General features: G+C 43.1%; 1 protein-coding gene, 1 long non-coding RNA gene and 1 pseudogene across 3 annotated transcripts; 1 reads left to right on the plus strand and 2 right to left on the minus strand.

The window, feature by feature from the left end:
* Window positions 1–11,316: 11,316 nt before the first annotated feature.
* Window positions 11,317–11,438, minus strand: LOC131503375 (U4 spliceosomal RNA; annotated as a pseudogene).
* Window positions 11,439–13,421: 1,983 nt separating this feature from the next.
* Window positions 13,422–24,195, minus strand: LOC131501882 (uncharacterized). The gene is made up of 3 exons (XR_009256916.1): window positions 23,215–24,195; window positions 17,553–19,788; window positions 13,422–15,938 (listed from the first exon to the last, which is right to left on the minus strand). It is a non-coding gene; the product is annotated as an uncharacterized LOC131501882 (long non-coding RNA).
* A 71-nt stretch (window positions 24,196–24,266) lies between these two features.
* MSL3 (MSL complex subunit 3) lies at window positions 24,267–39,804 on the plus strand. Of its 2 annotated transcripts, XM_058712327.1 has the most exons (13): window positions 24,267–24,425; window positions 25,788–25,870; window positions 26,253–26,348; window positions 26,679–26,779; window positions 27,562–27,647; window positions 28,236–28,358; window positions 29,053–29,213; window positions 30,245–30,403; window positions 32,298–32,560; window positions 33,219–33,328; window positions 37,437–37,536; window positions 37,985–38,069; window positions 38,993–39,804. In XM_058712327.1, exons 1-13 carry the CDS (start codon window positions 24,324–24,326, stop codon window positions 39,090–39,092), a joined length of 1,569 nt encoding a protein of 522 aa, XP_058568310.1. In that variant the 5' UTR covers window positions 24,267–24,323; the 3' UTR covers window positions 39,093–39,804. The 2 variants fall into 2 exon arrangements, with proteins under 2 accessions (XP_058568310.1, XP_058568311.1); XM_058712328.1 differs by lacking the exon at window positions 26,253–26,348.
* Window positions 39,805–71,816: the final 32,012 nt, after the last annotated feature.

Below are 71,816 nucleotides of genomic sequence, written 5' to 3' on the forward strand. Positions count from 1 at the left end.
TGTGGAATTTAAGAAACACAACAGATGAACATAGGGGAAGGGAAGGAAAAATAAGATAAAAACAGAGAGGGAGGCAAACCATAAGAGACTCTTAAATACAGAGAACAAACTGAGGGTTGCTGGAGGGAGGTGGGTGGGAGGATGGGCTAAATGGGTGATGGGCATTAAGGAGGGAGCTTAGTGGGATGAGCGCTGGGTGTTGTATGTAAGTGATGAATCACTGGGCTCTACTCCTGAAACCGACACTACACTGTATGTTAACTAACGTGAATTTAAATTTAAAAAAAAAGTGGTGGTGAGAAAACTGAGCCACTATATTACATCATGTATAAAAATTAGGTCAAAATGGATTAAGGACTTGAATGTAAGACCTGAAACCATAAAACTCCTAGAAAAAATATAGGTAGTAAGCTCTTTGACATCAGCCTTATTAATATTTTTTTAGATGTGACTCCAAAGGCAAGGAAATTGGAAGGAAAAATAAATAAATGGGACTATATCAAACTACAAAGCTTCTGCACAGCAAAGGAAACCATTAACAAATGAAAAAGGCAACCTACTGAATGAGAGAAGATATTTGCAAATCATACAGATTAGGGGTTAATGTCCAAAATATATAAAGAACTCATATAACTCAATAAAAACAACAATCTGCTTTTAAAAATGGGCAGAGGATCTGAACAGATATTTTTACAAAGACAACATACAGATTATCAACAGGCACATAAAATAATGCTCAACATCACTAATCATCAGGGAAATGCAAATCAAAACCACAATGAGAGGGGTACCTGCCTGGCTCAGCCAGAAGAGCATACGACTCTTGATCTCAGGGTTGTGAGTTCAAGCCCATGTTGGGTGTAGAAATTCCACCCAATAAGCTTTAAAAAAAAAAAAAAACAGAAATGAGAGGAAAAATTTTAAACAAACAAAAAAAACCACAATGAGATGTCACCCTACACCTGTCAGAATGGCTAGAATCAAAACGACAAGAAATAAAAAGTGCTAGAGAGGATGTGGAGAAAAAGGAACCCTCACGCGGTGTTGGTGGGAATGCAAATTAGCGCGACCACCACCGAGAACACTATGGAGTTTCCTCAAACATTGAAAAATGGGACTACCATATGACCCACCAACCACACTACTGGGCATCTGTCTGCAGAAAACAAAAACACTAATTCAAAAAGATATATGCACCTCTACACTCACTGCAGCATTATTTGGAAACCAGACATGGAAAGCACCTAAGTATCCACTGATAGATGAAAGGATAAAGAAGATGTGCTATATATATACAATGTAATATTACTCAACCATAAACAGGATGAGGGGAGCCTGAGTGGCTCAGTCAGTACAGCAACAAGGTCATCAGAGGTCTTGGCGAAAGAAATGTTAATGGGATGCACGCTTCATCCCTCTGAAGAACACAGAGGGGTCAGTGGATTCAAAGAAGAGACACAAGTGTACTTTTTTCCAAAGTTGTATTGCTTGTTGAAATGCTGAGTCAATTCAGAGGGATTCTAAAGATTCAAATCATTTTGGAGACCCCTCCATACGGCCTCTGCATACAAACCGCCGTTATTAAAAAACCTGCAGAGCAGTCATTCAGTTGAGATTTAGAACATACCTGCTAATGTAACTTCCTAGGACACAGCTTGCTTCTCCAGTGTTTTCTGGCCTTTTATCTCCAAATTACAACTCTAGTCCTTTACTATGCCTTTATAAAGTCTTTAAGAGGTTGATGATTGCTGTAATTTGGAGGGTAACATGAAAGGCTACTTTCAGTTTGTATATGAAAATGAGATTCAAAGGATTAAAGTGTTCTCAAGACTAAAGATAGGGCCATTAGGAGGAAACAGTGATGTCATGGTTTTGAGATTTATTTTATTTTGGTTTCTTCCACTAAATTCATGTTAAAGCCCGCTATCTTCATTTGTCTTCCAGAATAATTTGATAGCTCAGAGTAACTTATTAGCCACGTTGGGTTTTGTTTTGTTTTGTTTTTTTGCTGTTGTTCCTTGGAACTTAAAACCTAGTTTAAACAATGTTGACAAAGTGGTGCCAGCTGGCTCAGTCGGTAGAGCATGCGACTCTTGATCTTGGGGTTGTGAGTTTGAGTCCCATGTTGGGTGAAGAGATTACTTGAAAATAAAATCTCTAAAAAAATTTTTTTTAATGTTGATATGGACAATCAATGGTGCGGGCAGAATACAGTCTAATCATACGTAAACTGAAAAAAATACATATGTAATATATATTTCAGTCCATATATTTCATTCTGTAGTTATGAAACAACTTAAAAGTCCAAATACTCTACATTCTGTTGTTTTCATGCTCTTGTTTCAAGGTCTATTGGTCTCAAGTCTGTAAGAGACCAATCTGCAAAATAACCAGCTGTCATGATAAAATCGCCTGGAAAATGTTATTGAAGCTAAGAGAAGTGAATTAATGCTTAGACCTGGTTGAAATGACACAATTTAAACAGTGAGTAAAGAATGCATGACAACATCATCCTTGTCTTGCAGCACAAGTATCTCCTCCAGAAAACCCTCCGCTGACCTTCCAACATGAAGTTGCCTGCTTCTCTGTGCTCCTCTAAGCGCTCTCTACTTCCTTTATCACTACACTGTTTTTTTCTTTACTGAGTTTGTAAATTTGTCCATCAGGCAAGTCCCTCGTTTCCTGAGGCCACGGATAAGCATTTGTGCTGTCACCTCCTCAGTTTCTCCTCTAGTATCCAGGACATACTAAGTACTTTTTGGCTGAGTTACCGATCAACGGGACCACGGCGCACAATCCTCTCTTCACTAGTCTTGCTGCCTCTCGGTCACTGTGTTTCTCCTGCTGGGACACACCTCTCAAAATGCAAAATACACATTACAGATTCACTGCAGTATAAATGTTTCCCCTTGGTGTAAAAGTACCATTGGGTAGAAAGGGTAAAGGTCTCTTTATGACTCTTGATTTCTGAATTGTGCCCACTGTACACTTTTATGTGTTCATCTCAGTATTCGATCGATCAGGGAAAGTTCACATGTCTTGTTTGACACATTGTTTACGAGTTTGCCCGCCCGTACATTCCTACCGAAAAGGAAAGCCTTCAAAACAGTGTTCAGGTCTATGTCTGGGGGTTACACTTGACAGGGGGGAGGGTGGGGAGTGAGGAGGAGAAACAGGGCAAAGGAAAGCAAACAATTCTACTTGCCGGGCACTGTTCTAAGTACTTTATAATACGCTACCATTCAATCTTTGCAGTAACCCTAGTTGTTAGAGAGGAATCTCTTAATTGCCACATATGGAAATTGGGACAGGTGCACACACATGGCGTGCACATGCACACATTACGCAGAATACGGAACCAGCTCAACCCTAGGTGGAATAAAGTCTCCACCACCTGCTGCTTCTGTGTGCCTCTTAGAATAGAAGCCAGCAGAGGCTTCCCAGGTACTGCCCCAGCTGTGTTCCTGCAGGGCTCAGTTTGGTTACATAAGCTTTCACTTTACAATAATTCGTAAGCTATATATTTAGATTGTATGCAGTTTTTGTATGAATGCAATTCCTTGCAATTAAAAAAAAAGTTTGAAAGACAAAAGGAAGGAAAGAGGGAAGAAGGAGGGGAGATGGAGAAAAAGAGAGACAGGGAGGGAGCGGGACAGGAAGACCCTGACAAAGGAAGCATTACATAATTGTTAGCTATTATTGTCTGAAAACAACTCACTATGCTTTTGGATGCATTTTTGAATGTAGGAACAAGATACTGATCAGTAAGATGTATCGAGTGAAGTGTCATGGGCACAAGTAGCTCTTTTCTGGAGGGGGTTCTACTTTTGTTTGAAAACAGCAGTGTTTTGCCTCTTCTTCCTGTGTAACTTTTTATTGTAAAATATTACAAACAGAGAAAGTTAAAGAGAATAACAACTATCTGCATACTTACCACACAGCTTTATCAATTCTTTATCTTGTATCCTGTGTCAGTTATTTTAAGTACAAAATAATTAGCTATACAATTATGCAAGTGGAACAACCCCTCCCCAACATGTGCATCTTCCCCCCCTCCTGTTTGTCTTCTTTCGTATGGGCATCATCATGAATTTATTGTTTACTGCTGCTGTGCATTTATTAAATTTTTTTTAATTTTTATTTACTTTTGAGAGCGAGACAGAGAGAGAGAGCAGGGGAGGGGCAGAGAAAGAGGGAGAGAGAACCTGAGCAGGCTCCACACTGTCGGTGCAGAGACCGGTGCGGGGCTCGAACTCACAAACCGTGAGATCATGATCTGAGCCGAAATCAAGAGTCGGACACTTAACTGACTGAGCCACCCAGGTGCCCCTGCTGTGCAGTTTTACACAAATATCATACACCATATATACTGTTTTGCATGTTTTTAAAATTATGTTTTACTCATTATTATGGTTTTATTACAATGTTTCTGCTATCTTATTTGCTGTATAGTGCTCTATTGTATGAACATGACACATATTTATCCATGCTCCATCTGTTATGTTTTTAGATCATTTTCATATACTTTTTAAATTTCTTTAATGTTTACTTATTTTTGAGACAAAGCGCGAGCAGGGGAGGGGCAGAAAGAGAGGGAGACGCAGAATCTGAAACAGGTTCCAGGCTCTGAGCTGTCACCACAGAGCCCAACATGGAGCTCGAACTCATGAACCGTGAGATCATTACCTGAGCCGAAGTCAGACACTCAACTGACTGAGCCACCCCAATCATTTTCATATATTTCTTTTTTACAACAAGCAATACTAGAAAAAACATTCTCATACTTGTCTCCTGTTACATAAAGTTAAGAATTTTCTAGATATATTCCTCAAAATGGAATTATAGTACATCTTCAGCTTTACCATCTAAGGCCAAATTGTTCTCCAAACCAGATTTGTCCATTTGCACTCCCACTAAAAGCATATAAGAATTCTCCCCAACTGGTATCTTTTCCAGAACTTTGCATTACGTAGCCTTTACATTTTCGCCAATTTGACAATGTGAAATTGGTATTGTGCTTTGAAGATATATTTCCCTAAACACTAAAGAAGTGATACATATTTTAAAATGCTGTTGACTGCCTACTTTTGTTTTAGGTCATTAATCTTCTATTTATTAATTCCTAAGCATTCTCTAAAAATTCACCTCTGGTATCTCTTTCCTCTCTGGTAAGCAAATTCTTCAGGCAGTTTTTAAAATTGACATATATACACATAGAAAAATACACACATGGGGCACTGGGTGGCTCAGTCAGTTGAGGGTCCGACTCTTGACTTCAGCTCAGGTCATGACCTCACAGTTTGTGGGCTCAAGCCCCACATCAGGCTCTGTGCTGACAGCTCAGAGCCTGGAGCCTGCTTCGGATTCTGTGTCTCCCTCTCTCTCTGCCCCTCCCCTGATCATGCACGCGCACATGCGCTCATTCGCCCTCTAAGATAAATAAATTAAAAAAAAAAAACCTTATTAAAAAAAGAAAAATACACAAATAATAAGTGCACAGGTCAGTAAACTTTCACAAAGGTAACCAAGTGGCCACATCACAAAATAGGACATTACCAGCACCCAGAATATCCTCTTTTGTTCCTTCTCACAAGGATAAACACTAGCTCAATTCTTAATACTCTGCGTTATTTTTGTCTGTTTTTGAACTTCATGTAAATAGAATTACCCAGTACTTACTGCCTAGCGTGTGTGGCTTCCATTCAATATTAGCAAGAGATTCATCTGTTTGTTCTCTGTGATATATTGTATTGTATCAATATATCACAATTTATGTATTCAGTCTACAGTTGAACGCTATTTAGACAGCTGACAGTCTAGGAGCTCTTTGCAACTAGGGATTATCGGTCTTTTCCGTTTAAGGCATTCTAGTGAGCATGAAATGATTATCTTGGCAATGTGCATCTCCCTGCTGAAGTTCATCACTTTTCAAATATCCTCTCCCACACCGTGACTTGCTTTTTTTCCACTATTTTTATGCTGCCCTTTGATGAACAGAAGTTCTTAATTTCAATGTAGTACACTTTTTTGTTTTTAATTAGTGCTTGTAGGTGGCAATATTTTGCTACCTCCGAAGTCAGTAAGACATCCTCCTATGCTTTCTTCTAAATGTTTTGTTGTTTTTACCGTTCACATATACATCTACAACACATCTGAGATTGATTTTGGCATATGGCTGAGTGAGAGGGTCAAGATACCTTTTTCATATGGGCATGGAGTTGACTCAGCATCACTTATTTAAAAGACCATCCCTGGGGCACCTGGCTGGCTCAGTTGGTCGAGCATGTGACTCTTGATTTCAGGGTTGTAAGCTCAAGCCCCACATTGGATGTAGAGATCACTTAAAACTAAAATCTTAAGGGGTGCCTGGGTGGTTCAGTCTGTTAAGCATCCTATTCTTGGTTTCAGCTCAGGTCATGATCTCATAGCTTGTGGGTCTGAGCCCCATGTTGGGCTCTGTGCTGACAGCGCGAAGCCTGCTTGGGGTTCTCTCTCTCTGTTCCTCCCCCGCTCACATGCATGCTTTCTCTCTCAAAATAAATAAATAACCTTTAAAATTTTTGAAAATAAACTAAAATCTTAAAAAAGACCACTCTTGCCCAACCACACTGAAGCTATCCCTTTCTCATAATTCAAGTGACATGTGTGGGTCTATTTCTGGACTCTCTTTTCTGTTCAGTTTGTCTATTTTTCTATTCTTTTTTAAAGTTTACTTATTTTGAGAGAGAAAGAGAGAGAGTGTGGGAGGGGCAGAGAGAGAGAGAAAGGGAGAGAGAGAATTGAAAGCAGGCTCCACACTGTCTGCACAGAGCCCAATGCAGGGCTGGAAATCATGAATCATGAGATCGTGACCTGAGCTGAAACCAAGTCGGCCACTTAACTGACTGAGCCGCCCAGGCTCACCTCCATTTTTCTGTTCTTATGTTCACACCACAGTATCTTAAATCCTGCAGCTTTATAATACGCCATGATATCTGACAATATAAATCCTCCAGGTTTGTCCTTGTTCTTCAAAGTTTTCTCTACAATTGCTGACCCTTTTCTTTCACACAAATTTTAGAATGTGTTTGTCAATTTTTAAAAACCTGCCAGAACTGCACTATTCCTCCATTTACTTAGGTCTTTTTCATTTCTCTCAATAACGATGCACTTTTTGCATCTTTTATTAGATTTATTCCAGGTGTCTGACATTTTTTTATGCTATTGAAAATGGTATTTCAAATTTCATTTTCTACTTGATTATTGCTGGCATACAGAAATACAACTATCTTTCTGTGCAACAACCTTACTAAATGTACTTATTAATCCTTGTAGTTTATCTACAGATAGAGCTTTGGAATTTTTTTTTTTTTTACATAGACAATGGTGTCATTTGAGAATAATGATGGTTTTCTGCCCTTGAATCATTTGCCCTTGCCTTACCGTTCTGGCTCAGACCTCAGTACTGAATAGGACTGAGGTACAGTCGGCATCCTGGTCTCATTCCCCATCTCAGAGGAAAAGCTTTCCTAATTCACTGCTAAGTGCAATGTTTCACAATGACTTTTTTCTGCAATGACTTTTTACGCTTGGATCTTTAGTATTCACTAGATGGCTAGTTTGCTGCATTTAAGAAGGTGTTTTTATAAAATGTAACCTTGGGTTTTTTGTTTTAAAAGTCAATACCTGGGGGTACCTGGGTGGCTCAGTCGGCTCAGGTCATGATCTCACAGTTTGTGAGTTCAAGCCCCCCATTAGGCTCTCTGCTGTCAGCACAGAGCCTGCTTCAGATCCTCCATGCCCTTTTTTCTCTCTCTCTTTCTCTCTCAAAATAAATAAACTTCAAGAAAAAATAAACAAAAGTCAACACCTGATAAATTTCTGGCATATGATTTCCATTTTGAGTGTCTACTAAGAAATCTTAACAGGATTTATTTTTTGTTGTTTGGGTATTATCTTTTTACTGTATTTTGAGAAATAAAAATATATAGATTTGGATTTATATCAAAGCTATTCAGGCCATTTATCCATGTTTTTAATTTAAACTGAAATCAAGAGGAGTTTTGAAGGCACTGGAGACAGAGTTCCCCTCAAAGAGGTCCTATTACACAGGGAGAGACTAAGACACAGATACCAATCACACGGCATGGGAAGTTCACTGACATATACACGCACGTGGTCACACACAGAGGGGCAGTTGACATCTGTGAAGACTGCATAAGAGGTGGTGCCTGAACTGAAGCTTAAAAGACAAATATAAGTTAATTAAGCAAAAGGGATGTAGAAATAGAAATATTGCATCAGGAGTAAAAGGCCAAAAGTAAGCAAACAAAACAGCATCATTCATTCATCAACAAAAACTTACTGAAGTTTTCTTCTGTCACAGACGTTGCACGGGGCACAAGGTACTGGTAAGTAAAAATAGATCTAGTCCCTGTTCTCCTATGTAGCTCTAACATAAAGGGTAAGAGGCATTCATAAATGATATATAAGCCTTTTGCCTAAATATCTATTCATTTCTAAACACTTTCTTATAATATAGTCTGTATGTTGTATTACTAAGACAAAAGTTAATAACAGGTGTATTGAATAGCTATAATTTAAGAGTTTCTAATTTTTTTACTGGGAGGTCTCAGAAACTCATTTACAGTTTGGTGGTTCTTAAACAATATTTTCTAAATGAAACTATATTATAAATGATGCTTATCAGGTTTACCCATTGGTCCCCCAAGCCTACTTAATGCCTATTACACATGCTGTAAAGCATTAATAGTCCTATTTCAAATATACTGAATCACCATTATGTCAAGTGAGTGGAAAACTGGAAGGCTCTAGGAATACGCTGTAAAAGACCTGCATCTCACAGAAGGTACAATTTAAAAAAAAAAAAAAAAAGAAGGCACAATTTAGTGAGAGACAAATCACTATACAAATGAATGTATAATGATAATCTCAGATGAACACTAAGATAAAACAAAGGGACCAGTGGACATATAATGAGCACCTGAGCCTACTCCTGAGCTCTGGGAAGACCAACCTGGCAACCAGGCAAAGGGGTAAAGGAATTAATGTTTTCATTTGCGGGGGGCGGGGGGGGGGGATCCTCAGTAGTGGAATCAATGGATCATATGGTAGTTCTAGCTTTAATTGTTTCAGGAAGCTCCATGGTGTCTTCCACAGCGGCTGCACCAGTTTGCATTTCCACCAACAGTGCATCAGGGTGCCTTTGTCTCCACATTCTCGCCAACACTTGTTTCTTATGTTGTTGATATTAGCCATTCTGACAGGTGTGAGGTGATATCTCATTACGTTTTGCTTTGTTTTGTGACAGAAAGAGAGAGCGCGAGAGCACGAGCAGGGGAGAGGGGCAGGGCAGAGGAGAGAGGTAGAGTAAGGCAGAATTTTAAGCAGGCTCCACACTCAGTGCAGAGCCCAATGCGGGGCTTGATCCCATGACCCTGGGATCATGACTTGAGCTGAAATCAAGAGTCAGATGCTCGACCAACTGAGCCACCCAGGTGCCCTGTCCTCTGCACATTTTCAATTGTATTTTTTCCCTGGTGCTGAGCTGTGTAAGTTCCTTGTATATTCTGGATATTAATCCCTTATCAAGTAATGTATGGAATTGTTGAATCATTACATTGTATACCTAAAACTAATATAGCACTGTTTGTTATTTACACTTCGATAAAAAAAAAAAAGGGTGACTAAAGAACATTGTGGCTAGGATGTTAAAGGAACAGGGACAAGAACAGCATACATAATGTAGGAAAGGAGTAGAGTACCATGAGAAAGACCATATCCAGACTACACAGAGTCTTGTGAACCATGTCATTTTTTTCTAAGAGCAAAGGGAAGCCCCTGAGAGATCAAAAACAATGGAGTATCATGGCAGATTTACATATTAAACACCCCATCTCATCTGCACCATGGAGAAAAGACTGTACAGAGTCCAGACTAGAAGCAAGGCATCCGGTTACGAGGTTACCATGCTGATCCAGGAGAAGGGTAGCAGTGGCTCAGACCACTGTGGCAATAGCAGAGATGGAAAAAAATAAAATAAGTTGGACAAGTGTTTAGGTGACAGAACTTGGTGCAGGATTAGTGAGAGGGCAGAGAGAAAGGGGGTGTGAAGGATGACCACAAATTTTTAGAGTTGTTTAGGAAGAACTGATTGAATGGTGAAAGTGAGGAAGAAAAGTGAATAGGTGTTATCCAGACATATGACATGAACGATAGAATGTATAATGATTTAGCCACTGAAATTTACTGAGACACAGCAGCAAGTTTAGGGAGAAAGGTGATGAGTTTCATTTTGGACTCACTGCATTTGAAATATTTTGGGTATTCCATGGGTACAAGACAAGCAGGTAGTTTGAAGACCAGGGTCTGACACTGTGAGTAGAGTGTCTGGAGTAGAGACAAAGGTGTGGGATTCCTGATTTTGCATGTTACAGCTGGCCCCCTCAGTGGGATTGAGATGGGACTCTGGGGGAGTACTATCATTAAGAATTAGGATTGCTGCGGTGCCTGGGTGGCTCGGTCGGTTGAGCATCCAACTCGATTTCCACTCAGGTCATGATTCCAGGGTCGTGAGATCAAGCCCTGCGTAGGACTCCGTGCTAAGCATGGAGCCTGCTTAAGATCATCTCTCTCTCCAACTCTGCCCCTCTTCCCGCCTCGCACCCGCACTCTCCCTCTAAAAATAAAAATAAACGTGTGTGGGACACCTGGGTGGCTCAGTCGGAGGAGTGTGTGACTCTTGATCTCGGGGTTATGGGTTCAAGCCCCACATTTGGTGTAGAGATTAGTTAAAAATAAGATATTTTTTAAAAAAGAATTAGGGCTGCAGGTCTTACAATCTCTAAAATTAGAACCCAACCTCTTTTCAGCCACATGTTTATATAGTCCCTAAGTAAATCTTATCTTGTCTGTGCAAACTCCTCAGGTTTAATTACCACCTTTCCTGGCTGGGTGCTAGTGATTGAGAATCTGATTGAGAATCAGATACACTATTTTCCTCCAATGGAAACCAAGTGCTGAGTAAATAAAAGCAGAAGAATTTAACATTTTCACCTCTTTCTGTTCCTATATGAGAACTGGTCTTTCTCCATCCTCTCTAGCCTCTTCATGCAACAAACCAACATTCATGAGACCGTATGCACAAGCCAGGCTTGTGCGTGCCATGCTCAGAAAACCATGTGCAAACCGGGGATGTGATTTATCATTATACGTAATAATTATTTGCTATTAAACTTTAATTGCACACCCATACAATGAAAAATTAAATCTGGTATAAGGCTTGTTTGTGGACAACCTTGCACCACGCCAGTACCACCTTTGGTAGAATCTTTTATATTTCACATCATCACAGTGGGATATCGGGAAAAGTTTTCAATTAGCAATAATCACAGTTCAGATAAACCTCATTGACTACGATCCCGCCCCTGTACAAAGCTACAATCCTCTACATTTCAAACGTCATAACAAACGTATTTCAAACGTCCAAAATAATTTGGCTCACTTTCCTGCTTTTGCTACATACAAAAATAGTGGCCCTGTCAGCAGGTATTCAGTATGTTGACTATTACATTCATTAGGACTCCTGGTTGCAAGCGGCAAAAACCCATCTGAAACCAACTTCGAGAAAAAAGAACTATTGCCCTTGATAGCCAGGTAGCTCAATGAACCTAAGCAAAAGCCACAGAATCTGAAAAATCAGGGAACCCCACTACCAAGACGCTTTACCCATTGGGATTTCAACTTGTTTCTGCTTCTCTTTATAAGTTAGTTCCACACATTGTTATTGTACATCATCCTCTCCATGGGGTGGGAAAGATGTCACCCCAGTCAGGTTTTGGCTACTTCCTTTCCACTCAGGTTGCTTTCTCCCCATGTTCAGGTAGCAAGAACAAGGAATGATTCTGTTTGGTGGGGAGACACGATATTTCACTGGGCCAGGCCTGGGCCAGAGAGAGAGATTTGCCACCACAATAAAGAATATGGCAACTCTTTTGAGGTCTATCAAAGAAAATCATTACCATACAATCCAGTCATTACCATACAATCCACACAACAGTGATGTTGAAAATCTAATCTTTTGGGTGGCATGAAACAAGCTGTGGCAATACCTCAGAATCATCCTTCTGAATGTTAATTCTCATTGGGGACTATTGTGCGCATAGGCAGAGTAAGATTGGAGGTGGAAGCCTCAATGTCCCCGAGCATCCCTAAAATATCGTATTTGTAGTAAATGTCAACCTCTAAAAAATGAGATATGAAAATCATTTTCAGTTACTTTTGAACCCAAACTTGCCAAGTTTAGTCTAGATTTTACTACATGCAAGACAAGTTTAATAAAGAGTAATCTAAACCAGTAACTTTTAATTTGGTGAACAAGCTAATTTTTTCATGATCCATTAATCACATACTCATATGGTATTCTCTTCACAAGATTCTGTTTTTTAAAAATAACATCAGGGGCGCCTGGGTGGCGCAGTCGGTTAAGCGGCCGACTTCAGCCAGGTCACGATCTCGCGTCTGTGAGTTCGAGCCCCGCGTCGGGCTCTGTGCTGACAGCTCGGAGCCTGGAGCCTGTTTCCAATTCTGTGTCTCCCTCTCTCTCTGCCCCTCCCCCGTTCATGCTCTGTGTCTCTCTGTCCCAAAAATAAATAAAAAACATTGAAAAAAAAAAAATTAAAAAAAAAAAAAAATAACATCAGCATGACATCTTATAAACATTAATTACAGATTTGAGTAAAGAGGAAGTATACCTCTAGCCATGATTCCTGGGAGAACTGAAAACTAATGAACATTTACTGTAGCTCAATTCTCTTTACCGGGCCTTCTTCAAAAACAAAAAATTATAGAGACCAAAAAGCCATTTTCCAAACATGATAAAACCAAACAACACTGTTTGCAAGATTCACTTACTGGAATGGGAACACTTAAGTGATCAAGAACCTAATACATTTCATAATACGGTTAACAGCAAAAATGTACAGCTTATGTGAATTTTGTTTCCTAGTCAAGGTTCACCAGTAATTCAAAATATACAATTAGTTTTATTACTCACATTACAAAGTCATTTTTATGTAAAACTAGCCTAGAATGTGTTTTACACCGAAATGTCATCTGAGTCTTAAGTAAAGTAAATTTGAGATGAATTAGACATGCAGTGCTCCCTTTAAAATTACTGCACCAAACTTCAATTAGGCTTTAATATTCCAGAGGCCTTGGCATGTGGACTCTATTATGTAAGTCAATTTTTTTAAACACTGATTTGGTATTTTGGACCTTGTATAAAACTATTTTCTATAAATTTCTCTGGAATTCCAACTCTAAGGAGACTTTTTATTTATTTATTTTACTTTTTAAAATTTATTTGAGAGAGAGAGAGAGAGAGAGAGAGAGAGAGAGTGTGTGTGTGTGTGTGTGTGTGTGCGCGCGTGCCAGTGGGGGAGAAGGGCATAGAAAGAGGGAGAGAGAATCTTGAGCAGACTCCACGCCCAGCATGAGCCCAATGCAGGGCTTGATCCCATGACCTGAGTCGAAATCAAGACTTGGACACTCAACCAACTGAGCCTCCTAGGCGCCCCTCTAAGGAGACTCTGAATCTGGCCATTGTAGCTGATCTGACTCTCAATATCATGAAGACTGAAACGATTCTCTGACTGTAAGCTCCGTGTCCTTTTCTCATGCAAACGATATCCTGTGCAAGTGTGCATTTGATATATCACAGGTGCAGAGAGCATAGATGACATGGTAGTGTAAAGACGGACATTTGAAACCCCTTTAGATTTGTGCATGCCTTTTTTGAAGCTTGTAAAACTTGCTGGAATGTTAACAAGTAAACTGAGAAAGTAGCAGGACATGGGAACTGCAATCAGAATGACGCAATCATTGACGTGTCTCCTTGGACAAGTCCTTCACTGTCCCCGTGCCTTAGTTTTGTTTTTAAGTGGAGATAATAGTAGTTACATCAGAGGCTTGTTTGTGGCAATAAATAAAATGATGAATGAAAAACCTGGCATGTAGCCACTTCATAAATAGTTACTGTTATTATTTGGTTCTGTTACAAGGAGTAAGCCTCAGCTTTGAGCATTTAATATTAATTTTGGTTGAGAAACAAAAGTTATTTTTTGGATTTATCACTAGGGACAAACCTAATGCCAACAGTGACTTTACTCAAACTTGCCAATGGATGTATATAAATGTAAAATGTCCAGAAGGAATGTTAAATAGCCATGTCCCACAGTTCTGGATTCCTGAGAACCCAATTCCATGGTGGGTGTTGGCCATTAATATTCTTGATCACACAACAGGAAAGTCTGATGAGCATCTGCCTCGGTTTACCCCTCAAAATGCTAGGCTTAGCCTGTGCAATGAGTTCAAATTCCTCAGGTGCCTGGATGGCTCAGGTGGTTAAGCGTTTGGCTCTCGATTTCAGCTTAGGTCATGATCTCACAGTTCATGGTTTTGAACTCATCATCAGGCCCTGCGTTAACAGCGCGGAGCCTGCTTGGGATTCTCTCTCTCCCTCTCTCTCTCTCTCTCTCTCTCTCTCTGCCCCTCCCCACGCAAACACATGAGCTCTCTCTCTCAAAAATAAATAAACATTAAAAAATAAAAAGTTCCTCAGGTGAGCAGAAATCCAAATTGTGTTTTGTAATGCCTTTTGTTGCTACTGTATCATTAGCAGTTTTTCCATGTCAATAAGTATCATTTTACAACATGATTTTAAATGGATTCACAATATAGATGTGCTGCTATAATTTGTTTCAGATTTGTGCTTGGCTTCTAGTTCAGGCAAGGCACCTTGTATATCCTTGCTACTTACAAAGTGACCTTGACTTGAGTCTTAATGCCTAGGCACAGCCTTATGGTTTTGTAGACCTGAGTGGTTAAGACATCATGGGCTCTGACATCAGTCTGAACTCACAGCCCAACCTTGGAAAAATTGGTTAGCAATGCCGGTGCCGGTTTGTACATCTGTTAAATAAGGATGATCATAATGCCACCTCATAAGATGGGGGTGATTCAATATGAATATGTAAAGTACTTAGCACAATGCCTAGCACAACAAAAACACTCAAATCTTAACTACTGACAAAAAAAAAAAGAAGAAGAAGAAGAAAAAAGCAGCCTCTGGCACCCATAAGCTAGCCAGGCCTTCCCAGCTGCTTCTGGCTGTTTTCCTACTCACCATAAACGATGTCACAGAGTATTAGACAAGCCCACTTTAGTGACCGCGGCCAGTAGGTGACCCACTCTATAATCCTGCCTGAACACGGACAAAACACAAACGTTGTCCAAACCACAAATGAGGAAACAGCCCTTCTCCCAGCCAATGAGCGGCTGCTGCTTCCTTGCCCGTTACAGCCTCAGCATTACTCTGGTGTCCTCCTAGGTAAGATGTCCTCAAATATCCAACCAGAAAAATCCCTTCTTATTGGCAGCATCCAATGCAAAGCCAAGCCCCAGTTCCTTACCTCCTCCCCGAATAACCTAACACAAGCCCCAATTCTCTACTAAGCCCTTTCTAACCTCCTCACCGAGGGAGACGCCTCACAGCTCTGCAAGGTATACATTCTCCCTGGCCGCAGCGCAGGATAAACCCACCTTGTTCCACTCAAGCTGAACGAGTGTGTTCCCGGTGGTCTTCAGCTGGAGGACACTGCTGGTATTATTCTGGAACCCTTTCTTCATAATGGAACTACAATGTAGGAAGCTTGTTTTCACCTTGGAACTACATCCGTGTATCATTTGGAAAAGCAGAGGTAGGAGCCAAGAAGCAAAGGTCATCTCCACTTGACTTGAGAGAAGCATCAACACAGATTAGGGATTAAGAAGCACTGCAAACTTTCGGCGCCTGGCTGGTTCAGTCGGTGGAGCATGCGACTTGATCTTGGGGTTGTGGGTTCGAGTCCCACGTTGGGTGTAGAGACTAAACATAAAATCTTTAGAAAAAAGAAGAAGCATTGCAACTTTTGTAAAAGGGTCACAACTTTTTATCAGAATATTGTTTAACCACAAAACAGATTGTTAGAATGTTGGCCTGCATATTACTCAAGACTAAAAAGTTTTAAGTGTCTAGCTGTTAAGGCCGTAGGTTGTTCCTAATTTATAAATGGCTTGTTCTAGAAATTCACTTAAAGTTCGTTGGTAACAGAGCTTCCAATTTAAACCATATCATAAATGATCATTAGGTTTACTGTTCATCCCCAAAGCTTATTTATTCCTGAATACATGTGAAGTACTATTTCAAATGCACCGTCATTTATGCCTTACTGTCCAGGTAAAAATGCATTCTCACTGTGGGACTTCCGTCTCACCAATATAGCCAAAAATAGCAGTGTATATCATGCTAGGTGCCAGTAACTTAAGTTCCTACAAATGTAGAAACGGTATGCCCAGGACAGGGTTTATCAGAGTGCATAGCAAGAACCTTGGAGTTAAAGCGGCAGGGATGGTTAATTCGGTGAGTCGGCCGCTGAAAAATGTATCAAGGAGTCGAGTGAGCGAGCCCACCCCTAGCTCTCTGCCCTTGTAAGAGTATCATAGCGGGCTGCCGCGCTTAGCCACGTTCCAGCACAGACAATAAATCCCAGAGAGGAAGACGAGACTTTATGCCAGAGCGATCCCTTCCTGAGGCAGGGGAACCTTCTCTTAGAGAAATGCTCCCTCCTCCTACAATTTCCCTCACCGTGCAAACTTCTCTCATTGGCCCAGGAGTGTATCACATGACCATGCTGAAACTGACCACCGCAAGAGGTAAAGTTCTCAGAATCACCTGGGAGCTTTGGAAACAAAATTCCAATTCTCAGCAACAGTAGGTTTTAAAAGTTCCCCAGCTGTTCCAAGAGTATACTTAGAAGCCAGGCCTACTGCCCTAGCCTCATCAAGTTTCACCCCTGCCTGGGCTTTGGAGCTCTGCCAGCAGCCATGGCGCAGGGAACAGCTAAGGCCATGGGTGACCCACGAACTACACCTAGCACGCGGACACACCTTTTGCTATAGCTAAGAAATGGGGTGTCTGCAGCTCGGTCCATCCGCTAGAAGAAGAAAGTAAAAAGATTTGTTATAAGAGATCTGACGCCTATCTTAATCCTTAATCCCCTGGAAAAAGTGGAAAATGAAGAAAATACCTTATAAACTTCCGCTCCTGAGTGTTGTTAAACATACAAGCCTGTAGACCGAGGTGGCTGTAAGGCTGTGGCACCTTACGGAAGCAAAGCAAAATCTAAGTCTCTAAATGCCTCAAGGTTATGAACTCAAAACGCTACGAACAACCAATCACAAACAGCCAACGAGGCTTGAAGCGATAGCCCATCCACCGTCTCCTGGCTTTGCTTCTGCCTTTCCTCCAGAAAATCTCTCGCCGGAGCTCCGGTCCGCGGAGCCCACCCAACCACTTCCGGTTCGGTGCTGCCACATTCAAAAGGACTTCGGCTCAAATAAACCCTTAACATTTTTCATATGCCACCGTTTATGTTTGAAGAGTTCTCATCTCAGAGCAGGGAGCCGGAGGAGGCCCCCCACAGCCCCCAGCAGCCCTGAGCAAGGAGAAGTACCTGCTGAGCCCCTCGAACTCGCTGCTCTGTAGGGATGGCGGGCAACGCCCTCGGATCCGGGTTCTGGCTCTGCAGCGGCACCTGCAGCTTCCCACCTCATGAGCTTTCAGGCGTTCATGGCTTATTTGAGCATTTCTTTTTCCACACGGCTCCAGAAAGTGGCTGGCGTTGGACTGGGTCCGACTTCAAAACCAGACCGGGTGCCGGGCGGACGGGTTCCGCCCTAGAAACTGGTCCCGGAAAGGACTGGGTCCGCCTTAGAAACTGGGCCGGGTCCTGTGGGACACCTCAGCTGGATAAAATTTTGTCTTAAGGCGGAACAAGTAATAAAGATAATCTTCAGTTACAGTGAAGAACTTTTAACCATCTTAGATAATATTAACAATTTACAAGATGCCCTAAAGAAAAAGGGGGCTTCACACTCACTGTAAAGGGGAGACAGAGGGGTGCCCGGAGGCTCAGTTAGGCATCTGACGCTTGATTTCCACTCAGGTCATGATCTCAGGGTTCATGAGTCCGAACCCTATGTTGGGGCTCTGCGATGGCATGGTGCAGCCTGCTTGGGATTCTCTCTCCCCCTCTCTCTCTGCCCCTCCCCTGCTAGCCCTCTCACTCAAAAATAAATGAATAAACTTAAAAATAAAGACAAAATTCTTTTCCTCCTCTACACTTTCTGGCGACCAGCATAAGACCCGCAGGGCCACCCCACTCACTCTGGAGCGTACAGACAGCATCATGGGAAAACTGGCACAAGCCAGCAAAGGGTAAGAATTCTTACCAAAGTCAACTCTCCCAGACCTCTGTTGCCTGGTTGAGAGAAAGTAAATTTCATGTTTTCCCTTCCTTTCCAAATTCAGATTGGCAGAAAATATATCAGTTATTCATCCTTTCTCTCCCAACGACAGGTATTGTGGCCAGATAAGGCTGGGCAGAAATGCGGATGGCATTCCATTTGCAGCTAGGGTCCTACCAACTGTTACCATACCCCAGCAATTGCGGCTCTCAGGGGGACTGTCCAGGTCTTTCTCTCTATTGGGTATTTTTCACAGTGGCTCTGGATTTGGGTAACTAGTATCATCTGCACCTCTTTGAGAACCCCTCTTAGCTCCATGGGGTGGTTCAATACTGCCAGAAATATTTACTGTTTGCTCCAGCTGAAACCTGACAAGATACTCAAAAGGATTGTTTTAAGTAGCTCTGTGGTCATAAATGAGCCAAATTGGAAGGTGATATTCAGAGCCTGATAAGAACTTTTTTAGGCCTTCTCCCCTAAGCTAAAACAAAAATATTTGCCCAGAAGAAAGAAAAGCATTCTAAAGGCACTGTGGAAGGATTTACTAAAATGTTGTAAAGAAACCCAGCTGTAAATCTAGAACATACAAATCGCTTGATTTGTTGCAGATCTTCTTCCTGATACAAAGAAGCAAATGGAGGCTCCCGTACTTCCATGGCTGGGTCAGTGGCTACATATTCAGATTGCAACCTTATTCTATGAAGAATTAAAAACAAATGCACTACAGTATCAGTCTTTCTAAGAACAGAAATGCAGCTCTAGAAACAATACAAGGCCCACCTATCCTCTCTACCAATCCCAAATCCTCTCCTATTCATCTCAAAAGGCTTGCACATATTGTAAAAGATCTGGCTTTAAGAAACAAAAGCTCCTCTTGGAGAAACATTTTTTCTCTGTGCCTTTGAGATGCAAATGTTCTACCTAGTTTTCTCTAGGAACTCAGAGCCATCTCTTGAAGTACTGACTTCGGGGAGATAATTCTTATCAGAAAAACAAAAAAGAAGCTATTTGGAAATTAGGTGAATGAATCCAGAAATATTAATAAAAGCTCTAGCCATCGGAGCAAGTAACCTTAACTTATTCCATCTGCCAGAAACACAATTTAGATACAACCATTCTTTTTAAACTAGTGAGTTTTGGGGTACCTGGGTGGCTCGGTTGAGCGTCCAAAATAAATAAACATTAAAAAAAATAAAAGCTAGTTTAAGTTTGTCGGCTTAATTAAAACAGGCATGTCTTCAGAGTTACCAGCATTAAACAGAATACTTCAATTCTACCTAGGTTTACTAAAAGTCAAATAAGCTAATATGTTATCTGTGTTACATAATATGTCAGCAAGAACGGTTAACTGGGGCTCAGTCAGTTAAGCATCTAACTCTTGATCTCAGCTCAGGTCTTGATCTCAGGGTCGTGAGTTCAATGAGAATGAAATGGAAATGAAGCCTAGTTAAAAAAAAAAAACAAAAAAAAAACAATGGTTAGCTGTTTAACATCTCATGAAATTTTCATAAGCACAGTAATCTAAATATAATTGTTAAGAACAAGTGAATTAAATAAATGTAAGTGAAAGTTTTAAAAGATATTTTTCAACAATAAATATGGTTTGTGGTAGGTCTACTTAAGATAGTTGCCAAAATCTTGAGAACTTGAAACCTTAGTTATACTGAGATAAGTTAAATGAGGGCTATTCATTGAATATCTCCATCATCCCAAATATGATAAAATACTAAAACAGCAAATACTGAACATGGGTTTATCCACTTTTGCCTTTCTTTTACAGAGGAACTAAATATATTGGGATCTATTAGTAAATATCTTTTGTGCCACACTGAAAATTTTACTATGAGAAAGAAGGTACTTCTAGAAATTGTGAAATGTATTTATAAATTTCCCGAATCCATAGAATGCTAGCGTAACAGACAGTCACATCGCTGACTTCTTAGTTTTCACAAGGAATAAAGGATCCTAAGGGGTAAGAATTCTAATCAACATAATTAGCAATTACAACTACTTAGGAATAATAAGGGTGCAAGGAAACCACTGGGTCTGTCTGTAACCTGAACTGGGCCCTGAACTCTCCTAGTTTCCTCAAATGCCTGGCTACAACTCTCCAGACTGACATTTCCCATTTTCTCCCACCCTTCTGACTTGGAATCACTAAGCACAAAGACTGCCCTGGAACCTCCCTGGAAGAAACCATCCCAGGTCCTTCTCACTGCCGACACCACAGCCAAACTTCAGGGACTGGAACCCTGTGTCCACAACTCCCTCATTAAAAAGGGCTCCCCCAGACTCTTGGAACCACACACCGGCTGCAGACCTAAAATTAAAGTTGATTAGGGAGGTTCCTCCCCAGAAGCAGATGGCATCTTGAGGTGGACAGTTCCTCCAAGATCATGGCTCAAGAAGATCTTCATCTCCAATACGAAACCTTTATTCCTTTTGCCTTTCTGCTACTTGCCTCTCCTCCCTGAGAATGCACAGGAAGATGATGCTCTTTAACTCTGGCAACGATCACTGAATGTACTGCTAAGGCCATAGCTACACAACAAAGTCTCTGGACTTTCTTGCTAAGATGGTTTCAGATAATAGAACTGCTTTAGCTTACTTCTTGGCTGAAAAAGGAGGAGCTTGTGCCACAGCAAATACCTCCCACAATACCTGGATCAACACCTCTGGTGTTGCAGCAAATATGATAAATTAACACATCAGCCACTTGGCTAAAACAGCTTGATGTCCCTTCTTTGATTTATCTGATACCAATTGGTTTGGCTCATGGGGGCCCTGGCTAAGGCTTCTGTATAGTTGTCATCGTAATGTCCCTTGTACACTATGTTCTCTCAAATGCCTTAAATGCATGTTCACAGCCATCAGCAGTACATACATCGAATGGTCTCACTGGGCTTGGAGAACCAGAAACAAGATAAACGAGGAGATGAACAGGAAAAACATTTATTCCATGGATCTGACATCATAACCCAGGAGTTTCACAGTGAGACAAAGAGCAACTTTGATGGTGGCCGAGAGTGGCACTAATACCAAAGTTCTGGTCACTCCTTCACGTAGAAGATGACCAAAAGGGGGGAATGGTTAATTCAACAAGGAGGCTGTTAGACTGAGGTAAGGCTAATGCCTTGGCAGCCTGAAACGTAAGCCTGTGAATGTCTCAATGTTATGAAATAAAATACTAAGGATAGCCAATCACAGCCAACCAGTCTTTACACTGTAGCCAATCAATAACTTCCTTATTTCTGCCTTTTCTCTATAAAGTCTCCCTCTGAGCTCCTGACACTGAAGTGCTCTGAGTGCTTCTGGTTTGGCACTGATTCCGACTGATTTTTGCCTGAATTCTTCAAGATGCTTAATATGTTTCAGTGTATTATTTAACAAGGGAGACTTCCTCTCTGGAGTCTTTTCTGACACTCTCCCTCCTCATAGGGAGATGTAAGCACCTGTGTCTGCTCTCTTCCGTCCTGCTCTGTCAGAGAGCACGTGTGACGTTTGCATTTATTTGTATGCTGCTGTGCCCCTCCTGAAATGTGTCTTCTTCAAGGCCAGGGTAATATCTGCATTCTACTTTGTGCGTCTAGCATCCAGTACACAGGAGGCCCCATAAATCTTTGTTGAGTGGGGCCTCCTGGCTGGCTCAGCAGGTAGAGCATGTGACTTGATCTCAGGGGTCTGAGTTCAAGCCCTCACACCCGGGCATAGAGATTACTTTAAAAAAAAATACATTTGTTGAATGAATTAGGTAGAGGAGAAATGGCCAAGCAGTGCCTAATATCAATGACAAGTGTTTATCCAAAACCTATTATATGCTAGGCCCTACGCAAATGCAAGTACATGGAGTAGATTTAATCCTGAAACAACCCGATGAGGTAGGAGCCACTATTACCTTTAAATGTAAGAGAACTGCATCTCACAGAGACTAATCACTTGTCTAAGGTCACAAACTAGCAGTGACAGGTGTGGCACTGGATCACAGAGCCCACCAAGCCCTTTACCTTTACACTCAAGAGGGAGAAGGATGCTTCACCCACATTAAAGGAGAAGGCTTCTATAGTGGTTCCTAATCTAGAGAAGGCCTGCAGAGGGGACTGTCATTGGTGGGATTTGTAGCTTTGGGGATCCTGGAGGCTTCTGCATTCTTGGATTGTTTAGGGGGAACAGGGAAGAAGGTGTGGCTCAAGGACATAAGAAGGGGTGGAAACGGAGAGACAAGAAAGGATCTAAAGTCTTGCCCTGCAAGGTTAGAATCTGAAGAGGAAACCTCCATTCTCCCACAAGAAACATTTTTTTAAAAGCTAATATTCAGTTGTGGTTTAGCCATGGCAATTACTTGTGCCCTGGAGCTTCCCCTGTCATTTATGGGGAACATCACCATCAAGGGCTCATTCCTAATAAACCACAACCTGAAGAATCACAGCTCCAGTTCTGGTCCACCACTGTATCGTCATTATAGACATAGGTCACTATCTGTCCATTTTCCCCCAACCTGTCCCTCTCACAGCCCTTATTCTGGCCAATGGATCTATTGCTTACTCAAATCATTAGGCCAGAAAATCTGGACGTCTCTTGAGATTTCTCCTTTCCTCTCCCCCATCACATCCCATGGGTGACTTGAGTTTTGGGGATTCTATTTCATAAATCTGTAATCTGTTTATTTGTTAAACATTTATTGTGTGCCAGGAAGATGCGGTAATGAACTGGATGAGATTCATCCAGTTCCCCGCAGCTCTGCCCTCCCAGCTTCAAAGAGATGGGCATCTTATGGAGGATATTTTGCAAACGAACAGCCCATTGTACGGCGGAGTACAGTAAACACAAGAAACGGAGAAGTAGAGGGCTGGGAAGGGGTATGTAATTCACCTGGGGAAGCCCGAGGATTGTTCTCCTGACAGTATCCAAATTGAAATGTGAAGGATGTCTACCAGGAAACCCAGTGAAGCGGAGGACAAGTGCAAATTTCTGGAGGCCAGAACAGAGCCCAGAGTGTGGAGAACCGGCAGTTCACCACGACATCAGAGTCTCAAAGCTGGTCTCTAGGCCGGTCTCAATCCAGTAACTACACTACCCACTTTCCACCCCCCAAAGAAAGCAAAAAACCCGGCACCGTCCTTCCCGTGCCTGCAGGTTTGCCCTTCAAGAGTCTCGGAGCACTTGCCATAGGTTCATCAAAGATGTCCTGAGCACCCCCTCAGCGCAGGTACCTTCCAGGACCAGCCTCACAGTACTTTCCCCCTTTAGGGAGTATTCAATGTATTGCACCAGACCTCGAGGGAGGAACTCTTGAGTGCTGGGGGTTGAAAGACCACGCTGGAAGCGGGACTTAAAGATGTTAATGACCAGGCAAGGACTCATGGGCCTCACTGCTCACCCGCTGTCACTGGAGGGCTCCAGGTCTGCCACTACCTTGTCCCAACCCAGCTATGCCCCAGTGCTTTCTTCACTCCCCCTTCCTTCGCATATATACACCCGACTCCGGCCAGACGTCCTCCTCGCGTTGCCACACTCGGCGGCGCGCAGCTCTGCTAAGATGGCCCACGCGGCGCGGCCAGTGGCTGCTGGAGGGCAGCGGCCGGCAAACCTGCCCGCCGCCAGTGCCCACCCCAGAGAGGCTGTCTCCTGGGCGCCTGCCACCCCCGGGCCAGCCACCTTTCCCACGAGGGCGGGAGGGGCCGTTCTGCCGAAAGACCACCGCCGAGGGCAGCGATCCCCGCCGCAGCCTTCACCGGGCCCGGCGGGGACTCGCGGAGACGCGCTCCGGCGGGAGCGCGCGCGCCCGGAGGCTCCGAGGTCCGGCCGCGGCGCGGGGCGGGCCGAGGCGGGACTGAGGGCGGGGCGGCCGCAGCCTCCGCCATTCCCCGCTCCCTCCCCCCACCCCCGCCGAGGCGCGCCACCTCCCCGCCCCCACCCCCCCTCCCCCACCGCGCGCGCTCCGCCCGCCCCGGAGCCTCGCCCTCCGCCACGATGAGCAAATGAGCGCGAGCGAGGGCATGAAATTTAAATTCCACTCAGGGGAGAAAGTGCTGTGCTTCGAGCCTGACCCCACCAAGGCGCGAGTGCTGTACGATGCCAAGGTGCCGCCGCGGAGGGACAGGGAGGAGGCGCGGGCCGGGGACCCCGGGACGGGTGGCGGAGGCGGATGCGGGTGCGGACGGCGGCGCGGCGCAGGGGAAGTGGCGGGGCCCGGCGCTCCATGCCGGCTGCTCCTCGGCTTGCGCGGCGCCGTGCGTGCAGCAGGGGGCGCTCGCGGGACGCTGCGCGGGGGAGTCGGGGCCCGGGCGCTTCCGCTTCCGCCGGCGCGGGGCCGCGCACGCGCCTTCGGAAACGAAACCTCGCGCGTGCAGTGTCGCGAGGCCGGGGCCGCGACGTCGGTTTGCGCACGCGACGCCAGCGAGGGCTGCGCGTCGAGGAGGCCGTTTGCCGGCGGCTTCTACCTTCGTGTTAACTCTCACGGTTCTGCGCAGTGCATCGTTGCGTGGGCTCCCGTGCGGCACCCTGACTGACCGAGCCAGGTCCTAAACTGTAGCGCCAGAGCACTGGCCGTCGACCAGCGACGTCGTTGCTCTGGAGCACCAATCGTGTCTGGGCCCGATACCTCCCGTAGGCCGGACCCCCTCCCCCCACCCCCAACCCGAGGGCAGTGTTGACCCGGAACTTTCGTTCCTCAGCGTCTTGCAGCATTTAGGTTTTCGATCCCCGACTCGCGCCCCGTGCCATCTAAATTTCGGGGGCTGGGGGATGGTGGGGAGCGGGGGGGAAAGTGAGCCATAACTGCAGCTCCTGGGGTTTGGATGGCGAGTGGGAGTGGGCCCCGTAGGCCGGGAATGGGGGCTGGCCCCGGGCCCCGGGGCCCCAGGTGCGTCTGGGCGACGCCGGCCTTGGGGGAATTCCCGAAGCCTCCGGGCTTTGTGAGTTCCGTCTTCCGGCTCCTCCCCCCGCAGCCTTGGCTGTTTGCTATCCCACCTCCCTCCCCTCCTCGAGTCTCCCCAGGGGTGACACGCCCCATCGTTTGCCCCAGGTGTTCCCTCTGGGGACTCCGCTGGGAGGGAGGGCGTAATCCTCTGCGGTCCTGGCCCTGGACGCAGCGGAGCTGGGGAGACTACAACTCCCAGAGGTCTCAGGGCTGCAGCTCTCTTGTCTGGCCTGGACTCTTGTGTTAGTGACAAGTCGGTCGGCCAATGGCTTCAGGAGCTGAACTCAGTCTCGGTATCCGAGGCCAATCGTGGGTCGGTTGGAGGGATGTTTCCTATTTTGAGGCATCCACTCAGGAAAAAAAATGGAATTGAAAGGGAAAATGTTTCAACCCAGCTTTCAGTCTAAAAAAGGAGAGAATGCGTTCTTTTCTTTTAAAAAGAGATCTGTGATCTAGTTTTCCTGATCTAGCTTGCACTAGTCTGTGTGTTCTGTCATTTGTGGACAATATTTCCTGGTTTCAGATTGTCGATGTTATTGTTGGGAAAGACGAAAAAGGCAGAAAGATTCCAGAATATCTGATCCATTTTAATGGTTGGAACAGAAGGTGAGTGTACTTGTTAAACGGGATTGAAGATTGGTCATCTTTGCAGCACAAGAACATTGCAAACTTAAGTTTTAGAAACACTTGTAGAGAAGCTTCACTTCCTGTTTCTGCTTTTTTATCAAACCTTTCCTATTCTGAAGAATGATTACTTTCAAGTCAATTGTGTTTGGATTCTGGAAACCCTAGTTATTTCTGTGCCTGAATGAGTTCCTTTTTCAGTTTATTTGCATCTTTTTTTGTGTGAATTTAAAATATTTCAGTAGTGTTCTAAAACTTCAGTACTTTTGGGACACTTCTGCTTCTGTGAGGTGCTGTTAGTATTTGTTCACACCAAACTAAAATACTGAATTTTATATCCTTTTCTCTTTTTTTGTTTGATTAGCTGGGATAGATGGGCAGCTGAAGATCATGTCCTTCGTGACACCGATGAAAATCGGAGATTACAGCGTAAATTGGCAAGGAAAGCTGTAGCTCGCCTGTAAGAATACAAAAGTCATGAAATGAATGTTATTTAGTGTGCTTTCTCTTAATGTTTCGAATTTTTTAAATATAAAAGTAAAAATACGATAGACCTGGTTTGTTAAATAGTCATATGTTTAAAGCGTGTTAATGAGGAATTGCTATTCTAACTGCCGTGTTTTCAGAGAGGTTACTGTGGAATCTTCTGAGGTGGAGATTAACATTTATGTTCTAGGATTTAATGATTTTTAGGTCCCTAAGAATCGTTGCTGTTATGTCTTGTTTGTACCTCCAGACCCATATCAGGTGGCATCGGAATTTATTTCAGCGGTGTTTGGTTTTCTTTCAGAAGAAGCACAGGAAGAAAGAAGAAACGCTGCAGGTTGCCTGGTGTTGACTCTGTCTTAAAAAGCCTCCCTATTGAAGACAAGGATGAAAATGATGAAAACTGTGAGTGGCTTGACTTCGTTTTCTCTGGCTGAAAGAACTTTTACCTCGTCCTTTTATGTCACAGGATTGAGGGGCGGATTCGCTGCAATTACAGACAGGGAACCAGTTCAAGCTCGAGCTCGTTACGTGTAATGTCTACCCGTTTTGTTTTTGACAGTAGCAGCCCATAGTATCTCATCAGTCTTGCCCGTGACCACTGCCTTCTCAGCCAGTGTCTTTCTTTGTACTAACCCCTTATGTTTCCTTCTTGCCACTTCCTGGGCCTTGACCCCAGTTACGAATGCAACAGAGAACCATAGGCTCTCCTAGGTGACCAAACACGTTTAGATCATGAACTTGTGTGGTTTTTACCTTCACTGAAATCGGTGTTACATTTCTCAAAATAAATTTCTTTTCCAAAAGGTCCAGTATTTGTGTTCAGCATGTAAAACATATGCAGGGTTGGGGCGCCTGGGTGGCTCAGTCGGTTAAGTGGCCGACTTCGGCTCAGGTCATGATCTCACAGTGTGTGAGTTCGAGCCCTGCGTGGGGCTCTGTGCTGTCGACTCGGAGCCTGCTTTGGATTCTGTGTGTCCCTCTCTCCCTGCCCCTCCCCCACCTGCAATCTGCCTGTCTCTGTCCCTCAAAAACAGATAAATGTAAAAATAAAATTTTAAATATACGCAGGAGTACAGTTAATTATTGCCAGCGGCAGGACACACGTGCCACCTTAGCGAATTATGAGTGTAAAGGTTAAGGAAGTATATGATGCCGGTTTGCCTGATATTTTCTGTTTTACCTAGCAATAAGCAGTTCCTCTGATGACAGTAGTGAAGAAAAGGATGAAGAAATAAGTGAAGAAAGTGATATTGAAGAAAAGACGGAAGTGGTATGAAGTTTTTATTGTAAAATCTCTGTCTTAGGTATATATTTAGTGGTAAAATTATGTGATAAAATTCTCCACTTGTGGATCATTTTCTAAAAATGCATTTGCTTAACCAGATATTATAGAGCTGTACTTGATTTTTATGGGAAAATAACCTTTATTTATATTTATAGTCACCGTATGAACCTCTTGGTGGCTCTTTTTACCCATAAACTGTTTGCATGAATCATGGTTACTTCTTTCTTTCCAATGAAATCATGAACTTTATTTCTGTGATGGTGATTAGTGTTTAAATGTCGTGTATCAGAGTTCCATATCTTCCGCCTGCCTTCAAAGTTAACATACATCTCACTGCCAACGCTGAAAGGAGAGAGAAGCAAAGTAAGCATTTGCAACATGCTTAGTGCCCTAAAACCCGTAAACCTGGGGCCTTTCATGTGCTTTTCTCTAGGACATGTGGCATCATTACTGGTATGAATGTTGAGGATTAACTGCGTTTGTTTCATAGTAGGCTCTCATGTGTTTGTCTTTGGATATAGACCCCCCTCCCCCTCATTATAAGTAGTTAAAGATGCAATTGTGACATTGCAGAAGGAAGAACCGGAGCCACACACAAGAAGGGAAATGGAAGAAAGGACAATAACGATAGAAATCCCAGAAGTTCTGAAGAAGAAGCTCGAGGACGATTGTTACTATATCAACAGGAGGAAACGGGTATACAGGGAGAATACATAAAACATGGATTTGTAATAGAGCTTTCATTTAGCCATATTTTGCAATCACAGACTCAAATAATTAAAAACCTTGTAAGAATGAAATTCATATTTTAAGTTTTGTACTGAGTCAGGTTCTAAAGTTCCCTGACTGTGGCATTCTTGCTGATTGCATTAAGGCGTGCAGTCTTTCCCAGCCCTGGTTGTCCATTAGAACCATCTAGGGAGCTTTGCCAAACTCCTTATGCCTGGGCTTCATTCAAGAGGTTAAGACGTAATTGATCTGTCATGGAGGCCGACTGCGAACATAGTCTCCCCAGGTGGCCCTAATTGATCACTAAGATGTGAGTCACTGCTTACATTTATTTTGAAAACTTATACTGTGATCTTCATGGGGATATGATTAGGAGAAGCAATCAAGGAGCCTCAAAGTATATTTAAAAGATTCTCCTCAAGCAGAATTGGCTTTATTTTTTTAAGATTTTATTCTTCAGTGATCTCTACACCCAGCGTGGGGTGTGAACTCACAGCCAAGGTCAAGAGTCGAATACTGTACTGACTAAGCCAGCCAGGCACCCTGAGAACTGGCTTTATTTTTGAGTTAAAAAGTTTATAGAGACAAGAGCACTGTTTCTTGGAATGTACGATTTACACAACGAGATGTGTGCATCAGATGTCTATGTTTTCATTAACAGTTAGTGAAGCTTCCGTGCCAGACCAACATCATAACTATTTTGGAGTCCTACGTGAAGCATTTTGCTATCAATGCAGCCTTTTCAGCCAATGAGAGGCCTCGGCACCATCATGCTATGCCACATGCCAATATGAACGTGCACTATATTCCAGCAGAAAAGAAGTGAGTAGTGGGGAGGGGGGGATTGGTGGCTCAGTGGCTCGCGCTCTCTGTGTATTAGAGAAGTGACTTCCATTTAGGATAGGTGACACTCTCCTTTTCTCTAATTTGGAATTCATTTAATACATCACTTAAGAATTCACTAATAATTCATTTAGTAACAAATTTAATCTCAAAATATCCCTGTTTCAAAATGCCCAATAACTTTTTAGGTGTCTGGTGTGGATACATTGAGCATATGCACTGCCTCAACACCCAAGACCTGGTTTTCTCAGTGATACAACATAGGGAGATAACTCTTTTTCCTCGAGAAGCACCAGAATGGGGGAATAACATTTTGCAAACAGCTTGTTTGCAAACAGGTTTTTATTCCAGTCAGGATTATCGTGTTCATGGCCTGTGTTCTGCATGTGGCCCAGCTCGATTAGAGTCTGCCAGGCAGAGTGTTGGATTTGAAACCAGTATTAGGAGTAGTGCATCGGGCTTGCCCCCTTCAGCTCCCGGTAATTGGGTTCTGTCCACCGTCGGCAGCGCAGGCTGCTTGGGCTCCTCATGTGACACTGAACGTAGTCATTTGTGTTCAGTGTGATGTTAAAATCACTAGTGTACTTTTTGCACTTTGTACTATAGTTTTGTGTTTGCGCTTAATTTTCTGTTGACAGCATCTATAAACTCTTTATACATATAGGTGTAACGTATAGTGTTTAACTTTAAAACACCGCCTTCTTAAAAATGTGCAACTTGGGGCGCCTGGGTGGCGCAGTCGGTTAAGCGTCCGACTTCAGCCAGGTCACGATCTCGCGGTCCGTGAGTTCGAGCCCCGCGTCGGGCTCTGGGCTGATGGCTCGGAGCCTGGAGCCTGTTTCCGATTCTGTGTCTCCCTCTCTCTCTGCCCCTCCCCCGTTCATGCTCTGTCTCTCTCTGTCCCAAAAATAAATAAAAAACGTTGAAAAAAAAATTTAAAAAAAAATGTGCAACTTGATTCTGATATTTTGGAAAGTATTTACTGCATCTGTAATCTCTTACTCTCCTAGCGTTGACCTTTGTAAGGAGATGGTGGATGGATTAAGAATAACGTTTGATTACACGCTCCCACTGGTTTTGCTCTATCCATATGAACAAGTTCAGTATAAAAAGGTGACTTCATCCAAGTTTTTTCTTCCGATTAAGGAAAGTGCCACAAACACTAACAGGTAAGTTAGCCTGCAGTCTGACTGATGTCAGCAAATAGTTGACTCTGTCTTTGAAGATTTCTGTCTGATGCTATGGGGCCAATAGGTTTGGAGGAGGAGATTGAAAGGTGGAGTTTTTTCCTGGGTTAGCCAAGTCGTTCACTTTCAAATGGCTCTGAAAGATTTTACCAAGTGAAGATTCCAGTGTGAGAACTTGGTTGGATTTTGAGCAGCTAACTCGTCTTCCCAAAGACAAGTGGGGTGAAGACACAGGGCTGAGAAGGGCGGAAGATGTGTGTTTGAATTTAGCTCCTTTACTTGCTGGTTATGTGACTTGTGGAAATGCCTTCTGAGCCTCTTCCTTTTGCCTCTGTTCAATGGAAAGAGCATTTGCCTCCTCGAGTAGTTATTATTAAATGAGAAAGTTCTCCAAGGGCTGGCCACCTTTTGCTTTGAAGTAAAGGTTAGTTCCTCTGCTGTGTCACCACTTTCTTTCCTCAGTCACCAAGCATGCCCAAATCTCTATTGTTTGGTTGAGAGAGTAGGGTCGGAGATCTCACCCTGAAGTCTGTACCTTCACTGGACAGGCTACTTCCCTGTCTTCCTGGGCCTCTTTTCCTGGAAGAGCGGCCTGTTCTCATGTTTTCTGCACCTCCATCTCCGCTCGCCTGCCTACCGTCTGCCTCTGTCTACCGCTGCCCCTGCTCATTCTGCTTCCCCAAGAGAGGGTGCTGACAGCTGCCCGCTCGCCAGACGCCATGCTCTGCTCTGGCTACCTTTCCCTTCCATCCCCTTCCTTCCCTTCGTGGCTCCTCGTTCCTGGTTTTCTGCCTGCCTCATGATCATCTCTTTTCAGCCTGCCTGCCTGCCTCCCCGCCTCTCCCATTGGTTTCACCCTACGTGAGAGGCCTGTGCAACTCCTTGAGGACCTGTGTTGATGTCCCCATGCCCTGCTTCAAACCTCAGGGTGGACTGTGTGTTCCACAAAGCTTGGCGGATGCTTGTGGCTTTTCTTTCTAGTCTTGTAGTAGTTACAGCGTAATGGAACGACACGGTATTCCTACGCTTTTTAAAACAAAATCTATTGAAGTATAGCAGACCCAGTGTTACATTACTTTGAGACGAACAGCACAGTGATTGGACAGTTCCGTACGTTATGCTGTGTTGCCCACCACAAGCACAGGTGCCGTAGTATTCTTACTCTCTTGAGTAGGGTTTCTCAACCTTGGCCCTATTGACGTTTTGAACAAGATCATTCTCTGTGGTGGGGCTTTCTTGTGCCCTGTGGGATGTTGAGTGGCAGCCCTGGCCTCTCTCCATTAGATGCCAGTAGCGCTCTGCCGGTGGTGACAGCCGAAACAGCGCTGTCTCCAGATAGTGCCAGTGTCCCCTGGCAGGGCGAGACAACATCCGATTGAGAACCATCAGTATAAGATATAAAAGGGGCATGGGGCTTTAATGCCAACATGCCTTGCAGAGTTATCAAGGGGATGTAAATGATTTAATAGGTCTGGTTACTCCCTTTTTGTTTTTTTATCTTTTCTTATATTTATTTATTTTTGAGAGAAAGAGCGTGAGTGGGGAAGGCACAGAGAGAGAGGGAGACAGAATCCGAAGCAGGCTCCAGGCTCTGAGCTGTCAGAGCCCGAATGTGGGGCTCAAACCCATAAACCGTGAGATCATGACCTGAGCCGAAGTCAGACGCTTAACCAACTGAGCCACCCAGGCGCCCCAATCCGTTTGGTTACTCCTTAAGAAGACATTTGTTTTGTCACACTTGAAAGTAAAAGTTTATAAGCCTCCTGGAGGAGAGGCAAGAGTGTTTTCAGTGTGAAGGAGGACATGTAAGAACCGCTCCGGGTTTTGCAGAGGTTCTGTGTGCCAGGTGTGTGCGATGCTCTCTCTTCTTCCGTAGAAACCAGGAGGAGCTCTCTCCGAGCCCGCCTTTGCTGAATCCGTCCACACCGCAGTCCACGGAAAGTCAGCCCACCTCCGGTGAACCAGCCACCCCCAAGAGGCGCAAGGCCGAGCCGGAAGCCTTGCAGTCTCTGAGGCGGTCCACGCGCCACTCTGCCAACTGTGACAGGCTGTCTGAGAGCAGTGCCTCTCCTCAGCCCAAGCGCCGGCAGCAGGACACGTCCGCCAGCATGCCTAAGCTCTTCCTGCACCTGGAAAAGAGTAGGTCCACTCCCAGGCGCAGGGCAGCCGTTTGCTTGTGCTTGGCCCGTGCCGGCCGCTGCTGTCCTGAAAGGAGGCTGGCCGGCAAGGGGGGCGGGGAGGGGAGTGAGGGCGAGCGCCCAGTCACAGCCACGTTCGCCCGCTCACCTGTGGGAGCTCCGCTCAGGAGTTGGCTCCAACCGAGGTTCATGAAGCATTTTGCCTATGGCCGGGAGAGAGAGGAGCCCCCACGCCTGAGCCCTGCGGTCGGATGCTTGGCACCTGCTGGTGTAGCTGGGTCTCGTGGGTCTGGTAGCGGTAGCTCCCCGTTGCCTCCCCCCAGCCCTAATCCAGCAGGCTGGGTGACCACTGCTTACTTCCCGTCCGGATGGATTTGCCTCTTCCAGGCCTCAATTCCTGTCAATGCGGGTAACGCAGTAAGTGGTCTTTTGTCTGTGGCGTCTTTCGCTCAACGTAATATTTTCAAGGTTCATCACATTGTAACATACATCAGCACTTGATTTTTTTCCCCAGATAATCGAGGTACCGGCTTTTATGGTAGGAAAGTCTTCCCATTAAAGATGAGTAACTTCTCTGCCGTCGGTAATGGTCTTCCGGCAGTCTTTGGTTCAGTTCCTGTGACTTACGAGTGAATAATTAACACCTCTTCCTTTCAAAGAGACACCTGTGCACAGCAGATCATCCTCACCTGTCCCGCTGACCCCTAGCAAGGAAGGCAGCGCAGTGTTTGCTGGCTTTGAAGGCAGAAGAACTAACGAGATAAACGAGGTAAAGCGTTGGCATTACTGCTCGGCCTCCTATGGCTGCTTGAGTCCTGTGGGAGGAAGTCGGGTTTGCTGAGAGACAGGATGTCGCTCCTGCTGTGGGTATTAACAAAATGCTTCAGATGATGATGCTAAATATTGGTTTTGGTTTCTAAAATGAGAAAATCATTAGGATTCCAGCCCTGTGCTTCTGCTCATCTCTCAAGTAAGCACGACTGTTGAAATATGAGTACTTTCATTTTATGTAACAAGCATCAGCACACTTGTTGTGCAAAAGTCCAGAGAGTAAATATTGGAGGCTTTGTGGGCCACATGGTCTCCTTCAAGAGTACCTGATTCCAAAAGCATCCATAGACACTATGTAAATGAATGGGCGTGCTGTGTTCCAATAAAACTTTATTTAGAGACACCAAAATTTGAATAGCAGATCATGTTCGTGTTATGAAACATGGTTATTCTTGTGTTTTTCCAATCATTTAAAAATAAAAAATTCGTTCTTAATAGTAATATTAGTAACCATCCCTTTGTGGGCATGCTGTATGTCAGCATCGTGCCAGGCACTTGTCCTAAATCACCTCAGATTTTCTAGAACAACCTTGCCACCAGGTTTTCGTTTTACAAATGGGGAAACTTTTCATTTAAAAATTCTGTTTTTAAGACCGGTTAACTGATGTGTAGGTAGTGAGTGTTTCAGGGGTTCAGGAGGCGTCTTAGTCTACTGGGATATTTTGTGAATCTCACTTAAGTAGGATTTCCTTGTTTCTGTGCACGACTTTACTAGGCAAGGAGAACACTAAGTGATGAAGGTTGGCATACTTTTTCTGGAAAGGGTCAGATTGTAAACATTTTCAGGGTTGTGTACCATACGGTCTCTTTCGAGGTTAGCCAGCTCTAGTGTCATGTGAGAGGGCTACAGACCACTCGTAAGTGAGGGGGTATGTCTGTGTGCCCCCACGATTCATTCATGGACACTGGTAATTGAATTTCATATCATTTACACGCCCTGAAACACTATTCGTGTGATTTTACTAGCCATTTAAAAATACGACAACCATTTTTATCACAAGGGCGTTTGGGCTGGATTTGGCACAAGGCCTTACTTAGTTGGCTGGCCCTTGATAGAAAAACTGGAAAACTTAATTTGTTTTACGATGACATTGAGGGAAGATTAGGAAATTCCTAGGATGAGCAGTCCCTGACATCCTGTTCCTCAGACACGGCCCTGCAGGTGTTATTCAGGAGAGTCCTGTTTCTCAGAAAAGGCAGGGGAATATTCAGGCAAGGCCATTCCCACTCAGGTGAGCAGTGCGAGCCCACCATCTAGTGGTCACAGGTCCAGCCACAGGCCCTAGTAGAACAGGATTTCTAGTGAATGGTTGGAGGGTGCAACAGGCTCCCAACAGTGACTCCTGAGGCCTTAGTGAACTCCCCCCTCGTAAGTGCCTCTATCTTCGTGTGTTGTAACCAAAGCCCTGCATCCGCCTCCCCTGAGACTCTCTGCCATTGCTGTTTGCTGGCCTGCATCGGGGGAGAGTCTGGATGCACACCTTTCTCATCAGTACTCACGGGTGGTTCTCTGTATGCCCCTGCTGAGACTGCCTCTGCTAGAAACCTGTTCTCCTCCGTGAGACTTACCTTCAGTTAATAGGAGGTGATACGCTGCATTGAAACGTGCAGTTGAGCGAGTGAGGCCGACTGCCCGCTAACCAGCCGAATGGCCTGCTGTCGTACACACGTGCGTTTCATGGTTCCGGTGATTGCAGATTCCTCCACGTTAACTTTAGGTGTCACTGTCAAGACAGTTGCCGAGTTTCAGGTTGAGGTGCCGGGCGTGGAAGAATGATGCCGAAACCAAATCGCCACCCTCAGTGATCTGCGCCACGGATGGGTGGGGTGGGTGAGTGAGGCCAAAGCCGAAGCTAGGACCTTAGCATGGAGTGCCACAGAGCCGTGGCGAGACTCACTAGCTTCTCCAGTTTCATCGTGTTAAATTGAGTACATCAGCCTTTCTGGGGTCGTTTGGGCATCCTTCTGCTTTGTCTTGTGGAGGATTTCCTTTGGCTCTACTGTTTCCAGATTAAACTTGATAGATCCCAAAAGGCAAAGCAGCAACTCAGGAGAATAGATCTATAATTTGCTAAAGTATTTCTGTGGAATCTCATCAGAGCACTTTTATTTATTTTTTTAATGTTTATTGTTTTTGAGAGAGGGAGAGAAGGAGACAGAGGGTCTGAAGCAGGCTCTACGCTGACAGTAGAGAGCCCGACACGGGGCTTGATCTCACAAAGCATGAGATCATGACCTTAGCTCAAGTTGAACGCTCAACCAACTGAGCCACCCGGGCGCTCCTCATCAGAGGGTTTTTAAATACAGCTCTGCATTTCTATTTGGATAATGTGCTCTCAGAAGTCTGGTGTATTGTTTTTGACAGAAAATAATTAGCTCTATTACTTGCTTAGTAAGCTTGGCTATTAGAAACAGAACAAACAAGTTTGCCCTCACTAAATAATATTCAACATCTCATTCTGAAACTGTTAGGATGAGAATTTCGCTTATGGTAAAAGGTGGGATGGTATCTGATTTATGGAAAATAGGTTAGTCGATAAATGTTGGTAAAACCAGGAATCCAACTAGGGGGAGGAAAATAGTTGAATTTATTCCTAACACCTTGTAAAATTCTAAAATTTTATTAGGGTAAATTCCAAATGGATCCAAGTTTTATTTTTTTTTCAACGTTTTTTTTTGTTTTTTTTTTTTGTTTTTTTTTTTTATTTTTGGGACAGAGAGAGACAGAGCATGAACGGGGGAGGGTCAGAGAGCGAGGGAGACACAGAATCGGAAACAGGCTCCAGGCTCCAAGCCATCAGCCCAGAGCCCGACGCGGGGCTCGAACTCACGGACCGCGAGATCGTGACCTGGCTGAAGTCGGACGCTTAACCGACTGCGCCACCCAGGCGCCCCCCAAGTTTTAAATGTAGAAAAATAAAACCATAAAACACCAGGAAAAAAAAAAAAAATAAATAAATAAATAAATAAATAAATACAGCTCTGACTTTAACAAAACCTTATATCCATCCCCAGTTCTGAAATTGAAAAAGAAGGAAAAGAAATCAATTCCCAGGGTTGCAGTCTATTTTCACTTGATTCAGTGGGTCAGATTAGTTTCCAAAGTCAATCAAATATATTAGGAGATTAGAAAAACCTTAAAACATGTCTGGGTTACTTTTTACCACTTCATTCTCTAATATGGCATGATTTTCAAGAAAGGAAAAGAGACAAAATGACCAGAACAGTTACAGCTAATTTATAGGTAGTAGCTGTTGGAATCTCACTTAAGTAGGATTTCCTTGTTTCTGTGCACGACTTTACTAGGCAAGGAGAACATTAAGTGATGAAGGTTGGCAAACTTTTTCTGGAAAGGGTCAGATTGTAAACATTTTCAGGGTTGTTGTAGGAAATCAAATAAATTTATTGTTAGAATTTTTAGGTGATTAGAAGTATCTCCATGTTGCCAAGGAAGGTGGGTCCTCGTGTGCTTGGTTTAAAAGGCAAAAATATTTTGAAAAAGTTGCCGTAGGAAACTATAAGATACATGCTGACACGTAATCCATGTGGGAAACACGTGCCTTTATCCTCCCCAACTCCCTAAATCATAATTCCACCAATAAGACATGAACATTGAACATTTTGGTATGTACTTCTACTTGGTAATTTTTCTCTATTTACATAATCATACACATCATATTGTGTATTTTTTGCAAGCGTTCTTTTGAACTTTGTTATTTTGTAGTTTTTGGTTCTCTTCAACATAAAGCATTATACTGGCCTATATGCTGAGATCATGCCCTTAAATGGCTTCGTGGGAAAGCTAGAGGAGTGGCTTTCAAACTTCTACACTGGTTTGTTATTATTGTGTACTCCCATTTTCTGGTCCAGCTGTGAAGCAACTCATGAGGCACCACAAGGACAGGAAGCTTGGGAGTGAGAATGTCACGCTGCATGCGAGACTGAGAACCTCACAGCATGTGTATTTCTGTTGCGATTCCAGATTTTGAGATCTCTTGGTAACAGTGTTAAGATGCAACAATTCATGCAACTCATGCTTTTCCCAGGTCCTCTCCTGGAAACTGGTACCGGACAGTTACCCCCCAAGTGACCAGCCGCCTCCACCCTCTTACATTTATGGGGCACAACACTTGCTACGATTGTTTGGTGAGAAGTCCCTGGCCCCTGCTTTCTTCTTCCTTTTTTTTTCCACTTTGGGTTTTTTTTTAAGGTTATTTATTTTTTTTTTTAACAATCAAACTCGTGACCCCAAGATCAAGAGTCGCACATTCTTCCAACTGAGCCGGCCAGGTGCCCCTCCAGTTTGGTTTTCACACCCTTATTCTTTTATGTACAGCTTGTAATTTTGAGGGTCTAAGAAAAAGCATTGAAAAATGACCTCTTTAAAAAAGGCACTGAATGAATCTTAAATTTCATAAAAATGGTGTTTGTATCATTTGTACCACTACCCTGTGTTCAGTAAGACTTTTTGGTTCTATCTGATAACGTAGATGTTAATTTCAGCTTGAGCAGGATAAATAAGGACCCTCAGTATGTCCTACTCATTGCCAGAGTCTGCTGATTGTAAATGGTTTGGGTTTTATTTTTAATGCAGTGAAACTTCCAGAAATCCTTGGAAAGATGTCCTTTTCTGAGAAGAATCTGAAGGCTTTACTGAAGCACTTTGATCTCTTTCTTAGGTATTTTGATTTCTTTTTTATTATCTTTTATATATCTTTTCTGAACTTCTCCGTAACAGCGGTGGAAGCTAATAATCTGTGTGGTATTTTTAATAGTCGCAGTATTACCTAAGTATGATTGGTTCTAACTGTAATCGTAACATAGGGGGGTTTTGGAAATTTTTTTTCTGTAATTTATCTGTGTTCTGAGTCCAGGATGTTCATTGTATTGAGGTAAAATTTTTTGTGTCACACTTGAAGAATCCAGTTGGGTAACTGTGAATAGAAAATTAAATTTTTACAGTAGAAGTGTTTAAGATTGATAGTAATTTAGTTTTACATTTTTTCTTTATAAGTACCTTAAGTATTAGACTTTTTTTGTGTGTGTACATAAACCTAAATATTAGCATTTACAGGTTGGGTTTTTGTGTTTATTTTTTAAAGTTTATTTTTGAGAGAGCAGGCGCATGAGAAAGAGAATCCCAAGAGAATCTCCACGCTGTCAGCACAGAGCTCAACGCAGGGCTTGACCTCACGTACTGTGAGATCATGACCTGAGCCAAAATCAAGAGTCAGACACTCTACCGACTGAGCCACCCTGGTGCCCCTATCGTTTGTTTTTATAACATGAAAATGTAGAAGTGGTCAGAACGCTTTTTTGCAGGAAGCGTTTGTATAAGGCAGCCTGCCACCTAGTGGAGTTTAGATTGTTTCTATTTGTACACTTGATAGTGGAAGGGTTCTGATGAAATGGTAATTTACTGCAGAAGCCAGATACGTGCAATGAAAGTAATCTGTATATAGAAATCAAAATCATGTTCATTTTTTTTCTTTGGAATACCGAGAAGGGGTGAAATGTTAGAGTGCTTGCAAGTTAAAATTTTGCTTGCTGGTGTTCAGCCCTTACTGTAATGATCATCGGGGCAATGTTTTTCTTCTTCCAGGTTTTTGGCAGAATACCACGATGACTTCTTCCCGGAGTCTGCCTATGTTGCTGCCTGTGAGGCACACTATAGCACCAAGAACCCCAGGGCGATTTATTAAAGTTTTGATGGTTCTGGAAAAACATCTTGTCTGTCTAGCTTTGTGCTCTAGGTTCGCAGTGAAGAGTGAAGGTCTGAGGATATGGTGGGCCTTCTTTACAGGGCTGAGACAACAGCCACCCCCGGGGCTCTGGCGGAGGTGGGCCCGTTTGTTTGAGTTGCTTACATCCTGTAGTTACTCTGTAAAGGTTTACTTCCTGGGTGCCTGAACGGCCTCCAACATCTGACCCTTGCCACTGTACATGTCATCTGTGACAGCAGTTAAGGAACAGCTGTGTTCACAGTGAAACATTAATGGAAGTATGTATAGGTTAGGCTGTTTTAGTAGATGTTGGAATTGTTTGTTAGCAATGACCACGTTTTTTAGTTACTCACTAGCATTAAGCAAAATTGTTTTCCAAACTGTTTTCATTCTTGTGACGAGGCTCAACAGCTCTGTCCACCAAATTTCAGTTTTGCTTGGAAATCACAAAATAGTCCCAAAATATTTTAGAGGGAATTGATATCGATGGCAAAAGAAAATTTGCAGCCCCACACTTGCTTGTTATAGTTCCTTTCGTCCAAAACCTTATTTTTGGTGATCTAAATAAAGTGTTGCCTCTCTTGTTTGAGATTTTACAGCTATACTTTGTTGTGTAATGTTATGGTTCCCTTTCTGTAAAACCTTATTTTTGGTGATCTAAATAAAGTGTTGCCCATCTTGTTGCAAAGAAGCAGGAGTTTTCACTCTGGTCTTGGCCTCTTTGTTGCAGAGGGAGAGTGAGGTAACCTCTTGACTAATAACTTTTTGTTGTACTTTTGTGCCTGCTTTGTTAAGGCCTTTTGTTTTCTATCCCTCTGTGATTTTGCCCCACTTGATGGCTTGACCAGAAGGTGACTACTGGGAGATGCTGCACGCTGGGCTGGGCCAACACATTTCTCCTCCGTCGTTACCAGCTGACAGTCTCTGAAGACACCTTTCTAATCCTCATTATAGTCTCTCTTGTGCCTCCCTCTCCCCCAGGTCGCTTCACAAAGTTGTAATTCAATTAAAGGGGTACCAGTACCATACTAGCCTTGACTGTGGTGCCTGCCTTTTCTTACAGCTCAGTTCAGTGGACTTTAACTTCCAAAGACCACTGCTCATGAATGACAAAGGCCACAGGGAATTTTTTTAAAAATCTAAAATGGCTCAATGGTTCCATCAAAGAGATTTCTGCAAGTACTGACCAGTGAGATTCAGAACCTGTAAACCAGAGTAAACATCATCTTAGTGCAGTTAGTTGCTAAGTAAGACTCAAGTCTTTGGTGTCTAATCTGGACTAGAACTATACTTCCTACTGTGTTTCATCCCATTTGGTTTATGCAGTGCCTGTTTAAATCTGGTGTACCTGCAGTGTGCTTGAATTGTTAGAAAAGTTTAATCTGTAATTACTCGTGGCCCAGAAAAGAAAAAAAATTTTTCCCTTACAAGAATCTTCTTAAGTGTCCCCAGTGAAATGAACACAGACTATCTGTTGGAACATTTTTTTTAATGTTTATTTTATTTTTGACAGACCGAGTGAGAGCAGGGGAGGGGCAGAGAGAGAAGGGGACACAGAATCTGAAGCAGGCTCCAAGTTATGAGCTGTCAGCATAGAGCCTGACATGGGGCCCAAACTCACGAACCATTAGATCATGACCTGAGCTGAAGTCGGGTGCTTAACTAACTGAGCCACCCAGGCGCCCCAAGGAACATTTTTTTTTATTATGAATCTAATTTATTGTCAAATTGACTTACGTACAACACCCAGTGTTCATCCCAGCAAGCGCCCTCCTCAGTGCCCATCACCCATTTTCCCCTCTCCTCACTGCCCCCATCCCCCCTCAGTTTGTTCTCTGTATTTATAGAGTCTCCTGATTTGCCTCCCTCCCTCTCTGTTTGTAACTATTTTTTCTCCTTCCCTTCCCCACGGTCTTCTGTTAAGTTTCTCAAGATCCACATATGAGTGAAAACGTGATAATATCTGTCCTTCTCTGACTGACTTATTTCACTTAGCACAATAGCTTCCGGTTCCATCCACATTGCTGCAAATGACAGGGTTTCATTCTTTCTCATTGCCAAGTAGTATTCCATTGTATATATAAACCACGTCTTTATCCATTCATCAGTTGATGGACATTTAGGCTCTTTCCATAATTTGGCTATTGTTGAGAGCGCTGCTGTAAACATTGAGGTACACAATCATCCTCAATGCAGAAAAACCGAGAGCTCTCCCCCCTGAGATCAGGAACACGACAGGGATGTCCGCTCTCAGTGCCGTTGTTTAACATAGTGTTGGAAGTCCTAGCACCAGCAATCAGACGACAAAAGGAAATCAAAGGCATCAAAATTGGCAAAGAAGTCAAACTTTCACTTTCGCAGATGACATGATACTCTACACGGAAAACCCGAAAGACTCCACCAAAAGACTCCGAGAACTGATATATGAATTCACAAAGTCGCAAGGTACAAAATCAATGTACAGAAATCAGCTGCATTTTTATACACTAATAATGAAGCAAGAGAAAGAAATAAATTGATCTCATTTACAATTGCACCAAGGGACATTTTTTTTTAATGTTTATTTTTGAGAGAGGGAGAGGTTGCTTGCGAGCTGGGGAAAGGCCTAGAAAGAGGGAGGGACACAGAGGACATGAAGTAGGCTCTGAGCTATCAGTGCAGAGCCCGACACAGGGCTCAAACTCACAAACTGAGATCATGACCTGAACTGAAGTCAGATACTTAGCCTACTGAGCTGCCCAGGTGACCCTCTCTTGGAACATTGCAATAATTACACACCTTGAGTTTACCATTTATTCTGTTTCTAGTAATGAGATACTATTTTCTTCCCACAAGGCATTTCCTAACCATAACTTCCTTTAAGCTAATTATTTGGAGCTTGGGTTGATTTAAATATCTTCAAAATGTCCCTTGATTGTATATTACTAATAATTTTTCAAATAATTCATCACTTAAAAATATGATTTAAATGTCTGGACAGTTCTCATCAGAATTACACTTCATCCTCTTGTCAATTTTTAAATTGTTACTTGCCTAAACTGCCAAACCTTGCAATTAAGTATCATGTTCATCATGTTAATGTTTTCAAGTCCTTTAAAGATGTATCGAAAATAATATTTTAGTAACTTGTGTATCAGGTCCTTGTACTATCAGGCCCTTGGACTTTGAAAAGGACATTCAAGAACAACGACAAAAACAAAAACACTCCTGAACAGAAGTAGATTTATAAATCATTTCACAGAACAGTGTACACAAAAACAAAAGAAAAAATTATCAGGGCGCCTGCCTGGCTCAGTCGTAAAGCATGTGACTCTTAATTTCAGGGCCATGAGTTCAAGCCCCACATTGGGTGTGGAGCCTACTTAAAATGTAAAAAAACATTTTAAAAATTACTAATTTATAAAAGTTGACGTCTGTCATAAGACTTTATTATCAACTCTGTAAACATTTGAGGAAGTGAAGTCACCCAGTTTTTCCATTATTGTTTTAATAAGTCGGTGGCCTCTGCCTTTTAATATTTAGCTTGTCAAATAAGTTTATCTGAACATTTATTGACAACCACCTCCTGGGATACCAAAAACTGTGCTAGGTATTGGAAAGATAAGGGCAACTGAGATATGATCTGGGGCGTCTGGGTGGCTCAGTTGCTTAAGTGAATGACTCTTGGTTTCGACTCAGATCATGATCTCATGGTTCACGAGTTCGAGCTCCACACTGCCAGTACGGAGCCTGCTTGGGATTCTCTCTCTCTGCCCCTGCCCTGTGCTCGTTCTCTCTCTCGCTATCTCTCTTGCTCTTTCTCTCCTTCCCTCCCCCTCTCAAAATAAGTAAACTTTAAAAAATTTTCAGAATAAGATACAATCCTTGCTGGGGAATATACTTAAGATTGATTCCTCCTTAACTTCTATATCAAGGAAGTGTGTCACTTTAACCAGTTCTTGATTTTAAACAGTATAATGTAACCATAAATGGCAACATTTTCCAAAATTAACCTTCCCATTGTGCAAGAAACAATGGATAATTCTCTTAATTAATTGGTATGTGGATGTCAGTTTAGGTAGGTTTGATTATTAAGTTTTCACTATTGAAAAATCTGGCAAGATGATGTTAAGGGACTTGATATCCATTGGGGAAAGGAGTTTCAACAGATTAAAATTAAAAGCAGTTGGGGCACCTGGGTGGCTCAGTCGGTTGAGCATCTGACTTCGGCTCAGGTCATGATCTCACGGTTCATGAGTTTGAGCCCTGTGTTGGGCTCTGTGCGGACAGCTCGGAGCCTGGAGCCTGCTTCCGATTCTGTGTTTCCCTCTCTCTCTGCCCCTTCCCTGCTCATGCTCTGTTTCTATCAAAAATAAATAAACAATAAAAAAATTAAAATTAAAAGCAGTAATTTGGGGAGATTGTGTTTACTTCACAATGAGAAAAGACTCCTCAATAAACCAATTAAATCTTTTTTTTTCTTTTTTTTTTTTTTTTTAAGCAATGCAATTGGAAAAACACCCTTTTACTCTAGCTTCTTTTTGTCTTAACGCTTGTGCCAAATTCTTCCTGATGCTCATCTGGGACAAATCCTTAGTGCATATTTAAGCTAATTGAGTTGGGTCATTTTTACCTAGTTTCAGTAAAAAGAGAATACTACTTCCTGCCTCTCTGTTCTCTGGAATCCACCTAAACTCCAAGTGAATTTGCAAACGGCCATTTCTTTGCCTCGGCTTTTCCTCTGATTGATGAACAGAATGTAAGTGCCCTGTGAACGTCCACAAGGCCTGGGATGAAGCTCCTCTCTAGCCCAGATCATCTTCTCAAGATTCTTCTACATGTTGCCGATGTGCCTCGCGCATTAAAAGCGTACATGTTGTATCTGTCCTCACACAGCAAGGGCTACAATTAGCATCAGTGGGTGAATAAGCAAGTGTTCACGTGGTGGTAGACAGTTGGCTGTGAACTCAGGAGAGTGGAGATTTCTGAGGACAAAAGGAAGAGAAAAGCGGCCAAGGGCCTGCTTTACAAAATTGGGGTGTTTGGGCTGGATAGTGCGTGGTGGAAGCCTCCCCCCTAAAGCTCTGTAAGATAACTCTGCTGAAATGTCGACCATTCACTTAAAGCTTGAGGAAATGGAGTTGTGGCCTTGACCCTCTGTGGAGATGGGTTGTCAGGCTGAGACTGACCTCTAGGCAGGAGGGGCAAGAGCCACAGCACCCCAAGAGTTGGTTCATATGTTCTGTCACTTATCAAAAGGGTTCTAGGAGAAGGCAGGCACAAAAGGTCACATATTATATGATTCCATTTCTACAAAATGTCCAGACTAGGCACACCATAGGGACGGAAAGTAGACCAGTGGTCGTTAGAGGGTGGGGAGAGAAGGGAATTGGAACTGACCACTAATAGTTCTGACGTCTCCTCGGGGTGGTAGAATATTCTGGAATTAGTCGTGATTGTGTACCACTCTGTGAATTTACTAGAAACCACTGGATTGTCTGCTTTTAAAAGGTGATTTTTACAGTATATGAATTATATCTCAGTTGAAACAGGGAGATCCAGGGATTGGCTGTGCCTGCAACTCAAGAAAAATCCACCATGAAAATGCATTTTTGAGAACTGCAAAGCTGTTTGCTCCAATACTTCAGCATGGCTTCTTTAACGCACCGTTGCCCCGCGCAGGCCGACGTTCCTTTTCTCACTCCACTGAGTTCACTCTTCACCTGAAGGTCAGAAAACCAGTGCTGTGCCTTCATACGATTTCCTTTGTGAGCAAATACGGAGCTGACAGGTCTTCAAACTTCTTTGACCTCCAAATTCTGCATGGCAGAGCGGAGGGAGTAAGTAAATACTGATATTATGACATAAGCAAAAAAGGTTCACAAGCAGCAGAGGTTAGTAACCGCAAAAATAGCATGCATTGAGAATAATGCCAGTACGCATTCACCAGTCTTCATGTTTCGGAATTTCTTTGCAACGTCAATCTTTATCCTTCCAGAAGGTCGTGAAAAATCATAGGTAGGAAAGCGTTCGACTGTGTTTTTCTATTGATTGTACTTTTCTCACTCAGATTTACAACTTTCGGTGGAATGATTTAATAAGTCATTTAGAGATCTGCTTTGGCACAAGGTAAATTACACCAGCCTGCTGATTCTATTTACTGCTCCGTCTTCACTATTGTAAAGGTGACTTCTGAGACCATTACTCTCCAGAAAATGATTTGGGGTGAGATGACTTGTGAGCTGTATAGAAACACACCTATTAATGTTAGAGGAGAAAGGCTGTTCCAGTGTGTTCGGGCAGTACGTAAAACGAAGTCTAAAAACCAAAAATGCTCTATTGGAGAGAAGCCTAGTAAGATTTTCCTTTGATTTACAATAATTCATCTTATCGTTTATATTCCGCAGCATGTAAAGCTTAACCAATCATAGCATTGAAACCCTTTGTTAATTTCGTGGTCCAGAAGAAGCCATGGTGTGGTAGGTAGATTGAAAAATGTTTCTAAATCTTTACACACAAACACACACACAACCGTGTCTCTATCCTTCATCTTTCAAAGGCGAATTTTTAGTTTCTCTTATCAAGAGTTAGGATCTATTTTCCTTCCCCTTGAATTTGGTCTGGCTTTTATTTTTCTTGGGCTGACGGCTGACTTTCAATAGATCACAGCAAGAGGAGTGTTCTGCCCAGTACAAAACCCAGATTAGTCTGGCCTGGGGATTTGCTCTAGCCAAGAAAATAGGGCGGGAGTGCTTCCCTTCCCTTCTCTCCCTCGGAACCTTACTGAGATGTGAAACGACCCCGGGCTAACCTGCTGGACGATAAGAGACATATTGCCTAGTTATCCTCTTCTCATCACCCAACCAACTACCGGCCAACTGCCCCACACGCGAATGAAACCCTTTCAGACCAGCCAACCCCCAGCCTACCTACGAGTCCACTATAGATGCGTACATAAGCCACCCCAAATCTTCCAGACCTGGCCTAGGTTAGCAGAACCACCTGGTTGGCCTCTACATTGTTGATCAATAATGAACACTTACTGTTTTAAGCCACTGTCGGGGCACCTGGGTGGCTCAGCCGGTTGAGTGTCCGACTTCGGCTCAGGTCATGATCTCGCGGTCTGTGAGTTCGAGCCCCACATCGGGCTCTGTGCTGGTAGCTCAGAGCCTGGAGCCTGCTTTCGATTCTGTGTCTCCCTCTCTCTCTGCCCCTCCCCTGCTCATGCTCTGTCTCTCTGTCAAAAATAAATAAACATTAAAAAAAATTAAAAAAAAAAAAGATAAGCCACTGTATTTTGGGGCGGTTTGCTATACAGCGATATAGCTGTATCTTTGTGGTGTATATGTTTTGCATCCTATCTATGGAAGAGCTCGAGCTTCATTGCCTTAGCTGAAAGAGCTGAAATTCTGGTATGTTCAGAGGCCATCAGCTAACCAAGGGACCATGTACCTGCTCCTGCTCCCGCTCAGGTAACAAGGAAGAAATGGATAGAGACCACAACCTATCTTTGGGATTTGGTAGCTAGCACAACGTGGGTTTTATTCTGTAAGAAATTTAGTTTGCAGAAAACTCAAGAGGACATAGAATATGTTTTCACCATAAAATTAACAACTATTATTATTTTGTAAGATCTGTTTCCAGCCACTGTTTTAAAACCAAATAAAACATTTGTTGCTGCCTGGATCTCAATCCCCAGCCCTTCTCCCAGAGGTGATAATTCCCTGAGTTTGGTGTAGTGTGGACTTGTATTGTGCACATGGGATTTCTCGGTCTCATACTCTACATCTTGTTCCTGACATGTATTGATGCGTATTTACACATATACATGTACGTATAACAGAAATATGTGTGTATATAAGTACATCAACCTGTGTTTTTACATATATACGTATTTAATTTAATCCTGTTAACTGCCGCAGAAGATGATCACATGGATATAAAACCTTTTATTAATTACCTTACCATTGTTGGACGTTCAGATTGCTTCTGAGTCCCCCTTTTACTAACAGTGCTGCAAAGAACAGTGCTTGTACGCAGGTCCTTGTATTCAAACAGCAGTCATTCTGTGGGTCATATGCCCAGAATTGCTGGGTGCTCAGACACATGCTTTTTCACATTTTCTAGAGTCTAGAGTTACCCTGTTGGACAGGGAGCTGGCTTTATCAGAGTTTCTGGGTGTTCAGTTTCAGGGCGGTTGTCTTGTGGGACAGATTTATAACACTGGGAGCTAAAAAGAAACTTGAAAACTTGAAATCTCGGAAACATTCTCCACATTGCCTCATCTCATATCGCCCGCTCCCCCCTGCCCTGTGTTTTTGTGTAGTGTTGGGGATTATTTGGTGGTCTCATAGAAATTAGAAATAAATAACTTCATGGTGGTACAAAGCAGGGTAGGAGTTGATGATCTGCTACTTTGCTCACAGGGCAACTGTCAATGACACCGTGGAAAGGAGTTGATTGGCCATGTGAGGAATATTTCAAATATTGCATGGAACGGGGCAAATGCACCACATTAGGTCATTTCTGAGGGGTATCAGGTTCATTATTCAATAAGGCAAACCAGGGGCGCTTGGGTGGCCCAGTCGGTTAAGCAGCCGACTTTTGGTTTCGGCTCAGGTCATGATCTCATGGTGTGTGAGTTCGAGACCTGTGTTGGGCTCTGTGCTGATTCTCTTTCTCTCCCTCTCTCTCTCTCTCTCTCTCTCTCTCTCTGCCCCTTCCTCCCCGCCCCCCACTGCTTGTGCTCCATCTTTCAAAAATAAATAAACTTTTTTTTTAAGAATAAGGCAAACCAGTTCTTTTGGCTTTCTCAATCGCGAGGTCAAGTCTAAAAACCTGCATTTTCACATTCCAAGACATGAGATGGTAAACATACTATGCCAGGATCAAGGTTAGGTCAAACAATATCGTCTCTGTAAGGGAGAGAAAATCATTCTTGTTGTTTAAGGAGTAAATGGCTGAATGTTCTTAGATTTTACACATCCCCTGTCAAAAGTGAATTAGAACATAAGAAGCCTGTCCTCATAATAAATGTGCTTCTCAACCAATTGTGTGTGCCCTTTGTCCTTTGGGTTCAGTCCAGACCAGCTGATCATAATAGGATGATGTCAACCTCACCTTATTGCTTTCAGTGTGTAACCGTATCTGAGAGCTGCCTGAAGTTTCTCGATTTATGTCAGGTTACATTATAGGCGCTCTGTAACGCAGCTGCTCTTAGTTTAAAAATTTTATAACTGGCGATAAGAATTTCTGGCTAGTGGAAGTAATACTCTATCGTGACTTTTGTATAGCAGAATGAGGAGAAATAAATCTGTTGAAAAACTACATCCTTGTCCTCAAATTTCCAAGCTAGGCGGATCACAAAATCATGATTAAAATGAGCAAGAAGATAATATTAATGAAGTAAACTGCGTGCTCCCAGAAAGCACTCTAATAGGAACATATGGGGACGCCTGGCTGGCTCACTCGGTACAGCACAGCAAGCGACTCTTGATCTCGCGGTGGGGGGGGTCATGAGTTCAAGCCCCACGTAAGCCGTAGAGCTTCCTTAAACGGAGTTAATACACAATAATAAGAGGAACATCTGATGCTCGTTTTCTAGTTCTGTTCTTTAAGATTTTTGGAAACAAGGCTCTGGTTTGGGAAACAGCCAGCGTATTGTGCACACCTGAGGGAAATTTTATAAAGAGGTTTCAGGCGCTGGCCCGTTTTTCAGTGATGAGCTGGCCGCCCCAAATCCACCGCTCTGGGCTGGGCTCTGTGTTTGCGAAAACGCGACGGTGCAAAGCAAGCTCCGGTGACGCGGGCTTGCTTCCCGTTTCTGCCAGGGGAGGGCGCCCGAGAGCAAGGGAGAGCGGGCGGGCTCGCGTCTCCCCGCCCCGACGCTAGGGCAGCTGGCCCCCCGCGCGCCGGCGGCCCGCCTGCAGCCCACACCTGCCCTCGGTCCTTCCAGAAGCAGCCTCCTGGGAGGCGCCCCTTCCTCAGAAGCCCCTGCTCTGAAGCCCTGGTCCCAGCAGCGGCCGGGCAGCAGCGCCCCTTCCTGCACAGGTAGCCACATGTCTAAAGGCTTTTAAAGTTCTTGATACATTTGCGAATTGCTTTCCAGATGAGTTCCTATGATTTACACCCTCGCTGGTTATGTGTGAAGATACTTCTGGAAAGCTCTCTCCCACACTATTGGTAAGGAACTCATCACGGTCTTCTGCTGATGTTTTACGTTTAACTCTTGAATTCAGAGGTTCCCAAATGCCGGCGGAAATTGAGGGGGTGCGACAGAGACCGTATGGCCCGCAAAGCCTAAGCTATGTATTGTCGGGTCCCTGACAGTTCAAGTTCGCCAAACCCGATCTAGATTTTCGAAAATATTACGATTGTGCCTGACTAGTTCGTACATTTCCAAGGCTACTTTTCAGTAGCTGTTCTTAAGGTCCAGTTGAACGCTCAGAATGTCTTTTGGAGGCATTTTCTTTTTTATGGATTACATGTGTCAAAGGTTGTCACTTCCTTTTTTTTGTTTTTTTGTTTTTGAAGAAACTTGCTCTTGGATTTATAAATAATGCCGTATTTTGGTTTTCTAACGTATTTATTTTTATGTTTTATTTTCTTCTAAATACGTACACTTAAAAAACCATTTCCTAAAACCTTAACGATTTTATTTATTTATTTATTTATTTATTCAAATTCAAGTTAGTTAGCATACAGTATAGTATTGGTTTCAGGAGTAGAACCCAGTGATTCATCTCTTACATACAATACCCAGTGCTCATCCCAAAAGTGCCCTCCTTAATGCCCATCACACATCTAGCCCATCCCCGAACCCACCTCCCCTCCAGCAGCCCTCAGTTTGTTCTCTGTATTTGTCTCTTAGATTTGCCTCCCTCTTTGTTTTTGTCTTATTTTGCCTTCCCTTACCCTATGTTCATCTGTTTTGTCTCTTAAAGTCCTCATGTGAATGAAGTCATAGGATATTTGTCTTTCTCTGACTGACTCATTTCACTTAGCATAATACCCTCCAGTTCCATCCACGTAGTTGCAAATGGCAAGATTTCATTCTTTTTGATTGCCGAGTAATATTCCATTGTATATATATACCACATCTTCTTTATCCATTCATCTACCAATGGCCATTCGGGCTCTTTCCATACTTTGGCTACTGTCGATAGTGCTGCTCTAAACATAGGGGTTCATGTGGCCCTTCAAAACAACACACCTGTATCCCTTGGGTAAATACCTAGTAGTGCCATTGCTGGGTCCTAGGGTAGTTCTGTTTTTAATTTTTTGAGGAACCTTCACACTGTTTTGCAGAATGGCTGCACCAGTTTGCATTCCCACCAACAGTGCAAAAGTATTCCCCTTTTTCCACACCCTTGCTAATATCTGTTGTTTCCTGAGTTATTAATATTAGCCATTCTGACCGGCGTGAAGTGGTATCTCATTGCAGTTTTGATTTGTTATTTCCCTGATGATGAGTGATGTTGAGCATTTTTCATGTGTCTGTTAGCCCTCTGGATGTCTTCTTTGGAAAAGTGTCTATTCCTGTCTTCTGCCCATTTCTTCACTGGATTATTTGCTTTTTTTCGGGGGGGGGGGTACTGAGTTTGGTAAGTTCCTTATAGATTTTGGAGACTAACCTTTTTATGTCATTTGCAAATATCTTCTCCCGTTCCGTCAGTTGCCTTTTAGTTTTGTTGATTGTTTCCTTTTCTGTGCAGAAACTTTTTATCTTGATGAGGTCCCAATAGTTCATTGTTGCTTTTATTTCACTTGCCTACAGAGCCATGTCAGGTAAGAAGTTACTGTGGCCGAGGTCAAAGAAGTTGTTGCCTGTTTTCTTCTGTAGGATTTTGATGGTTTCCTGTCTCATGTTTAGGTCTTTCATCCATCTTGAGTTTATTCTTGTGTGTGGGGTAAGAAAGTTGTCCAGATTCATTCTTCTTCATGCTGCTGTCCAGTTCTCCCAGCACCATTTGCTGAAAAGACTTTTTTCCATTGGATATTCTTTCCTGCTTTGTCAAAGATTAGTTGGCCATATATTTATTTGGGGGTCCATTTCTGGGTTCTCTGTTCTGTTGATCTATGTGTCTGTTTTTGTGCAAGTACCACACTGTCTTGATGATTACAGCTTTGTAATACAGCTTGAAGTCCGGAATTGTGATGCCTCCTGCTTTGGTTTTCTTTTTCAACATAACTTTGGCTATTCAGGGTCTTTTGTGGTTCCATACAAATTTTAGGATGGTTTGTTCTAGCTCTGTGAAGAATGCTGGTGTTATTTTGATAGGGATTGCACTGAATATGTAGATTGCTTTGGGTAGTATTGACATTTTAACAATATTTGTTCTTCCTATCCAGGAGCATGGAATATTTTTCCTTTTGTGTGTGTGTGTGTCTTCTTCAATTTCTTTCATAAGCTTTCTATAGTTTTCAGGGTACAGATCTTTTACCTCTTTGGTTAGGTTTATTCCTAGGTATCTTACGATTTTTGGTGCACTTATAAATGGGATCAATTCCCTCATATCTCTTTCCGTTGCTTCATTATTGGTGTATAGAAATACAACCGATTTCTGTACATTGATTTTATATCCTGCGACTTTGCTGAATTCATGTATCAGCTCTAGCAGTTTTTTGGTGGAGTCTTTCAGGATTTCCATGTAGAGTATCATGTCATCTGCCCTCAAGAAGGTCGGGATAGAACGATCATACCTCAACATCATAAAAGCCAGTTATGAAAGTCCCACAGCTAATACTATCCTCAATGGGGAAGAACTGAGAGCTTTCCCTCTGAGATCAGGAACACGACAGGGGTGTCCACTCTCACCACTGTTGTTCATCCTAGGAAGTCCTAGCCTCAGCAGTCAGACAACACAAAGAAATAAAAGGCATCCAAGCTGGCAAGGAGGAAGTCAAACTTTCACTCTTCACAGATGACATATAACCATTAAGGTTGGTATCATTATTATTCAGCCGAGCAACCCCCATTTCTCTTAAAACCACGATACTAACATGTTCGACCCCCAAAGTAGCACTGGGTTTAACAACTAAAAGGCACCAACACATCAAAGCACAATTTAAAAAAAGGAAAAAAAACCACCCCTCTTCCCCCACCGCCATAGCCACTTGCCATAATCATTTCGGAGGTTTTTTCTTGTAGTCTCCTCTCTGAGGCTCATGTGTTTCAAGGGTCAGTTGGTCACTCTGTCCTCTGAGATTTAAATTCAGTTTGCCTGAGTCCCATTTCCACACCCCATGGGGAATCGAATCCCCTGCTCCAAGTTTCTGTGACTACAAGGGGACTTTTATTCTCTCATCTGTATCAATTTCTTCTCTCATTGCCTTTCTCTCCTTAACCATCCTCTCTTTTTTTTTGTGGGAGTAGTGATCAACTTTAATCCTTTGATCACTAGTCAATTACAATCACCTCTCGTCAGCAGACTTGAATTCAGCAGCTATGTTTTTTGTTTCCATGATGTCTTTCCTTCTCCTGACCTGTTTTCTGTTTAATAAGACAAGTGGAATGGAGGGGAAAAAAATGCTTTCTTCAAAGATGAGATTCTGAAATCCCTGACACTGAGACAGTAGATTTAAAACGATCTTTCCAGAGTTTAAAGTGTGATTGTATTTTGTGTCTGATGCTGTTGCTCAGTGATTTTTTCTCTTTCTTAAACAATTCTCCATGTCTTACCTATAGTTTAGTAGAAGCGTTTTTCATCCAACCTGCTCACACTGCCATCTGAACAGAATGATGTTTCTTGCTTTTAAGTTATAAAAGAAGATGATGGGGTTGGCTTGTTTTAGAACTGTTTTTAAATATCTTAAAGAAAGTTTTGAAATACTAAATGGGACATCACAACCTTAAGTTGAGTTCATTTAGTGCCGCATAATGACAAAGCTTGGTAGTTTCAAACAACAATTCCTTCTTACCGCTCCCTTATTGCCTAGACCGAGCTAGGCAATTCTGCCCCATAAGGCTGTAGCCCTCCTGTGGTGGCATTCAGCTGAGAGCTCGTCTGGGGTGGGAACATCCAAGATGGCTTCACTCAAGACTTGGCACTTCCACTGGGCACTGGCTATGTCTGGGGACTGGCAGGACCCCTCTCTCGAGCAGAGGAGGCAGACTTTCAACGTGGTGACTTGGGGCACCCAGGGCAAAGCAAAAGCCACCAAGCATCGTTTGTCATATTCCGCTGTTAAAATAAGTCACGGGGCTGCTGCATATTCAAGGGGAGAGAAAACAAACTTCATATCTTGATGGAGAGAGCAGAATGCAACGCGGTGAGCGGAAGACTCTTTGGCGGCCATATTTGAGGATAATCTACCCGAACCTAATGTAAATCCCATTATACATTCAGGAAAACAGCACATTACATATTGAAAATTTACATATCTGGTATTTATTGTGCCATGGGGACACTGGGGATAAATAATTAAATGTCTAACGCATTGATTGGTAGAGGGCCAGATAATAAATAATGTAGGCTTTGTGGGGCATACAGTCTCTGCTGCAAGCCAACCTCTGCTATTAGAGTGTGAAAGCAGCCATAGACAATATATAAAAAATAGGCAGGGCTGGGCTGGCGGACAGGATTTGTCCTGTGGGCTGTACCTTGGTGCCCCTGAGTCTAGAGAAATAGTGCTTTTTCTGCATCTAAAGGAATTCAAGGGACACCTGGCTGGCTCAGTAGAGCGTGTGACTCGTGATCTCAGGGTCATGAGTTCAAGCCCCACGTTGGGCGTGGGGCCGACTTAAAAAAAAAAACTAAAATAAAAACAAATAAAATAAATTAAAGGAATTTAAAATTAACCACGTAGGAAGGAGATTTCAGATTCTAGTAATACCCACATAAACGATCTAAAACCACCTGAAGTTAATATAATAATCAACACGTAGTGAGCTTATACTTGTTATTTTTGTATCAATAGCATCACCCCGTGCTAATAGCATTGTGCACCATGTGTAGAGCCATTTATTACTTGAGCGTGACGCATAGCAGCACATCGTGTTTCCTTACTTGATTACCACTGCCTTTTACATTCTACAAAATCACTCAGTGTTCCTAGAGAAAGGATGTTTGATCCCGTGAGATCCTATTTGGTAAGCAAAAGGCAAACAGTGGGATAGTTGCTATTTTCAAAATACATTTCCTAGCTTTATGTTCTCACAACTCCAAATATACGAGTTCTTCAGTTCTTAATAATGAAGCGCTAGGCAAGGCATGATTGCAGAACCCTCTTGACCACTTCTGTAGTGAATGATTTTTTTGACTTCTGCACTTTTCTGTAACGCCCTCGCCATCTCATATTTTATCCATGGCACGTTAGTGCTTTATGAGGTCATAGTTTGTTGTTTTTGTTCATACACACACATGTCCATATGTGGGTGGAAGTTGCAGAGAGCTTCTCGTCAGTGTGCATACCATTTAAAAGTACAAGAGTGGGGGCCGCCCGTGTGGCTCAGTCTGTTAAGTGTCGGACTCTTGATTTCGGCTCAGGTCATGATCTCACGGTTTGTGGGTTTGAGCCCCACATCAGGCTCTGTGCTGGCAGCAAGGAGCCTGCTTGGGATTCTCTCTCTCTCTCTCTCTCTCTGCCCTTCCCCTGCTCACACACACACACACACACACTCTCTCTCTCTCAAAATAAATAAATAAGTAAATAAACTTAAAAAAGTACAAGAGGGGTCGCCTGGCTGGCTCAGTCAGTGGAACATGTGACTCTTGGTCTCGGGGTTGTGAGTTCAAGCCCCACGGTAGGTGTGGAGATTACTGAAAAAATAAATAAAGTCTTTAAAAGTGCGAGAGATCCCAGGGAAAATCATTTCCATCCTCAGCACCAAAGATACTTCTTTACATACATTTTTATGTACACACATTATATAAATCAAATATCCCATTCTTTTCCTTGCTACAATATGGCTTACATTAAATCCACAGAGAAGTATTCCTTTTTGAAATTCAAATAGGGAAGCTAAGAATATGCAGTCTATTAAAAAGCAAATATTGTAAATGTTTCTCAAAACTGTAGTAATATTATTGCCCTTGACAGATCTCAGGTATTACGGTGCAGTTTTGCTCTTAGTATAGTTTCTTTTCTTTTTTTTAAGTTTACATATTATTTTTTTCCCCATAATCTCTACACCCGATGTGGGGCTCGAGCTCATCACCCTGAGATCAAGAGTCACATGCTTCACCGACTGAGCCAGCCAGACGTCCTTTGCGTAGTTTATTTTCTGCCTGCAAGTGAGACCCCGGAGTAGAAAAGCTCTTCCTTCCCGCCTGGAAGAATTAATGCGAAAATGCTGTCTTTTGTGGCTGTGTTGTCATATTTTCCAGCGTGCCACCTGGGCCAGAGGGTCACCAGGAGCCCAGCCCCAGCCCCAGGCTGCAGGCGAAGGGGCTCCGGGCACAGTGGAAAGTGACAAAGCCCCACTTCCCTACAGCCTGGCTTTTTGCTGAGTGCCTGTTTTGTAAGTGCCGCACCCTTGTCTTTGGAGCTCATGTCTGAAACAGTGTCGGCCATCGGGTGGCTTTACGCGGACGACAGGTGAAGTGCTTTGGACTGAAAATGTATACACGACTAGAATAGCGCTTCCTGCCTGGGCTTCTCCTGCCCCTGCCGCAGAAGGTTCCTCCTTTCAGCTCCTCTGCCCACCGCGAGTCTCTCCAGGAACTGCCTCGGAAAGGAAATAAACATAAATAGAATCCGTTCCTAACACCTTCCTTGAGACGCGGGTTTTGCCTCCCTCTTCAGCCCTTTCCAGCCCATACTTCCTTTGTATTATCTTTTCCTTTGGTGATTTTTCCCTTCAACCCTGAACACTTAGCCTGAAGGCTGGCTCCTCCCCTCTGGCTCCTTGGGACCAGGCTTCTAGAACCCAGCACAGAGCCTGGGTCTCTGGGCAGAGCCATTTTTCTTTTATGCTCCCTTCAGGAAAATCATTCCACAGCGTGGCACAGACTTTATTCTAGTCCATCCACCAGCCGGCTGACTGGCACTTTTTAAATACATATGAAGTTTCCATGCATTAGGTTAGTTTCTCTAAGCTTCCTTTTGGAACCATCTCCTTCGATTCTTGTCTTATTTCCTTTTCCACCATCTGTTAAACTATCTTTTTTAGAGATCCCGAAATTGAGGCATTAAATACGTTTGTGAGGCTGCTGGCTGATGTTGGAGATTTAAGGCTTGAGAGGGCAGTTGGAGATCCACTCTGAAACAGAAACCTCTTTTTCCTATTTTCCAAAAGGCCCACAGTAGTTTGAAAGTGCCAGTAATGAGCTTTTTGAAGACTTAGAAATGACAGTTATTTCGTTTTGATTTCCTAGATTACTGTGTAAATTGCCACCTCATAAGGATCCGGGCTTTGGCAGGTGCAAAATGAACACTTTATAACATGCCATTCGCTTTTCAGCCTAGCTGCCTTCGTAGAAACTTCTGTATGCTTTCCTTGGGCACATCACAGTACATGTTTCTGAGAAATGATTCTTCCAATAGGCTGTCCGGTCCTTCTAAACTGATTATTTTGTCTTTAATGTCTCATTGTAAACAATAATCTGAAGAAGGACATTCTTTTCCCGTGTATATATTCCTGCTTCCCAGATTTTCCGTCTAGGTGAACCAAATCTAGTATCTTTTCCTGTGATGCACTGCAAAATTAGCTTGCTATCAGGATATGCAAAGAGAGTGATGTGATGCAAATTAGGTTTTCATGTTGACGACTGAGTTGCATATTTGGATCAAGTCAACCAAAGAGCATCTGAGCATATTTGAGTTACCTTAAAATATGGAATTATTTAAGACAGCATTACACAGATAATACCTCGTAATTAGTGGCAATCACGTGCTTTTTGCTGCAGACTTGCCTCCAGTCAGGTTGAAAAACGTTTGCATGCGCCCTGGGCCCGCGATGGCCAGGTTGACAAACAATACGTGCTTGGGCCCCTCTGACTGCAACACCGTGTTTCGTAGTTGGCTATTCTGTGGCCAATCTGTCAATGGAGTCTGCTCGAAAGTGTATTAAATTAAATGGTTTAACTTAGGCATTGCTACATGATTCTGTAATTTTCTTTTTGCGTTGATGTAATAGGGAGATCCTTTCCACATAGACTACAAAACCAAAATCTAAAACAAACAAATACGTCTATCTTTTTTATGGTACCTCTTGAATAGAGGACAAAGAGAGGTTTTGTCTGACCAATGAAATGTGTTTCATATGTTTTATAACAGGAAAGGAGGGTGTAATGATTTTTTTCAACTAAAACGAAAACTACAAATGCATCATTTTTTAAAATTTGGCTTAAAGTTATGAAAGGAATGTATCAAATATGTTTATTTTTAAACTTTTTCTTTTTTTAATTTTGTTTTTTAACATTTATTTATTTTTGAGACAGAGAGAGACAGAGCATGAACGGGGGAGGGGCAGAGAGAGAGGGAGACACAGAATCGGAAGCAGGCTCCAGGCTCTGAGCCATCAGCCCAGAGCCTGACGCGGGGCTTGAACCCACGGACCGCGAGATCGTGACCTGAGCTGAAGTCGGACGCTCAACCGACTGAGCCACCCAGGCGCCCCTTTTAAACTTTTTCTTATGAGAGATGTTGAACATGTACAGATGTCGACGCAGTAGACAGTTGCAACCATTATTGATTCATAGCCAGTCGTGTTTTATTCACACTTTCCCCACTTCTTACATAGTTCTCAAATTATTTTGAAGTACATTCTAGATATCGTATCATGTAAAAGTATTATTTCTACATATTTCAAGAAATGGAGTGACATCTGGCCTTGACCACATGTCTTTCCTAAAAGCAATCGCCATGGTGGCCAAGGGTCTATGGGGAGCTAAATGTCAACCTTACGGCAGAAAACCAGACTCACAAAATAATGAATGAGGTAAAACTTGAGAGCCAGTCCAATTGAAATATTCTAATTGGGCAGCAAGTATTTTTTAACAATCACTGCCATTTTCATCTTGGTTGCTCAGAGTAGTGAGATTTTTGTTTCTTTATGCATTTCCTTGTTTTACAGATTTCTTCCAATGACATTTATTGCTTCCGAAATGATTTGGAAAGTATTGAAAATGACTTTGCCTGTGTGCAAGCTATTGTACAAAGTGCCAGGGGGAGGTAGAAAGATACTGTTAGATTATTTCTTGTTCCCAGTTCATGATTAGTTTGGGTTGTGCCAGCTCTGTGGAAAGCCAGTGTGGCAGATGTTTTTGCTTTTTGCTCTTGTCTTTGTTCCCTCTTCTTTGCATTTCCTGTGGGGAGTACACTTTCCTCCCCCCAGTGCCTGTGACTTGTATGTGAGGTGGGAGGCTTCCACCCCAGCTCCAGGACTGGGCACAGAATATAGACTGGCCAGGCAGCTCCCCATAGACCCTCGGCCACCATGGTGATTAGTTTTAGGAGAGACATGTGGCCAAGGCCAGCCAGTCCAATAAGAGCTCGTGTGGATTAGACACCAGGAAAATGTGTGGGGCAGGTACTCAAAAAGTTAAACATAGAGTTATTATATGACCCCGCAATTCCACTCCTAGGTATATACCCAAGAGAACTGAAAATGTACGTCCACACGATAACTTGACAGATGTTCATAGCAGCATTCTTTATTCATAATAGCCAAAAAGCATGGAATATTATTTGGCCATAAAAAGGAATGAAGTACTGATAGACGCTATGTACATGGATAAACCTTGAAAACATACTATGTGAAAGAAGCCAGTCACAAAAGGCCATAAAGATTATATGATTCCATTTATATGAAATATCCAGAGTAGGCAAACCCATAGAGACAGAAAATAGATTAAAGGTTGCTTAGGGTGATGAGGAGGCCACAGATAGTGGGAGCTCTAGGAAGGGAAGACTAATGGGGACAGGATTTCTTTGTGGGGGTGATGAAATTGTTCTAGAATTGGATAGTGATGACAGTTGCACAACTTTGTGAATAAGCTAACAACTGCTGAGTTGTATACCTTAAAGGGGTGGATTTAATGACGTGTGAATCATACCTTGATCTAAAAAAAATGCTATAAAAAAATGCTATGGAAATAAGAATAATCATACCATAAGAAGGAGATAGATCCACTTTGCCACTAAAAGCTTGAATGGTTAAGGCAGGGATGTTAATCATTATTGTAAAATGGCGAAGCATTTTAAAAGCATCTAGTATAAAATTAGAGATGCCTGGCTGGCTCAGTTGGTAAAGCATGCCACTCTTGATCTTGGGGTCGTGGGTTCAAGCCCCATGTTGGGCATAGAGCTTACTTAAAAGAAATTCTTAAGAATTAAAGAAAAATCTAATACAAAATTAAACAGTGAAAGGAAGGTATGAGAATTTATTTGATGTTTTCTGCCCAAGTCAAATTCCAGATTATTAGGCTCAATCATTTTTATTTTCATTATGTTTTCAAGTTTTACTTATTTAAGTAATCTCCACACCCAGTGTGGGGCTCACAACTCTGAGATCAAGAGTTGCATGCTCTTCCAACTGAGCCAGCCAGGCACCCCAGGCTCAATATCAATTTTCATTTTGCTGCGTTTTTGAACACTGGATATTAAGCATAATATAACCTTTTCTATTTTGGTCCAGGGTAATTACCACATGGCTTGGTCATGGTATGTACTCAAGAAGCCTTGGTTAATTGCATGGGTAAATGAGTGTTTTTACTATGTTTTCTTAAGATATTGGGTGTGTAAGATTCTCTTCCCCCTGAAAATGAATGATTTCAGAGTGTCGTATTTTGTACTTGTCTGCTTTAAAGTTTTTCCTTTATATTTATATACTTAGTCTTCTTTTTCACAATTTGTTTGGATCAGAATTGAAATAATATTTAAGCATTGTAATTATTGATCTGTCCTTTAGTCTTTAATCTGTAGGCTGTCTCCCTCCTTTTTGTTTTTAATCCTCTTGCAATTTATTTTTTTACGAAATTCGTTCTTTGTCTTGTAAAATTGCTCACAGGCTGGATTTTGCTAATTGTATTGGCATGCTATTGGTTAGCATGTCCGTTTGTCCTCTCTAGTTCCTTTACATTACTAGACAGAACCAGAGGCTTAATCAGATTCAAGTTCAAATTTCTTGGCAAGACTACTTCATAGCTGCTGTTGTTACTTATATCAAGTGGCACTCCCGGTCTGGTTGTCTCCTTGTTGTGATGTCAGCAGCCATTGGTGATTATGGTATAGATCCATTCACTCATTGGGAGTTGGAAGATGGTGTCTGTTGTAGCCAGCCTCTAAGACCCTCCCCCGCCCCCCAGTGTTCCCTGCCTCCTTGTATTCCTGCCCTTAAGTGATATCCTCCCGCATTGTATCAGGGAGGATTGTAGTGAATGACCAATAGAATATGAGAAAAGTAACAGTATGCGATTTTTGAGGTGAGGTCATCAGAAGCAGTGTAGCTTCTGCCCCCCTCTTACTTGGGCCACTTTGAGCAAAGCCGGCAGCCATGTCATGAGGACCACGTGGGAAGGAACTGAGGCCTTCTGCCAATAGCCCCTTGGAAGTCAAGTCTTCAGATGGCTGTAGCTCCAGCTGGCATCTTGACTGCACCCCCTGGAAGGTCCAGAGCCAGAACCCCTAGCTCAGCCACTCCTGAATTCTCGATCCACAGAAACTGTGTTGTTTTAAGCCTCCATGTTCTGGGGTAATTTGTTACTCAACAAAGGTGACTCATTCAGTGTTATTCTAATTCTTTCATTCGATCTTCATCTATTAGCTGGGATACTTCTTTTTTTTTTTTTAAATTTTTTTAATGTTTATTTATTTTTGAGACAGAGACAGAGCATGAACGGGGAGGAGCAGAGAGAGAGGGAGACACGAATCGGAAGCAGGCTCCAGACTCTGAGCTGTCAGCCCAGAGCCTGATGCAGGGCTTGAACCCACAAACTGAGATCATGACCTGAGCTGAAGTTGGATACTTAACCGACTGAGCCACTCAGGTGCCCCTAGCTGGGATACTTCTATAAAGAGAAACTTTTCTTTAACAGCTATTTAATTACTCTGTGGTACAGTTGGTATAGGAAATAATAGTCATTCTTTATACTCAGAATTATAATCCTATCATATGTAGGCTTTTGTATACATATATACATTCATGCACATATGTATACATATGTGTACAGATAGATGGATGAGTGGAGATAAGTGTAAAAACTTTGGAGTATTTTCTTATACTTTTACTAGTTGTCTTGAACATCATGTTACTGGTTGTGTAATATTCCACTGAGTTCATGTAACCATTCTTTGTTGGAAATTTGATTTTTTACAATGTTACTCCCAATAGCCTGTCAATTGGAAATATTTTTGCAATAAGCCTTTTTATGGCTTTAAGGCTATTTTTTTTAAGTTTATTTATTTATTTTGAGAGAGAGCGAGAGAGTGCGCACACAAGTGGGGGAGGGACAGAGAGAGAGGGAGAGAGAATCCCAAGCAGGCTCTGTGCTGTCAGTGCAGAGCCAGATGTGGGGCTTGAACTCGTGAACCCTGAGATCATGACCTGAGCCAAAGTCAGACGCTTAACTAAGCCACCCATGTGCCCCAAGATTATTTTAAAAATTTTTAATTTTTAATTAAAAAAAATGTTTATTTATTTTGAGAGAGTGTGCATACATCGAGCAAGGGAGAGGCAGAGAGAGAAGGAGAGAGAATCCCAAGCAAGCTCCTCACTATTAGCACAGAGACCAACATGGGGCTCAATCTCACGAACCGACCGTGAGATCATGACCTGAGCTGAGATCAAGAGTTGGACGCTCAACTGACTGGGCCACCCAGGTGCCCCAAGACTATTTTTTAGATCAGATTCCTAAAACTATAATTGCTGAATCCAAAATTATGGGCATTTTTAAGACTCGATATATTTTTCTAAATTGCTTGCCAAAAAGAAAATGTAGGGCCACCTGACTGGCTCAATCGGGGGAGCATGAGACTTGATCTTGGGGTTGTGAGTTTGAGCCCCACATTGGGTATCGAGATTACTAAAAAATACAATGTTTAATTAAAAAAAGGAAGGAAGGAAGGCAGGAAGGAAAGGAAGAAAATGATTTCTCCTGGCAACAGCAAAGTCTGGTCACCATTTGACTGGATTCCTGTCAGAGATCTGTGTTATTTATCTATTCAATACTTATACGACAAACATTTGTAATGCGCCTACTATGTGTTAGGTGCTGTTCATAAAAAAACTCAACTTTTTTTTTTTTTTTGGTCCAGTCCAATAGTACCTCAGAATATTTTGAAAATTTTAGATCTACTTTAAAAACAATTCTTGATACATCTTCTTCTCTACCCTCTGGGTCAGGCAGGCATCGGTTTCCCTCTGCTCACCACCACCACCACTAGCCTTATAGCCTACATCTCCGAACCTTCTCTCTCCATCCATCTCCTATTTTCCTTCTTTTATTTCTTTAAAAGAAAATTGTTTTTAATGTTTATTTTTGAGAGAGAGAGAGAGACAGAGCATGAGCAGGAGAGGGGCAGAGAGAGAGGGAGACACAGAATCCGAAGCAGGCTCTGGGCTCTGAGCTGTCAGCACAGAGCCCGACGCGGGGCTCAAACTCACAAACCGCGAGGTCATGACCTGAGCTGAAGTCGGGAGGCTTAACCAACAGAGCCATCCAGGCGCCCCTGGTCCTTTTATTTCTTGTAGGCTGGGAAGGCAGATAACCATACTTGTTAGGACAATGAATTAAATGAGGTGACTTTGATTCATCTACAGCCACCATCCATTCTCGTAAATGGAAGTATAAATCCATTTGTAGGCCATATTTTATTTAGCTTGATTTATTATTTCTCACAAGGATAGTTTTCCCTGAAAGTCCTAGAGGGAAAGCAACCTTGTAAAGATGCAACAAGACATTTTCTTTTTTTTAAAATTTTTTTTTTTTTTTTTTTTTAATTTTTTTTTTCAACGTTTTTTTTTTAATTTATTTTTGGGACAGAGAGAGACAGAGCATGAACGGGGGAGGGGCAGAGAGAGAGGGAGACACAGAACCGGAAGCAGGCTCCAGGCTCCGAGCCATCAGCCCAGAGCCTGACGCGGGGCTCGAACTCACGGACCGCGAGATCGTGACCTGGCTGAAGTCGGACGCTTAACCGACTGCGCCACCCAGGCGCCCCTAAAATTTTTTTTTAACATTTATTTATTTTTGAGACAGAGAGAGACAGAGCATGAACGGGGGAGGAGCAGAGAGAGGGAGACACAGAATCGGAAGCAGGCTCCAGGCTCTGGGCCATCAGCCCAGAGCCCGACGCGGGGCTCGAACTCAGGACCGTGAGATCGTGACCTGAGCCGAAGTCGGACACTCAACCGACTGAGCCACCCAGGCGCCCCACAACAAGACATTTTCTGAGGAAGACTCTTTGTAACAGAGACTGTCACCTTCTAAAGAGACATGCACTGGTTTTGCTTTTGGCAACATTTAGGGTGATCAATTGAGAGCAGAGATTAGGCTTCCCTTAAAGTCGGCATCGCATAGATTACATCCTTAAAGGAACCAGTGGTTAATTCCAGACCAAATCACCAAGTAGATTTGTTTCTTTTGAGGGGCAACTATTTGGGTGGCTTCAAGTTCATTTGAGATAACCATCATCCCCCACTCCGCTCTAAGGGTAACGTAGGAAATTTGCAGTCAGAATAGTAAAAAGAAAATAGCCGTTGCCTACAGCCCTGCCAACCCAGATGTGATCACAGCACTATTTCAGCTTACGTCTGTCATGCAGGTATTACCTTTGGCTGCCTATGGGTCATCCGTCCAGATTTGGAATAGATTATATGTTACATAGTATGAAGTAAGAAAAGAGTTGAGAGGCATGGGCACCCCATCCTCCCAATATTCCACAGAAGGGAATGTTCAAGTTAAGGCTTCTTGCTGTCTATGCGTCAGATCCACGTTCTAGTGGAACTACCCTGCCCCTCGTGAGTTTTCATTCTTCCGGGACAGTGTGAGAGCGAGCGTGTCAAGGGTGGAGTAATCCAGAGGTTGGCACTGGGAAGTCTAGATTTGATTGCCAGATGTTTGCAGGACTTGTCTGGAAACGCTAGCTACCTGGGACCTGAGGCTTTTGGAGTCCATGGGAACTTCAATGGGCCTATGGGAAGCTGAGTCGAGGTAACGCCCCTTTCACTGGGAGAAAGAGCAGAAGCATCCTTTTTTTTTTTAATTTTTTTTAATGTTTATTTTATTATTGAGACAGAGAGAGAGCATGAATGGGGGAGGGGCAGAGAGAGAGGGAGACACAGAATCGGAAGCAGGCTCCAGGCTCTGAGCCATCAGCCCAGAGCCTGACGCGGGGCTCGAACTCACGAACCGTGAGATCGTGACCTGAGCTGAAGTCGGACGCTCAACAGACTGAGCCACCCAGGCGCCCCCAGAAGCATCCTTTTAACATAAACCGTGATCCCAACCACTTCATAGTCCAGGTGACCCAGATGGGAGTGGGGGTGGGTTCCTGGGTCATCCTTGTACCCTAATTTTTTTTAACTGATTACGTGTATATGTGCCTATTAATCTCTCTTTCTCTCTCTCTCCACCCCCCCCCCCCCACAGACATGTTTTCTATTACATGGTTTCTATTTTTTAAATTTTTTAAATGTTTTTATTTATTTTTGAGAGAGAGGCAGAGCATGAGCATGGGAGGGACGGAGAGAAAGGGAGACACAGAATCTGAAGCAGGCTCCAGGCTCTGAGCTGTCAGCACAGAGCCCAACACGGGGCTCGAACTCATGAACTGTGAGATCATGACCAGAGCCGAAGTCAGATGCTCAACTGACTGAGCCACTCAGGCGCCCCATATTTGCACAGTTTCTAAAGTGAATTCTGCAGGCGGGGGGCGGGCACCAGGGTGGCTCAGTCGGTTAAGCGTCTGACTCTTGGTTTCAGCTCAGGTCATGATCTCATGGTTCGTGAGTTTGAGCCCTGCCTTGGGCTCCATGATGACAGTGGGGAGCCCTGCTTGGGATTCTCTCCCTCTCTGCCCCTCCTGTTCACGTGCATTCCTTCTCTAAATCAATCAATCAATTAATCAATCAATCAATAAATAAAGTGAATTCTAGTTCACTTTCTGACTAGAGTTCTTCATAGTATTTCCATAGCTGTAAAGCTTCCTATCAATTCTGCTTTATTTTTAGTATGCTTTTAACTTGAATGGTTTTGTTAGTGTTATATTCCTGTTTTTTAATTAAAACAGCAAATAATCATCTTTAAGTGTATAAGCTTTTGTGTGTATTTGAAAGGTAAACACAGTTTGATCGATGAAAACTTGATTTATTTGCACCTTTCTAGGGACAGAGTTTTTATGTCAATCACACCATACATTGTGCTAATTTCTATTTGTCTTGTCAAGTCTGGCTACCTCTCCACTGTTGGGGATAAAAATAAGAAAGGGTGAGGTTCAGGCTGTGGCTTATTTGTTTACCTCAATTTATTTCTTTTAAAAAACATTTTTTTAAATGTCTTATTTATTTTTGAGACAGAGAGAGACAGAGCATGAACGGGGGAGGGTCAAAGAGAGAGGGAGACACAGAATCTGAAGCAGGCTCCAGGCTCTGAGCTGTCAGCACAGAGCCCGACGTGGGGCTCGAACTCACTACCGTGAGATCATGACCTGAGCCGAAGTCAGACGCTTAACCAACTGAGCCACCCAGGCGCCCCAACCTCAATTTATTTCTGTCAAAACTGGGATTTTTCCACAGAGAAGCCCCAGGTAGCTAGCTCTAAGACCATAATATGATTCCTGTTTAATCCCTCACCCAGAGAGAACAAAGCAAGGAGGAGAGTTTTAGAAGCTTAGAACAAGGTCAAGGTGAAAATCTTGACGAAGTGCCCCCTGAAATGTCTGCCGATGCCATCTGACTGGGAGCTTGTATGGAGAGAATGGGAGGAGAGAACTGCCGTCAGTTTAGCATGTGCTGAGCCACAGCCTAATACACACGCTCATTTCAGCCTTCCAACAACTCCTGGAGGGATCTCTGTTCCCATTTAGCAGATGAAGAGATTGAGACACAGGCATGAATAACACGAATAACAATAAGGGAAAAGCAGGAATTTCAACCAGATCTGTCTGTCTCCCAAAGACCATGTATTTTCCACTGCCACAGCTGATGATGCCCTGATGAACCCCATCCTCCGGAAAAAAAAAAAAAGTGTATATATATACATATATATGTATATATTAACAATTATTATATTTTACCATCATTTTGACATAAAGACAAGTATAATCCAGGCTGGATTTATTATTATATGTACATTACTATATATTTTTTCTTCCTATTTTTAAAAATATTTTATCTTTAAGTAATCTCTACACCCAACATGGGGCTTGAACTCACAACTCTGAGACCAAGAATCACATGCCTCGCCAACTAACTGAGCTAGCCAGGTGCCCCCCATTTTTTTAAGTGGGCTCCACACCCATTGTGGGGCTTGAATTCATGACGCTGAGGTCGAGAGTCACATGCTCTACCGACTGAGCCAGCCAGGTGTCCCTCTTCTGTTTTCAAAATAAATTAAAATAATTTTCACGGACCTCTAAACATATTGTGGGCCCTGGACTTACTGTGGCTATTGAAGAAGTTGGTCCTGTCCACTCTAACATGATTCCTCCTTCAATCTTTTTGTTTTATAGGGGAGGGAAAGCTAAGGGAAGCCAGAGCTGTAAGGTCAAGAGAAGTAAAATGAGTCACAGCAGCAGAGAATGTCTAGCACTGAGCAGTTTTAAAGTCATCATGAATAATTATTTTTCAAAATGTTTCTCTAGTGTTAGAACTCTTTGTGGTAAAATGATGAATTCTTACAGGCAGAGTCAATGTATAAAACTGGGCAAAGTGGGCAGATACTGGAGCTCCCATTACTGACCCCCCTCTCATCCCAAGGGGCCCTTAAGGGACCCTCGCTGACCCTTAAGGCACACTGGAATATAATCTGAAACCTCACCTCATTCTCAGAGGAGGGCGGTGAGACCCAGAGAAGGTGGGTGGCTCACAATTGCTCAGCAGATCAATAATTGCACTTGGACCCAGTCTGGTGTTACCTGGTCCCCAGGCTGGGGCTCTTTGCACCGGCCCTCTCTTCTACCTATGCCTGCCTGAGTCCAAAGACATACCCAGTTTTGAAGCCTCTAAACGTGATTCAACAGGAAGATATGTGAAAATAATGATGGTTACCAACCTTCCCTCCATCTTCCGATGACTTTTTAAGCTTTAGTCGCATGTTCCCTTGACGTATTGTTTGGGGACCAGGAAGTTGTGCTGTCAAGTGGAGGGATCCCAGCCACCCCGCTGTCCTTGCTGTGTCCTGTGCAGTGGGGCTCGTGGACAGAAGCTGAGCCCACCCTTGCTGTCAGCCCTCCCATCTGTCTTTCCCTGAGGACCAGCATTCCGAGCGCGGGTACTACCTGCTTGTGATGTGGGAGTCACACATAGGAACAGAGTCCCCTAGATGATAGGTTTTGCTTGGTAGCTGATTCATTAATACTTGAAAATGAATAAAAGAATGCATGGGGAAGACCTTCACACACTGGGAAACATTTGGAATTTCTTTGTGAAGTCTCCTTTGGGCTTGAGCCTCAGGCCTTCAGTCCCCCTTATCCTCCCTGTTATCTTCTGAGATTTGCTACTGAAGATCCTGGGGAAAAATAAAAGGCTGGAAGGAAGACACTTCATCTGGGGAAAGGCAGAAGACTCTAGAATGTGTCTCCGTTCTCTCAGTGCTAGTTCTTCTCTGGGCTTCATTCTCTTCTGTATCTAGAAGTTTCTAAGGAGAAAGTAAGGTGTGAACTTCAGAAAATATAGACATTTGAATGCTAGCTTTGCTGGGTAACCTTGGGCCAATTACATAATCCCTCGAAGCTTTGGTTTCCCTGTCTCCCGTGGAAAGCAATGATGCCTAGCTCACATCACCTCTTAGAAGATCTATTGTGATAATATCTGAAATAGCACTGAGTAATCTCTCCCCTGGATGTATGTCTCGCAGAAATTCTCCCACAGATACATAAGGAGCATTTTAGAAGATGTTTCTTACGACATTTGTAGAAGAGGAGCATTGGAAATGCCACCATTGGCGTTGCGTGGGGGCGGGGGGGGGCGTTATTAGTAAACCACGATGAAAGTATAGTCTGGAATACCTCTTAGCAGTCAGGACCACGCTGGATTTGCACACAGCAACATGGGTAGATCTTAAAACCAGTGCTGCGTGAAAAAAAAAAAAGTCAGAGAATGTTCTGGGTCTAGATCCCAATGCTGTGCATGTAACATAAAATACATGTACACAAACACACTGCTGGATAAGGTCATATGCGAAATAAAAAGGATACACATCACATACATTAGAATGGTGGAATAGGGGAAGGGGGATAGAAAATAAATAAAATGAGGCCTTGTAAAGTTCGATGATGAAAATGTGCCATACACTGGGGAAGTTGCTTAATTCAACCCTCTGCATCTAAAATCCCAAAATAAGATTGCTTAGCAGTGAGCCAGTGACACAGTAGGCCTAGTTGTCCCTCACTAGTTATACGGACACTAGAGCAGAGTTTCTCAGACTCAGCACTACTGGCATTTTGGACGGGATCATTCTTTGTCATGGCGGGCTGGCCTACGCATAGTAGGAAGTTTAGCCGCATCTGTGGCCTCTAATAAATACATGCTAATAGCATCCCTCCCCCGGTTGGGTCAATCCAAAATATCTCCAGACATTGCCAAACGTCCCTAGCAGTACAGGGTCAGCCCTGACCGAGAATCACTGACTGACCCGGTAGCCGTAGTGACGCTGAGACTGGGCTACCCAAAGCAGTAACATTAGCCTCCTGCTATGTGCTGGGTGAAGTTCTAGGTCAAAAATCTGTATTTGGTCTGAGAAATAGATCCAGGCAGAGAAGCAAAGAAGGAAAAGAGAAGAACAAAGCATTAACAACCATCAGACCTCTGTACGGCTAGCAAACCAGAGTTCCCTTTCCGAGGGCACTCATGCTGGAAGACACTCGCATATTTTATCCATATTGAAGTTAAGCAAAAGCACTTTGTCATTATTAAGGTGTGTGTGTATTTATACACACACACACACACACACACGCATGCCCACATATATGATTCTTCTTTCATTCATAAGAAGATAGTATCCTGAATATTCTTGTTTCTTCCCCTGTTGGTTCTGAGCGTGGTGACATATTATACTTTTATTTTGAGTCATCTTCTCAACAGGTAGACCATAATTTGACAGAGTGAAAGCATATTAATTCTTCAGGACAAATTTGGGAACTTTATATCATGCAGTGGGTGCTCAGTAAATACCCACTAGACAATATCTCTCATGATTTTGTCTGCCGTGTGCTACGTGTTTTAATGCGTTCTCGTGTACCTTGTTTTCTGCCACTTGTAATTTATGTCCCTTTGGAAAGGTAGACCTTAGGTTTAAATATATTATTAGCATCCCTTGAAAACATCTGTTTTGTAAACATCCCATCAATTCTGTTTCCACGACATGTTTATGATCAAATTGGAAGATGTTAGAAGAGGTAAAGAAAAGGGGAATAAGGATGTTACAGCTTTCTGAAACTCTGGCTGGTGCTAATTGAAAATGAAGGCACTTTTATTCCCCTTGTCATTTTGATGTATCTGTGAATTTTTGTAAACGGATTTTCTTTTAAGCTTCAGAGATTACACGCTATGCAGTATTCCACCTCAGCTGCTGTAATTGATTAGCCACATCTTCCATTTTAACAGTGCAGCGGCTAGGGTGAAAAGTAATAGATTATAGTCCCAGCCTTCTAAATTGAACTTCAGTCTGTTACATTTCAGCCTGGGACAAAAGACTTTCCTTAGAGTGTCTAAGTTTCTCTTCAACATCAGGGTTTTCAAGTGTGATGCATACTTAATTTTGCAGAAACTATTCTTTCTAGTTCAGTCTATGAAGATGTGCTACTTGGCTTTTCTATAAGCTAAAGTTAGTTCCTAAACTCAGATGGGTAGAAGACCAAAACAGGGCCTCTTCATTTTTATTTATTAAAAAATATTTTTTTAATGTTTATTTATTTTTGAGAGAGACAGTATGAGCAGAGGAGGGGCAGAGAGAGGGGGAGACACAGAATCCGAAGCAGGTTCCGGGCTCCGAGCTGTCAGCACAGAGCCCGACGTGGGGCTCGAACCCACAAACCACAAGATCATGACCTGAGCCGAAGTTGGACGCTTATCCGACTGAGCCACCCAGGTACCCCAGGGCCTCTTTATTTTTAGACAGTAAGTTGGTTCAGGGTCAATAAATGTATCTGAAAGAAAATGCTTTTATCAGATAACAGAAAAACTTGTCATCTTCCTGATCTAGTACACTATTTATGAAAATGCATTATTATCTCCTAAGCTTGAGTGTGTAGAATTGTAGCAGTTTAAAGGAAATTTCCATGGGGTGCCTGGCTGGCTCAGTCAGTAGAGCATGTGACTCTTGATCTCAGGGTCATGAGTTCAAGCCCCGTATTGGGCGTGGAGCCTACTTTAAAAAAAAAAAAAAAATCGTAAAGAAAATTTCCATTCAGAAATACACCTCAAAACACCAAATTGAGAAATGAAGAGATTTCAGTGTATCAAAACTCCAGTATGAGTTGCCTGCTCAAATTGTTATGTAAGGTAGGAATTTTTTCAACTGCTTTTAAAAATATGAAAAAGTGATTTATACACCTGCTAACCTTTCAGTTCTTTGAACCGTTCCCAAATATTAGCTTTCTCATCACTGTGTTCCTGCTCGTTACACATCATCTCTCAACTTCTTTCCAGAGTGATGGGTGGTAGTGAAGTGTTGGTCCCCGACAGACGGGGGTTTGGAATCTGTGGGGTGGAACATGGGATGCTGAGAGCCACATGGTTTATTTAAGGTCCAAGCCAACGTGGAAGCAGCTGAGGTTCAAACTCCTTGAAGTTGCCTTTCAGTAGCAGGGCCAAAGGGTTAGAGGTGGGCCGGGCAGAGGTCAAGACTTCACAGTTCAGAGACCAGTGAGGATAAGATTAGGGATTTGGGACTAGGCAGAATAGAGAGACCATTGTAAGCAGAGTTCCTTGCATGCTCTCAACTGTCCCCCTCCCGCCCACCATTGCGGTTCATGGACATATGTCACAGTTCTGGGGAGAGGGGACCAAAAGTAGGAGTCTTTTTTGTAAGTGATGGAATGCACCCATGTGCTGCTTGAGGCCTGTTGGGATTGTCCAAAGAGGGGGTCACTGGAGAGGCTTAGGGAACCACAGAGCCAACAACATTTTCAGAGGGGACCATGGCCACCTGGCCACAGAGCCCCACAGCAGGTGATTGAGAGCTGTGCAGCTGTCACGATAGAACACAGACATAAGACATGTGGGGCTGGTGAGACCACATTGATGAGTACAGGTGAGCTGCAGAGAACGCTGTCTGCTCTTCCTTGTGTGACCTTGTGCCTGCTACTCTCCATGTTATTAGACCCCGCAGAAATAGTGGAAAATACTAGCCACTTCTTATGACATCTGGCCTCTTTCATGGAAAGTAAATGTTAGTAAAACAGTGCTAGAACGCTTGCTGAAGTTTCTTAGGATATTGCTCTATGTGGAACCTTTGGGGGAAAAAAATCTAACTTACATTCTATAATCTTAACTCTAAGATTCTGGAAAATTTCTTATGAGTGGGGAAAACATGGAAGCAGCAATGTATGTTACCCATGAGGAAGACATTTCTACTGAGGCATGATGTGCAGGCAGTAAAATGCAAAGATCTTAAGTGC

The sequence above is a fragment of the Neofelis nebulosa genome, chromosome X (assembly GCF_028018385.1).
Source record: "Neofelis nebulosa isolate mNeoNeb1 chromosome X, mNeoNeb1.pri, whole genome shotgun sequence".
In the NCBI taxonomy this organism is placed as follows: Eukaryota; Metazoa; Chordata; class Mammalia; order Carnivora; family Felidae; genus Neofelis; species Neofelis nebulosa.

Bases quoted from the DNA above. Each gene is read 5' to 3' on its own strand.
- MSL3 (XM_058712327.1), top strand. From the start codon at position 24,324: ATGAGCGCGAGCGAGGGCATGAAATTTAAATTCCACTCAGGGGAGAAA. The intron at 27,648-28,235 runs GTATGAAGTTTT...GTGACATTGCAG, and splicing joins TTGAAGAAAAGACGGAAGTG to AAGGAAGAACCGGAGCCACA. The intron at 30,404-32,297 runs GTAAGTTAGCCT...CTTCTTCCGTAG, and splicing joins AGTGCCACAAACACTAACAG to AAACCAGGAGGAGCTCTCTC.